Genomic DNA, 71,403 nt, shown 5'->3' with positions numbered 1-71,403 from the left:
TATGAACTGTAGCCCGCCAGGCTCCTCTGTCCTTGGGATTCTCCAGGCAAGAATGCTGAAGTGGGAAGCCATTTCCTTCTTCAGGGGATCTTCCTGTCAACTACCAGGGTCATTTTAAGTCATTTGCAAACATTTAGAAAACTACTTTATCTTTTTGTGTGTATGTGTAGTATGAACAAGAAAATGGTGACTACATCCAAAGACCCATCTCCTAAGTTTTTTTTTTTTTGGCTGCTCTGTCTTCATTGCTGTTTGTGGGCTTTCTCTACTTGTGGCGAACGGAGGCTACTGTCTAGTTGTGATGCTCAGGCATCTCATTGCAGTGGCAGAGCGCAATTTCCAGGCATGTAGGCTTCAATAGTTGTGGCGTATGGACTTAGTTGCTCTGGGGCATGTGGAGTCTTCCTGGACCAGGGGTTGAACCAGTGTCACCTGCATTTGTGGGCAGATTCTTAAACAGAGAATTTAAGAGAAGAAGAACTTAAACAAAGAACCTAAACATTTCTTCTTAAACAAAGAATTTAAGAGAAGAAGAACTTCTCTGGACCACCAGAGAAGTCCCCACCTCCTAACTTTTGAGCTTTATAATCTCCTTTGAAGCTGAATAGCACTGAGCCAACTTTAAAGCATAGGAAGCCTGAGCCTGTGAAAGACCCCAGGACAGGATGCTCTCAGCAGAGTCCTTGTGTGATCTGCTTAGGGTTGCCAGCCAGGTTCCCTTCCTTAGAAAACCCCTCTGGTACCAACTGATGGCATCGCTAGGAAACATTCCTAGTCAGGGAATAACAGAAAAGTTCCATGGAGAAGCCCAAGTCACCTGATTCACGTCCCAGCAGAACTCTAGTCTACACCGTTCTGAAAACATGAGTCTGAAGTTAGAAAAAAATAGTCGAAGCCATTTTCTGACTGTACCTAAATAATCCCTTGTAGATGACCTGCCCTGCTACCAGAGCCCTCCTGGATGGCCCACCTTAGTCCTTACTGCTACAGTTTCATCCCTTCCTGCCTAATCCGTTCTCAGCCCACAAAGACAAAGCGAGGCTCCCTTCTGAATGACACCCATTCACATCCCCAGCACTGTGATTAGACCCCCCTTGGGCGGCCTTCTTTAGTTAAATGATCCTCATTCATTGAACTTTTCCTCCTCAGACCCATATTGCTGCCCTTATATCAATTTCCTGGCTCTTTTTTGGTGTCTAGGTGAAGAATGTGAAAAATGCTTCCCCTCAGCTAAGGTCTTAGAACATCTCTCTGTTTTAATTTCACCCTGGGAAGTCAGGCATACGCCAGACCCTCTTTTCTGAAGAAAAGGAACCATCACCTGGTTCATTTTTTTAATTTGGCTTCACCACACTTAATTCATGATACCTTCTAAGACTCAGAAGAAGCTCTGTTGTTGCTGTTAAGCATGTATTGAAGTTACATTAGGATAATGTATTCAGTTCTAGAAACCCCAGGTAAAGAGAGTGCTAACGATTATCCTTATTATTCCTATTTTTAAGACATTGGCACTCCGAAACTGTCACAATAAAGGGGGGGACTAAGCTACTTTCTGTTCCTAATTAATGTATTAAATACTGTCTTTCCCCATCTCCGTCTCTCTCCTCCACTTCCAAGACACATGTATGGGTGTCGAGTTCTCTTCGATTAATTCATGGCATTTGGAGGCATCATTGTTCTCTCTCTTCCACATATAATCTACTGTAATCACCTTGGAAAATGAAAGCCGTTTTCCTGAAGCCAGGGAGGAGGCAGATACTCATCTGCATCCCACATTTCAAGCCCTAAATTACTCTCTGGTTCCCCAGAGGTCAAGCTAGAGAGGTGGTTGTCACTGCCGCTGTTTCCTGCCTGCTCCCTCCACATGCACGCTGGTGGCTGCCCCGGCAAAGAAAGGCGTTTGGTCTTAGCTTTCTCTCCAGACCTGGGATTGATGAAAACATCCGTGGCTTAGCCATCGTCCGACAAATTAAAGTCAACAACACCAATACTGAATGTGCAATATCACTGAGATGGACTGCAGTACGGCAAAAGGACCAAAATCTGGTACAGGGGCAAAAACAGTTGAAGGTCTGGGCTGTTTTGTCTGGAGAAGAGAACATTTGGGTCTGCATGAAAACTGCCTTCACGTGCCTGGGGGCTGTCATGTGGAAGAAGGATTAGTCTCAGGCCGCCGGGTCTTCAGGGAAAGGATAAGAAAGCCGTGAGTGGAAACAGAGAGAAAAAAGATTGCAGCACAACATAGCACAGACTTTCCTAAGTGGATGGAAAACGCACTTGTTGCTTGCACTTGCTGGATTCCTACTATGTGTCAGGCATCCCGCTGGTCACTGGGCATATCATTTCCCTTCATCCTCATGAGAACTCCTCGAGGTAAATGTGATGATGCCCATCTCTGAGCTCCAGAAGCTGAAGCTCACAGGGTTATGGGATCCTTCGCCCAGGAAGGAGGAAAGTCAAGAGGTGAATTCATACCTACCTGACTCCAAAGCTCTGTGCGAGAGGAGGGGCTTCAGCAGGTCACGTGGCCCCGCCTTGAAAGGTACACAAGAAATTGGGGGTGATGCTGCAACAGGGGTGAGTGTGAAAATCCATCTCTTTGAGCGACACTTTCTGTCCTGAACCTACCACTCAGATGCCATCAAGAGCAAATCAAGAAAGACAGGGTATGGAGCTTCTGTGTGTGTGTGTACTGAAATCATAATGGTAGTAACTATGTCTGAGGTGTCTGTGTGTCTGCGCTGAACAGAGCGGTAAACATTTAACGACATTGTTCCCATTTCTCAATCCTCACACAATTCTGCCACATGGTTCAAATAAATACACTTGCTTCAAAGAGGCCAAGTGACTTGGCAAAACCACACACAACTCAGCACTGGCAGAGAGCTCCAAATCCACCAGAATTCTGAGAAATGGCCTGCATCTCTGAGCAGAAGTGAATATTTATACCAGGGGGAAGTAGAATAGTGTTCTAAGTAAGTGGTTAGACTCCTGAGCAAGACCTATGTTCTGACCACTCCCTGCTGTGTGACCTTTGAGAAGTTGGTTGACCCCTCTGTGCTTCAGCTTCCTCATTCGTGAGATGGAGGTTGTAAGGATGAACTGAGTTAAGGCATTTAAATCCCTGACTGATTTTGGAATGATGGCAAGGGCTATACAAGTGTTGGTGATTATAATTCATTTTTATCTGGTTGGGATTACAGTGCTCAGAAATAACAATGGAGAGTGTGATAAGAGGGGTCCCCTGATTCCTCAGTTTGTTCACTAAGGCTGACCATCATTTGTTCCATCTCTGCTGGAGATGGAACCAGAAGACTGCTCTGCACCTAGAGAAGGGGGAGCTTCCCTCAGCACCCGGGTGCCCCACAAACTTTCCTCTGCTGGAACTTCTCAGAGTGTAACTGCTGGTCCAACACATATGTTTTCATAAGCAGCTGGCAGTGCCTACCCACTCACTGAAGCATAGAGGCAACCTGGGCTTTCTCTGCAGAAGGGCCCCTTCTAGGTATGAAAGCAGGCAAAGCTTCACCTCCTTGGTGCCAAGCAGGAGGGGCAGATCAGCTGCCCAGTTTAGCATAGAAATTGTCCCAGCAGAAAGAGTATGATAAGTTTAAAAAAGATGATGTCATTCACTAAAAATACTGAGTAAGCACTGACCATCTGTCGGTTTTTGCTCCATCCTAAGTATTCTTCACGCTTGAGTGGGTCAAAGGGCAAGATTCAGGAAGAAATTTCGAGCATAGGATCAGATTGGCAGGGTTGGAAAAAGAAAGAAAGTAGAAAGTGTTAGTCTCTCAGTCGTGTCTGATTCCTTGTGACCCCATGAACTGTAGCCCGCTAGGCTTCTCTGTTCATGGGATTCTCCAGGCAAGAATAGTGGAGTGGGTAGCCATTCCATTCTCCGCGGGATCTTCCTGACCCAGGGATCGAACACAGGTCTCCTACACTGCAGGCAGATTCGTTATCATCTGAGCCACCAAGGCAGGTTGGAAGGAAGGAGCAGATGCTAATGGAGCCCCTCTCTGTGCTGGACAGTCAGCACAGTATCATCCTTTGCAGTCACGTCAGGATGGAGATAAGGACCAATCAGATCAGACCACCTGGGTCCCACTTTCTACATCACACAGACCCTTAATGGGGGGACCAGAGCTTGCATCTGGATCTGTTCAGTTTCCAGTCCCACCTTCATCTCATGCACTTCACTGCATGCACGCAAACATCTCCTTTTTAATAAGGCCTGTTTGGGGCTTCCTTGGGGCTTCAGGCAGTAAAGAATCTGCCTGCAATGGGGGAGACCCGGGTTCGATCCCTGGGTTGGGAAGATTCCCTGGAGAAGGGAATGGCAACCCACTCCAGTATTCTTGCCTGGAGAATCCCAAGGACAGAGGAGTCTGGCAGGCTACAGTCCTTGGAGTTGCAAAGAGTTGGGCATGACTGAGCAACTAACACTTTCACTTTGCTTGGGGAACCACCAAAGGTGGTTTGGGGCCCATGCTCAGCTTCCAGTGACATAAACTCCTGTGTGCTCTTTCACAGGTGCTGCTGTGGATACGGGGGTGGGTGTGCCAGGGTCAGTGCTCTCACAGAACCGGCTGACATCAGGAGAGCGCTGAGGCCCACTAGGATCACAGGCTTGCAGAGACGAAGGGTGGAAAATCCCACCTCCGCTCTGCCTCCCAAGTCCTGGGGGCTCCAGCTGACTCTCTCAGGAGCAGGCAGCCACTTCAGCTAGGTCCACAGTCACAAACAGCTGTGCTGAGGAAAGGCAATCCCCATCCTGGGGAAAATAAAGCAAGGCCTATACTGTAATCCACCGCTCGGCAGAAACCAATCAGTCCTCCTCATTAGCGAGCAAAGAAATGCCTCTCAGGGCTCCTTTCCCTCCTCACAAACAAAATAAAACAAATCCTTCCTATGGATTTCATTTGCCATTTAATACAACCTAATGATTTCCAATTGAAACCATATTTGTATTTGTATTGACTTATTAATAACACATCCATTTTCCACGCAATAAAGCCCGAACATGAACTGATGACTTTGACTGAAATGCATTAGGTAGCATTAAAGATTAAATAAACACGGTTTCTATGAATAATGTTTAACGTCTTCTATTTGCCAGTCTATTGAAAATGGATCTCTGGGTATTTCAAGTTGGGGTTCCAAGGAGTGCATTTTGAACACATTATGAGTAATGAGGACACATTAAGAATGGCTTCCAGGCGATCGCTAGAGCTTGTTACAATCCAGCGTATCCTGGTTGTTGGCATAAACCATCCCGTTGTTGACGGCAAAAGTAAAGCACCATGCAGACCAAACCGAAACGTGTGTCAAAGTCCAGAAAGCAACTTAGAAACAGCTTAAAAGAAAACTGAGGAAACCCTTCTTTTTTCCTTCCTCTGGGCACACTGATCATATTCATTCATTTTTTAAAAATATTTATTTGTTTACATGTCTGTGCCAGGTCTTAATTGTGGCATGTGGGATCTTTGCCTGATCAGGGATCAAACCCAGGTCCCCTGCATTGAGAGCACAGAGTCTTAGCCACTGGACCACCAGAGGAGTCGCATATTTGTACATTTTAATTGTCATTATATGTTGCACTGAGTCCTACACTGAAGCTCAGACTTGAGCTCCCTGCTGACTCTGCCACTGGGGGTGGGGGGGACCTTGGTTGGAGCTGGCCCTGGCCACTGCTCTCTGGGTCCCAAGTCTCCACCTAGAAGAGGACATAGTGGAGTCAGATGACCTGAGAGTCCCAAACATTCTGGCCTTTCCTTGACTTAGTGATTCTACTGTGTATGAGAGTTCTCTTTGAATTGGTGTCCCCAGGTTCCAGAGCAGGATCTGACACCAAGATCTGCAGAAGGGAAGGCCAGACTTAGAGAAACTTGGGCCAAGTTTGCTAAGTCACTTCAGTCGTGTCCGACTCTGTGCGACCCCATAGACGGCAGCCCACCAGCCTCCGCCATCCCTGGGATTCTCCAGGCAAGAATACTGGAGTGGGTTGACGTTTCCTTCTCCAGTGCATGAAAGGGAAAAGTGAAAGTGAAGTCGCTCAGTTGTCCGACTCTTAGCGACCCCATGGACTGTAGCCTACCAGGCTCCTCCGTCCATGGGATTTTCCAGGCAAGAGTACTGGAGTGGGGTGCCATTGCCTTCTCCGTGGGCCAAGTTTAGGAGTCAGATTTTTGACCTGCCTTCAATAGGTCAGTATTAATAATAAAGAGAATACTAGAATTACAACTTTGTTGTTGTTCAGTTGCTCAGTCGTGTCTGACTCTTTGCCACCCCATGGACTGCAGCACACCAGACTTCCCTGTCCTTCACCATCTCCCAAAGCTTGCTCAAACACATGTCCTTTGAGTCAGTGATGCCATCCAATCATCTTGTCCTTTGTCATCCTCTTCTCCTCCTGCCTTCAATCTTTCCCACCACCAAGGTTTTTTCTATTAAGTCAGTTCTTCGCATCAGGTGGCCAAAAGATTGGAGCCTCAACTTCAGCATCAGTCCTTTCAATGAATATTCAGGACTGATTTCCTTTAGGATGGACTGCTGGGATCTCCTTGCAGTCCAAGGGACTCTCAAGACTCTTCGCCAACACCAGAGTTCAAAAGCATCACTTCCTTGGCGCTCAGTCTTCTTTATACACCAACTCTCACATCCATACATGACTACTGGAAAAACCATAGCTTTGATTATACAGACCTTTGTTGGCAATGTAATGTCTGTTTTTTAATATGTTCTTAAAGATTCCCTGGTGGCTCAGATGGTGAAGAGTGTTCCTGCACTGTGGGAGATGTGGATTCTCTCCCTTGGTCAGGAAAATCTTCTGGAGAAGGAAATGGCAACCCATACCAGTATTCTTGGCTAGAAAACCCCATGGATGGAGGAGCTTGGCAGGCTACAGTCCATGGGGTTGCAAAGAGTCAGACATGACTGAATGACTTCACTTCCACTTTTTTTCACTTTCTAGGTTTGTCATAGCTTTTCTTGCAATGATAGCTACAACTAGTTATCTAATAATGTAACTACCACTTTGTATATTATATATAGTTATATAGCACCTACTGTGGACAGGCAGGCAACCAGGTAGTTTACAGACATGACCTCTGACTGTCTCAGCAATCTCCCAGAGAAGTTACCACCATGGCATACACTGGATGATTTTCTTCATTTGTGGTAACTGACACTATCCCCAAGATTATTATTAGGTGGTACAATATTTTCATGTAACTTTCTATTTCTGAGCCCTGGTGGCTCAGGTAAAGCATCCACCTTCAATGCGGGAGATCTGGGTTCAACCCCTGGGTCAGGAAGATCTTCTGGAGAAGGGAATGGCAACACACTCCAATATTCTTGCCTGGGAAATCTCATGGACAGAGGAGCCTGGTGGACCACAGTCCATGGGGTTGCAAAGAGTCGGACACGACAGAGCAACTAATACTTTGACACTATGGAGCTATTAGACAGGATGAGTTTATACCCATTTCACAGATGTGAAAGTGAGGCCCCGATCAACAAAATGACAGATGGGTTTTCGCCCAGTCTCTTCTTGTCTTTTCCTTTTCTGGATTTCTTTCTTTCTCTTCCTTCCTTGCCCTGGTTCCCTCCTATGGTTTCCCAGCCATCCTCTTCATTCCACCCTCAATCTCTTTAAGGTTTTTTTACTTCATTCCTCTTGCTTCTGTGACAGTGAGAAGGAGTCTTCAGAAGCTAGTATTTACAAGAGATCTTTTGGCCAAAGTTTTCAAAATAAGCCAACTGGCTAAGGTTGAAGTCTTTTGTCTTCAAATCTTAGCATGGTGGATCTGGAAAGAACTTCAGCCTCGAGCCAGCCTACCTCCTTAATTTTAGAGATGGGAAAACTGAGGCTTAGGGAGAAATGATTCTCCTCGGACCTCTCTGCCAGTGTCCTCATTCCACATGGTCAGCTTTTTCACGTAAGCAAGGTCGATACATCTCCTGTTCCCACCAGTTCCGCTGGCTTCTGTCCTTCTTCCAACCTGGACCACGGGGCAGACAGGGTTGGTTCCGCCTCCCACAGCACGTCCCCTGTAATGCAGAACCAGCTGTCACAGGGCAGGGGCGGCGCCTTCCCAGACAAACAATTGGCAGATTGTTGGTTACAGTTGTACTCGGACAGCTGTATTAGTGTCCCTCACGCCATATGGCTGGGGAAGCGAGCGGCTCTGAGCCCGACCCGGGAGAGTCTGCGCTTCACCTGTTTGCTGCATCTCAGGACCGGCTCTGTCCTCACCCAGGCAGCAGCTGGAATCCCCCTAGAGACACCTCTTATAAACCATCCTCACTTAATGTTTTCAAATTGCCCAGGCTTAGCCTCTAAAAATACTATATTACTCACTTTACTCATCTCCCTGCCAAGTAAAGTGAAGTCGCTCAGTCGTGACCGACTCTTTGCGACCCCATGGACTGTAGCCTATCAGGCTTCTCCATCCATGGGATTTTCCAGGCAAGAGTACTGGAGTGGGTTGCCATTTCCTTCTCCAGGGGATCTTCCCGACCCAGGGATAGAACCCTGGTCTCCTGCATTGCAGGCAGATGCTTTTACCCTCTGAGCCACCAGGGAAGCCTGCCAAGTAAAGGACCCCGTTAAATTTGGGCACAACCATTAACCCTGGAACTGCGCCTTAAAAACCAGCAGAGTAATGGAGTGTTCTGCTGCCCAGGTGTTTATTGAAATTTGTAAGGAATTCCAGAGGACACTTGCGTGTGGGCAGGTCTGTGGACAATATAGTGATCTGGAAGGCTCAGAGACCCTTTCAGGTTTCCTATGAGGTGAAAATTTGTCATAATGATCCTAAGATATTGGCCTTTTTTTTTTTTACCATTCTTAAGTAAACTGTGGTTTTTCTAACAAGTGGAAAGCATGTCTTAATAAAGGTCCATGTCAGTTTCTAATGTATTCATGAATTATAATTAAGATGACTGTATACATAAAAAAAATAAAATAAAACCATCTTTACTCTAATTATTCTAGGCGCTGCTAAGTGGTCCTGCACAGGGATGGGGGCCTCACAGCTGTAGTCAAAGTGATTACCTACATTTTAAGTAGAAAAAAAGCTGAGACTCGGATTGAACTGCTTAGGATCGCATAGTGGGTGAGTGTCAGGGCTGAGATGCAAACACAGATCAGGCTAATTCCACAGCTGAGGTTGAGCCTGTGTCTCTTTCTCCAGGTGTCTGGGGACTCCAGGTCTTAGCTTCATTCCAAATCACTCTTGGTCCTGCTAACCCACGCTGAACTCTTTCTCCACTGCACACAGGACAGAGGCTAAAAGAGAATAAGTGAGACACCCTCACACACCACCCTCCAAGTGCTTGTGTAGTGTTAGTCACTCAGTCATATCTGACTCTATGGACTGTAGCCAGGCTCCTCTGTCCATGGGATTCTCCAGGTAAGAATACCGGGGTGGGTTGCCATGCCCTACTCCAGGGGATATTCCCAACCCAGGGATCAAACCCAGATCTTCCACATTGCAGGCAGATTCTTAACCATCTGAGTCACCAGGGAAGCCCTAATAAAAATAATAACCTTTGACTACATGTCCCATGAATACCATGGGTCAGATGCTATTCTGTCTTACATATGCTTTTATTCTAATTTCCACCACAGTCTTATTAGGTTTAGTCAGATCTGACTCTTTGCAACCCCATGGACTATATAGCCTGTCAGGTTCCTCTGTCCATGGAATTCCCCTGGCAAGAATACTGGAGTGGGTAGCCATTTCTTTCTCCCGGAGATCTTCTCAGCCTAGGGACTGAACCTGGGTATAACAACCTTGGGGCTTTATCACTGCGATCTTCATTTTATAAATGAAGAAACTAAAGCAAAGAAATGTTGGTAAGTGGTCCATGGTCACATAGCTTTTAAGTAAAAAAGCCGGCATTCAAAACTCTGGTCATAGGAATCCCCTGGCGGTCCAGTGGTTAGGACTCTGAGTTCACAATGCCAAGGATCGGGATTCAATCTTTGGTTGGGAACTAAGATCCTACATACCTCATGATGTGGCCAAAAGTTTAAAAAATAAATAAATAAATAAAAACTATGGTCATTTCCTTCCCACCAGAAAACAAGGAGAAAGATAACATGTACATAAGCCATGTGAACACCTGGCAGGTGGAGTGAGGTGAGCAAAGGCATAGCCAAACATGGCATCTGAGTCCAGAAAAGCGACAAGACCCAGAGCCGGGGCTCCCCGAGGGTGGGAGGTGCAGAGAGCATCAAGACCACTGTGACAGCCGTGGGGGTGGGCAAGGGGCCTAGAACATTTGTTTCACACCAGTGTGCCAGGCCAGTACTTGCTGGTTTGCACACATTATATAATTTCATCCTTTTCAGCATCCCCCCATGGAAGACGTTCCTTCTTCATTTCTCAGATGACAGATAGAGCATTACAGAAGTCAAGTAACTCACCCAGATTGCCCAGAGCCAAACCATGGGGCCCTTCTGACATCTCCTTTTGTCTCCCAAGATGTTGTGTGATAAGAAAAAAATCAGTCCCTTGGACCGAAGGTCCTTGAGATCATGCCCTTCATCCTAAGTGGCTTTGACTGCTCCTCAGGTATCGCTCAGGCCTGGGCACACAGGAGGCCCTGGCACAGGGCATTGACTTGGTGTGAATTTCATCACAGCCTCATCCTTTGGTCTACAAAGCCCTCAGAGCATCTGTTTATCATGTGGAAACTGAGAGGACAAGCTTAGCTGGTCCTCTCCCACCAGCATTCGTAGGGGGACAACAGGGCTCTATCTATAAGTCACAAGCCTGGTGTCAAAGGCAAGATAGCAGGTCCAGAGCTGGGAGTTCGAACCCACGAGTTCCGGCCCTCACTCTGCACACACAGCCGGGGACCTTGGAGAAGTTGTTTCACCTCTCTTTCTCTCAGGTTTTCCATCTGGAAATTGGGTTTAAATATATATATATATATATATATATATATATATATATATATATATATATTTAGAGGCAATTCCCTGGCAGTCCAATGGTTAGGACTCGCCACATGCTTTGATTCCTGGTCAGGGAATTAAGATCCTATAAACCATGTGGCCTGGGCTTTCCTGGTAGCTCAGTGGCAAAGAACTCACCTGCCAATACAGGAGATCCAGGTTCAATCCCTGGGTCAGGAAGATCCCCTGGAGAAGGGAATGGCTACCCTCTCCAGTATTCTTGCCAGAAAAATCCCATGGACAGAGGAGCCTGGTGGCCTGGCGTGCTCCAGTCCGTGGGGTCGCAAGGAGTCAGACACAATTTAGCGATTGTATAACAACAAAAAAAACCGTGTGGTGAGGCCAAAAGTAAATACATAAATAAAGTAAAATAATATTTTTTATTATTATACTTTTATTTTTATACCTTTATTATACTTTTATAATATATATTTATATTATACTTTTATTTTATATTATTATACTTTTATTATAGAAAAATAAATACTACTTTTAAGAAAAGATGTGAGGAAAACTACAAAATGACATCTGTCTGTTGATAGGGGCTAACGTGACAAAACGCCTGGTCCTAAGAAGAGATGCCTAGGAACAGTGGGAGGTCATAGGGAGCCACAAAGCCTACAGAAGAACAGTCACTCTCCAGTTTGCCCAGGCACATGCTGAAACCAAAGCAAACCTGCAGCTCAAAGCATAAAGAAAGGGACATTTGCTTCCCATCCGCTTTCCTTCACACAGCCATTCCCATCCTCCTGGCCTGCACCAGACCCCTCCCACTTAGGATCTCCCCACCCTGTCCTTCTGACCTATTCTATTGTGTCCCCAGAAAAATGGTCTGCCTCATCCCAAAGCGGTGACACCCCAGCCCTGGGTCCTCTTTTCACACGGAACTTGTACTCTAAGCCTCCTCTCTGAAGAGAGAAGCTGGGCCTTTGTCCTCTGTGGAAGATGCCAGGCACCGTCCACTATGTGCCTTGTTCAGCAGAGGCGAGACAGTGCCACACATGAGTTGTCAGTGCCCTGAATCCAGCCCCAGCCTCTGGCTCTCCCCACTCCTGTCTGAGCCTTTGTTTCCTCATTTATGAATCACAGCTTGGATGATTTCTAAGTCTCTTTCCAGTTCACAAACTCTTGTTGCTACTAGCATGAAGTTCAGAGAACCTGCTGGAATTGGTTGTTAATGTAAGAGGCTTTGGAGAATGTGGCTCAACCGGTATCTTGGGCAGGTTCAGACCCTCCCAAGGCTCTGGAAAAAAAAAGAAAAGTCCTTGGTGAACTTTCCTCGAAGAATTCTTACCCAAGGCTTCCTGGGCACAAGAAGAATCAAGCCCACAGAGCTCTCCCTACTAAACCCACAGCTACTCAACTAAACATGGTTCTTTATAATTTCAAGCATATACCTGATTAAAAGGGAAGAAAATGATTCTTTTATATAAACTTTTTTTTTAGTTTAAAAAAAGTTCTATTTTCTTACTTTTGTGTTTCAAGAAAAAAATCTTTGCAAGGCACAAGAAAGATTTTTTTGTTACTCAAAAGATTTTACTTCAAGGTTAGCTAAACAGCATTTTCCCATAAATAAGCATGAACGCTGAATCTCCTGGGCTGATTCCTTTCAGTTTATACACTCACTACAATGACACCCAATTCTACACAGGATGCCACCTCTCTTTGAATGATAACAGCTAAAATATATAATATCAATGCTTTAAAACACACAGAGAATTGGGTAAGCTTAGCCCTGCACTATTACAGTATTTTGAAATGGTTTCCAACATTTCTTGATTTCACACATCTTTGTCTAAATTATAGGTTACTGTCAAGCTGTATTATTCTGTTGATCATTTTGGTTTGTATATCAGAGTGCAAATTATTTGTTTTAATTTAATCTTCTTTTCTATTGAAAACGTTCCAGTTATGGCTCTAGCATTTCAGTCACAATAGGGATGAATTATGAATTCCAAAACAGTCTAACACTTTTGCATACAGAAGGACTCAGAGAGGAGCTAGACCTACGCAGAAGAGGAAACTGAGGCTCAGAGAGGTAAACGGTTTGTCTGAGGTCACCAGCCAAATGGTGACAAAAGTTGACTAGAAAATACTGATATCCTATCTTCCATGGCAATGCTATTTCTTCTACAGAAGTGTTCTCAAATTTTTAATTAAAAAATACCAAATGCCCTATGAGTCTTCTCTCATGAGGCCATTTGTCCAGTCCTTATAAAGCCTTTCTTCCTTAAGTGGATATTTGGAGCCTTTTTCAAATTACCTTTGCAACCCTCTCCAGTATTCTTGCCTGGAGAATTCCATGAACTGAGGAGCCTGGCTGGCCACAGTGCATGGGGTCTTCAAAGAGTCAGACATGACTGAGTGACTAACACTGTTCTGTTCTCAAACCTTGAGAATTGTGTTTCATTGAAGTCATCAGTGTCAAAAGCCAAAGAGTCCCCACTCTGGTCCTTGGTTTACCCAATCATGGGGTCAGAAACAGTCCTCACTACTTGAAAGGGAACAAAATTCCCAGTCTTTCAGTCAGGGACATATGGTATACCACATATTTCAACTTGTAAGTTTCCTTCATCACCATTAGCCAAGTTGGTCAGTACTTCTAGAAAGAAATTGAAAAGATTCAGTTTAGTTGTCACTTCTTATAAGACACCCTCCCAGACTACCTCTCCTCCCCCTACCCTGGTAAAGCACCTCCCCCTGTATGAACACAACCACTGCCATGATGCCCTTTTGTCAAAGACATGTCAAGGGGAGCAAGGTGGAAAAGAGGGCTTTGGAAATAGTGATATAAAGGTGCAAAGATACTATATGGAGTTCTGTTTGACTGAAGCACAGACTGTGTCCAGGCATGGGGAGGTGGGAGTCAGGAGAAGCAGGTAGGAAAGGAGACAGATTATGAAAAGCTTTGCAAACCATGTCAAGTTTGGATGGTATCCCAGGAGCAATGGGAAGTGATTGAAGAATTTTAAGTAACAAGGGATACAAGCAGAACTAGGTCTTTTAAATTTTATTTAGCATTTTTTAACTTGCTAAAGTAATGTGTGTGTGTGTGTGTGCGTGTGTGTGTGTGTGTGTGTGAGTGCTATAACAAGTGAAATAGTAGGAAAATAAATTAGTAGTAAGAGAAAGCCTATCTTTTGCCTCCAACCTCCCCATTCCTCCCCCAACCTCAGATAACTGTTATTAACAACCTATTATATATCCCTTCATGCTTCTTTTTTTAACTCAACATTTATAACATATACACACATACATGGGAGTTGGCTGACTTTTTCAGTTGAAAAGCAGCCTAGTTTACCTAACTAGTTTATCAATGGCATTCTATGACAATGCACATAGATCTAAATCTCAAGCAGTCTCTCGCTCTTTCTATTTCTTTGGACATAAATGCACCTACATATGTAATTGCACATAAGTGTGTGTCAGAGCAAACCCTCTGGGTTGTTATTATTTTTAATATATTCTTTCTTTTTTAAGAATTTACATTTTAGAATCTTTCCTTCTGTCAATTACATAAGAAATAAACTAGAGGCAGGCAAAAATGGAGACTTGGAGACAGGAGGCTGCTATTGGGTTCCGGGAAAAAGATGGGAAGTCCTGACTCTGAAAATGTTTGTGGGGTTGAGGCACCAACAGTACTTCATTGGGTTCTCCAGTGGCAGACTGACTCTGGGCATCCTGGTTTAGAAGAGACACTCACTGATCTTGTAAGATTGGATGACTCAGAAAATAAAACTGAGTTTTTCAGTGGAAGAGAGCTGGGTTCTGACCTATGACTGGGCTTCCTGGGAGAGTCACTTAAACTATCTGAGCCTCATTTTCCTTTCTACAAAACTGGGATGAGAATTCTATAGTGGTTCAGTGGTTAAGTCTCTGCACTTCCAATGCAGGGGACAAACGTTCGATCCCTGGCTAGGGAACTAAGATACTGCAGTCATGCAGCATGGCCAAAACCAGGGTGACCATTTCTACACCTTAGGATCTGTGTGAGGATTAATGAAAGGGCATGTGTAGAAGACACTGAATCCCAGGCCTACTGTGCAGTAGACAGTGAGCAAATGGTGAAGCAATACAGAGGGCAGGGGGCAGAACTTGGTCAGGAAACAGGCTCAAATGGACACAAAGAAGTCTTGGACCAGGCTGGGCCCTCACGGCCTATATCCTGATTCCTAGTACCTGCGCTGGGAGAGGTCTGTCATAGATGCTTATGGAGTGAATAGGGGACCAGAAGTGAGTTGACTCGTGACTTGGATTTGCATTTACCAGGCATTCCTAAGGAAATAATGGTGAGAGACCCCGCAGTGTGGCCAAGTCACAGAGTGGAGACATGTGTAGTCAGAGGGTATGGGCTCTCAGGAGAGCACACACAGACATAGCTCTCCCCCAGGTCGGGGTCAGGCTGGAGGAGCCCGGGGTGTGGTGGGGAGGTGAGACAGCTGAAGGTCAGAGCCTTCTGGACCTTGGTTCTGATGCTTCAGACTCTGCTTTTGGTAACTTGTCAATCAGCCATCTCATGCTGTGCTGGATGCCGAGAGGAAGATCAGAGAAAGATCCTTCCCTCCCCAAACGGCATGCACTCTCACACATACACACTCACACATACACACACACTCACACACTCATGGCACACACACATTCATACATACACACTCACACACACATATACACACTCATGGCACACACACTTTCATATATGCACACTCACACACACATATACACACTCATGGCACACACACTGTCATATATGCACACTCACACACACATATACACACTCATGGCACACACACATATACACACTCATGGCACACACACATTCATACATACACACACATACACACTCATGGCACACACATTCATATATACACACACACACATGCACACACACATTCATATATACACACTCACACACACACATATACACACACACATATACACACTCACGGCACACACTCTCACAAACACATACACACACGCACTTGTGGTACACACACACGCACTCATACATATACACACTTGTGGCACACACACACATTCACACAGACACACACACTCAGGGCACACACTCTCACAAACACATACACACACTCACACATACACACACACTCTCACACTCATAAACACACACTCATGGCACACACTCACACATGCTCACACACTCACTCACACACACTCGCAGCATACACACAGTCACACACTCACAGCACACAAAGCCTAGGCTCCTCTAGGGAAGCAGAGAGAGGGCAACAGGGAGACAGAGAGACAAGAGAAGGTAACGGGACGGAGAGTGAGGAAAGTGGTAGAGGGAAGAAGAGAAGGAAAGGCCCACAGCTTCAGGGAACTCCAGCCAAGGCCAAGGCCAGTCTTAGTGAAAGTTGCTCAGTCATGTCCGACACTTTGAGACCCCATGGACAGGAGTCCATGGAATTCTTCAGGCCAGAGAGTAGCCATCCCTCCTCCAGGGGATCTTCCCAACCCAGGGATGAAACCCAGGTCTTCTGCACTGCAGATGGATTCTTTACCAACTGAGCCAACAGGGAAGCCCAAGGCCAGTCTTGAGAAGGGTCAGATAGAAGAGCATGGTGCCAGGGCACTGCCTGGTGGTAGGACATCCTTGTACCCCTACCCAGGATTTGCTTTGTGATTTCAACAAGTCTTTCCACCACCCCTACCTCCCACCCTCGCCCTCATTTTCTCCATCTGGACATTGGGACCACTGGACTGGACATCTCCGAGGTCACTTTCAGTTCTTGATGTCCTTGACTGCTTTGGTCGTTAATGGCTCCATGAGTGAAGGCAGTAACAAGACTTCTAAAAGCAGAGCAGTCTTGGGAAAGGGAAGCCTTCTGTGAAACTTGTGGGGAGAAGGGGACACCACAGCCAGGAATGGTCAGGAGTTTCTGGGAAGGCACTGTAGGCTGGGTAAGAGACTTCAGAGAGGGCCTTGCTAGGGCCTCTCTGAGTGCCTGCGGCTCTGCCATGGGGCTGGGAGCCCTCGCCTGGGCGCTGACAGGCCAGGGCAGCAGCGGGCCAGGGAGAGTTTTCCTGTGGCTGCAGACAGCCTGGCTCCAGGCCCACCTCCCGGTGCCCTCTGCCTGACATCTTCTGGGCAGAGCCGCGGAGCCCAGGGAGCCGTGTGGATGGTGTTAGTAAACACGCTTTCTTGCGCCCAGCCTGGCAGGGCCTGTGGGCAGCGGGAGGGCGAAGAGCTGGCAGCTCCCACGGCTGGGCAGGCGGACGGGCGGACAGACAGGCGGGCGGGCCGCCCCGCTCAGCCAAGCCAAGGCCCAGAATGGAGCAGCTGCTCCCGTCGCCATGGAGACAGAGACCGAACAATGAGCAGACAGAGATGCAGCATGGCCGCCTTGCACGGGGGCCCCACGCTCCCACCCGGCCTTTACACACACATGCACACACACGCACCCGGGCGCACACGCTCACACACGCGGCCTAGGCCTCCCTGCTGGAGAAGAGGCAGAAAGTGAGGACGGGGAAGGAGGAAAGGAGAGGAGTGATAGCAAAGGAGGGACAGAGTGAGGCGGGCAGGCAGGCGGGGAGGATCACAGCTCAGGGCTGCAAAGTTGAGCGGGAGTCTCACCCTTTGACTCCAGCTAAAGACACATTTTACAAAACAAGCCAGTTTTTCAGAGGGTCATGTGGTGTTGCCCTGGATTCTCATGTAACAGAAGTAAAGGGGTTTCTAATTAGCCCAAAGCATCTGGAACCAAAGCACCTTAGAGACAGGTCGCAGAGAGCCCGATGCAGCTGTAAGTCTCAGGAAATTAGAAGAATGCTTTCTTCAATGGACCTGAATCCCATGTAATTTCTCCTTGGAATAATGTGAAGCGGAAGCCGAAAGGTTTGGCCACAAAAGGGGAAAGGGGAACCTGAAAAAGTCCCGGTTTAGGCCCTCAGGAAGGCAGAGAGAAACTGTGTCCAGAGACTCGGGGAGACACGGAAGGATGTGGGGAGCTGGGTAGGCTCTGGCTGTGGCACTCACAAGGTGTCCCTGGGTACCTCCTTTGTGCATATGGACCAAGAGGAGTGAACCCTTCAACCCCAGCCTTCCAAGAGCTCCTAGGACCCCAGGGGAAGATGGTAGAGTCCACCACAAGTCACCTCCATCTTTTGCACCGAGGGCTCACTTCCCTGTGTACAGACCCTCCCTACCCACCAACTCGCCAGCAGGTCCTCCTTCAACCCCTATCCTGTTTCTACAATGAAAACCCAGCCCTGGGAGCCTCTGAGCCTTGCTGGACCACTGTCCAAGGACTGAGAATTCCATCAAGTAGGAAGAACCACGTCGCTTGAGTTCTGGTGGTTTTGCCTGATTCCAAGCAGATGGGGACCTGTTAGATCCTTAGTGACAAAAACAGGACCACTTGCTAGTTGGTATGATCAAGGGTAAGAGCTGAAAAGGACACTTTAGAGAGGATGGTGCCCCTCACCACACTCAAGTCAGAAAGAACACACTTTAAGGATCACAGCGAGTGAAGGCTAGAGCTAGAAGGGGAAACATCACATGGGACATGCCAGCTGTGCCAGCCGTGCTCGGAGATCAGCAAGGGAGAGGGAGGGGCACAGAAGAAAGAGGATGAGGCTGTGACCTCTTCTCTGGGGACAGAGTTTAGAAAGCGACATGGATTGAGGAGACAAGAGAACTAGAACACCTTGGAAAGGGGGAAGGGAGCTTGGAAAGAAAAGGCAAGCCTGGGTGCCTCCCTGTCGTAAATCTCATCCATGGAGTCAGGTTCTATCAGGTTCCGGTAACAGCCTGAAAGCCCAGCTGAGAAATCCTGAAGGACTCACCCTTGGCTTCTGGCATCGAAAACTACAGGCACCACCGGAGGAAAACACAGCCAACAGTAGGAGGGAATGAGCACTAGGACCAAGCCAGACCCTCCCTGCTCCCCACTGCCCCCTCCCCTTGCAGGAAGGTTCTGGGAGCTCTAGGAAGCCATCTGCGCTGGCTCAGAAGTGGCGGAGGGGGAATTAAAACCACGAAAGGAAGGATCAGAGAGAGACGCTCTCCCCCTCAAGAGCCACTTTAATAGATGAAAAAAGCCAGGCGATTTTTAATCATCACAAATTGTTTGAGCCTCTGATTCCATCCTCTGAAACCCAGGCAGCCTCCTCTGGTTGCTCCATGATGCTCCTGGGTCAATGGTGGTCTCAGCTCTCCCACCAGCTGGGAGCCCACCTACAATCTCCCTCCCCACTTCCTGGGACCCTCCGCAGGTCCTCTGGGACTGACCCAAGGAGGCCAGGCAAGCCAACAACCCCCCACCCTTCCCCACCCTACTTATCTAAGGAGATCTGACAAGACTCGGCCCTCAGGGGTATGGCCGCTGGCAAAACATATGGTGCATCGTAAATAGGACTTCCTTTTAGGAAATGAGCCGCTGTAATTAAATCCTCATTCATTTTTTGTAACATACACACAGAGACAAATAGATCTTTATCCTTTGTAGGCGCAGAAGAGAAATGGCTTGTGGGGAACAGAGATTCTCTGGTGTCAACTCTTATATAAATGGTTTCCTAGAACCAGGTGAAGGGAGAACGTGGAATTCTGAAACCCAGCCGCTGGTCCGAGAAGGGTAGCGGCTCCCTTTTCTGCCTGGGGAGCATTTGGGAATGGAAGTAGGTATTTGCCTAGAATTTGAACAGAGGAAGTGCTCCCTCTTCGCATCCTGCAGTGGCACAGCCGAGTCTACTGGGGAACAAAGGTTAAATTAGATTTATTTCAATTGGGTTTAAAATTTGATTCTGCTCCACCCAAATGAACACCGGCTGTGAGCTGTACCCTGGGAGATGCCCCACAGAGAGATACAGAGAAGAAAAACCATGGGGCTCAGGTCCACCAGGAGAGGCTAGTCGGTGACGGCAGTGGTTTGTTCGGAGGAGTCTGGGATTTCTCTCCCAGAAACTGGAGTGAGAGCTCTTCTCAGGGACAAGGACGGGGTGGAGGCAGGAAATGAGGCAGCGTGCTGAGATCTGTTCACTCTTAGAGTCACAGGACTCATGGGGCAAAAGGCTGAAGGGAAAAAAAAAAGAAGAAACCGGACATCCCTCCTGTCTTTTGGAACCAACAAGACACAATATTGGGTTTCCTCGGCAAAGAAATTTGCTCTCATGAAATCATCCAACATCTGTAGTCCTGCACACATTAAGGCTAAAAAAGTAAACAAACCCAAACCTGAACTGAAGTGTTTCTCAAGCTAAACAGAGGGTGAAAGGCAGGAGCTGGGTGGTGCAGGATTCCCAGGGGTCAGCCTCGAGTCATTTGCAAACCCTCAAAATTGCAAATACCCTGGGGCCCTTCACTGTAGTGACAGCTTTGAAATTGGTGCAAAACCACAAAGCTTCTTTGAGATGCAAATATGGTGCAGTGGGCTGGGCTCTGCACAGCTCTGTTCGTTATCTCTACTCCAGTCCATGCCTGGCTTTCTATGGGGCTCCTGGCTGGTTGATCCCAAGGAACCTAAATCCCAAATACCAAGACATGCTACAAGGTAGAAAGGGCCAAGGGCCATTTGAAATAACACACTAAGTGCCAGAGAAAAGCATCTTTAAGTCCCAGGAAGAGGAAGGGCTCCAGATTCCTGGCCTGCCTGGTCAGAATCCTGACTCCAGAGCTAATTGCTGTGTGACTTTTAGCCCAGTACCTCACCTCTCTGTGCTCCGATTCCCTCTCTGTAAAATAGAGCAATATTCCTTCCTACGGTTATGGTAACAGTCCTTAAACCAGGAAAACAAAACACCTGAGATAGTGTAGGATATGTAGCAAGTACCTTAAGTGTTATTATTATTGAATGAATGGTTTAGGTAAATAAATAGGGACTCTCGGGTAGGGTTATGAAAAAGAAAGTTCACTTTTCACTTTTTCACTGAGGTAGGGTGATAAGGAAATCATTTTAGATGAAGAAAGTTCTGTTAATTCTTGGCAGCAGGGCAGATTTCAAAAGTAAACACTAGTGTTCCTTGTAGTCTTTGTTGTTCAAAGCTGAAATGGACCATCTCGTGAAGGTGCATCCGTGTTTCGAATGACAGGGGCACCACAGAAGGATGTCTTGCACACTGGCAGTTGTTCTAGATGACCTTTGAGGTCCCTTCTAGTCCTGAAATTCTGCAACGCTTCTTCAGTCACACGCACAGGTGAGTCTTCTCCTAGTGTTCCCTGAGCCATGAAGGGAGAAGCGAGAGTTCAGTGACCGAGATGCTCCTTGACATGTCCTGCCAGAGGTCCTCCTGGGCTTCCTGCCTCCTCCCAGGATAACACTGTGTGTCACTCGGAAGTTCTGGACCTTGTGATGTGGCCTTGCTCTTAATAAGGAAGGACTCAGCAGTAGTTAGGAAGATTTTGTTTCTCTTTCAACATCATTTATTCGTGCACTGGCATCTTGCCCCCAACCATATACAGCTGCTCACTGGCTGAGCCCCAAATGAATCCCATTCCCATCCTCCCTGATCTCCGTCACCTCCATGAGCTGCTCCATGGTTTGCAAAGGGCCATTAAGTAGGTGATTCCCATCTGACTTAGAGCAGGTATCAGGGGACTCACTTTACAAAAGAGGAAACTAAAGCACAGACAGAGGTAAAGCGCCTTGGCCACACGTGTGCAGCCAATATCCAGGCAAGAATACTGGAGTGGGTTTCCATGCCCTCCTCCGGGGGATCTTCCCAACCCAGGGATCGAACCCACATCTCCCTCATTGTAGGCGGATTCTTTACCAGCTGTGCCACCAGGGAAGCCCCAGTGTACAGTAGAGCCAGGATTTAACACTCTTCTCCCTGTACTCCACCCATCCAGCACCCTCTCCCACTCCCTGCTCCCCATGCTCTCGGTTCACCTCCAATCCCAGCCTTCTTATCACTGCTGTTCCCTTTGGCCAAGCATCTCAGTTGCAAAGTGTCTACCGCCAGACAATCCTTCATCTCTAGGACCAGTTCCATGTCCAAGAAACTAGTCTACAAACTGAACACTTCCTTTAGGAGCACTTTTTCACACTTTCCACCGCTTTTTTCCCTATTTTACTTTGAACTGAATGACAGTTTTCACATGGATAATTACACTTTGCATTCGCTTAGCACTTTCAGCTTCTCACAGCACTTTCCCATCTATTATCTTGTTTTCTCCTAATAAACCCATGAGACTGACAATTTTCTCCCTGTTCACAAATGCAGAAAAGGGGGGCACAGAGAAATGAGTGCCTGCTTCCCGGGTCACCCAGGGAGTGGATGGTGGTGTGAGGACAGAACCTAGTAGATTTCCAGCTCTACACTTTTTTCACTCAACCTCACTACATTCCTCTCTTACCACAAATTGTGTTTTTCTTAAATGTGTATCATGAATCACTTTAAAGATGGAGAAGCTTCAGAAATGTCAAAATAGGGACTTCACATCCCAACACAAGGGGTGCAGTTTTGATCCCCGGTCAGGGAGCTAAGATCTCACGTGCTTTGTGGATAAAAAAACCAAAGCATAAAACAGAAGCAACTGTAGCAAATTCAATAAAGACATTAAAAATGATCCACATTAAAAAAAAAAAAATCTTTTAAAAAATGTCAAATTAACCAATTGTTGCAGGAGGAGAAATTGTGACTGAGGGTCACAAGTGGACATTCAGTTTCATTACTTACTCCATGTGTGACCTCGGGCAAATCCTTTCTCACCAAACCTCATTTCCTTCACTACAAAATGATGGGACTGGGACTTCCCTGGTGGTCCAGTGGTTAAGAATCCACCTGCCAATGCAGGGTACATGGGTTTGATCCCTAGTCTGGGAAGATTCCACATGCCATGGGGCAATCAACCCGGTGCATGACAAATACGGAGCTTGCGTTCTAGAGCCTGTGCTGTGGAACAAGAGATGCCACCACGATGAGAATAGCCCCCTGTGAAACTAGAGAAAGCCCTTGCACAGCAACAAAGACCCAGAGCAACCAAAAATAAATAAATGTAATTTTTTTTAAAAAAATGATAGGTCTGGACCACACCCTCTGGAGGCCCCTTCCTGCTTCCAGAGTCTATATGCTTCAATTCAGAACTGACTAGTAGAAAATGAACAATTTTCCTTGACTCTACACCTGGGAGACACACAAGAAGGTACAGAGGCAAAGAAAGAGTACTTGGAGGAAACGAGAGTCTTTCCCTAATCTTCTGGTTTTCGATGAAACGGTCTCAACTGGAATGCCAGGTAAATGATTAAAACGTGAGTGGGCATTGTTCTGGCTTTTTTCATGATCCAGTCATTTAATCCCAACACCACTGTGTGAAACGTATTCCTGTTTGCTTGGGGGAGGCCCAAAGGTTTTTAATTCTTCAGTGGGAAACAAAGGCTCTCATTCACTAAACAGTAACTCAAGAGGGTCGTTTCTGTTCTTTCCAGTCAAAAAATGTTGTCTGGCCACGAGATCTCATCATCGAACTCAAGAGGCAAAAGAAAGCTCTTTTTACACTGGGTCCCTTTCATATGTGGTTAAAATCCGTGTTTGCATTTTTCCCTGTATGAATAAGGTCTCAGGTTTATTTTATAGAGAAATACATCAAGCCAGAGGTTTTAATGACAAGATAATGAGCAGAGGACGACTCTATTTGCTGCAAAAGGATTTGTGTTACAGAAAACAAAGTGACTTTGCCATTTGTTTTTGGAAGAAAGACTGGGCAGCTCCCTTCAATGGCTAGCTGAGAAGTGATTTCACACATCCACTGGACAAATTTCTATTTCATTTGCAAAAGTTCCCAGAGAACACTCCCTTCCTCCCCAGAGGAGCACCCAGAAGACATCTAATTTATGGCCCAAGAGTTGCAATACAAATTTATTCATGGAAGACAAATATGTCATTTTCTAATGGCTCCTGAAATACACACGATAGAATTACATTCCCAGCGAGGACCATAACACAGAAGGCCGTCTGTCTTCCTGTCTCATCCATCCTTTCAGACACCTATTTGGTTAGGGCTGATTAGTTTGCAAAGCACCGAGGGGGGCCGTGGAGGGTAGGGTGGCATCAATACACCCAGATCCTTGAGCTTTCTACCAAAACTTCAACCCTGTCCTTCACTGGCTTGCAATTTTGTCAAGAAATCAACTAACTATGTATTTGCCTGAAATACAATGAAGAATTTGACAAGACCTCGAAAGAGGTCAAGACAAATAATGACAAGAATTCCAAGGAGGGAGTAATCACAGCTGAATGGAACTTCAAGGAATGTTCTTTAAAAATTAAATAAGTGGGCCTAGAAGGATCAGAAGTGATCGAGTCCACAGAATCTTCTCTACATTACAGTACGGCTCTGAACAGTACAGTAGTCACAAGGCATGTGTGGCTGTTGAGTATTTGAAATGTAGCTAGTGTGACAGGAACTGCATTTTATCTTAATTTTTTTTTAATTTAAAAAATACCTCATACGTTTTTATTGCGGCAAAATACAGATAACATAAAATTAAGCACTTTCACCTTTTTGAAGATCCAACTCAGTGGCATTAAGTCTATTCACATCGTTGTACATCCATCCCCACCATCCGTTTCCAGAAATTTTCCATCATCTCCAAATGAAACTTGGTACCTGTGAAACAGTAACTCTTCATTCTCCCTCGCCCGTCCCCATCCAGCCCCCTGAGAACCTCTATCCTACTTTCTGTCTCTGTAAGAATTACCTAGTGCTCTGTGACAACCTAGAGGGGTAGGCTAGGGTGGGAGATGGGATGGAGATTCAAGAGGAAGAGGACATGGGTATACCTCTGGCTGATTCATGATGACGTATGACAGAAACCTACACAACATTGTAAAGCGATCATCCTCCAATTAAAAATAAGTAATTTTTTAAAAAAAGAATTGCCTATTCTAAGTACCTCCGATAAATGAAATCAGACAGTGTTTGTCCTTTTTTGTTTGTCTTCTTTCACTCAGCATGTTTTCAAGGTTCATCCATGCTGTAACCTGTGTCAGAATCTCTTTCCCTTTTAAGGTTGAATAATTGATATAAAACACAGTTTGTTTAGTCATTCACCTGTTGATACTTCATGTAACGAGCGATTTGTTTTTTTAATTTTTATTTATTTATTTATTTTTGGTTGTGCTGGGTCTTCATTGTTTCATTCAGGCTTTCTCTAGTTGCAATGAGCAACTTCATTGCAGTTGCATTCATTGCAGCAACTACTCTTTGTTGCAGTGCTCAGGCTTCTCACTGCAGTGACTTCTCTAGATGTGGATCACAGACTTTAGTAGTTGTGACATGTGAGCTCAGTTGTTGCAGCTCCCAGGCTCTAGAGTATGGGCTCAGTAGTTGTTGTGCATGAGTTTAGTTCCTCAGCATGTGGAGTCTTCCCAGATCAGGAATCAAACATGTGTCTCCTGCACTGGCTGGCAGATTCTTTATCATTAGACCACCAGGGAAGCCCCTTTGCTTTGCTTTGCTTAGTCGCTCAGTTGTGTCAACTCTTTGTGACCCCATGGACTGTAGCTTGCCAGGCTCCTCCGTCCATGGGGATTCTCTAGGCAAGAATACTAGTGTGGGTAACCTATCCCATCTCCAGGAGATCTTCCCAAGCCAGGAATTGAACCAAGGTCTCCTGCATTACAGGCGGATTCTTTACCAACTGAGCTACCAGGGAAGTCCCCGAAACCAACTTAAATTGAGATAACCACCTGTGGCTGGCAGCTTCTATGTTGGACACAGCAGATCTGAAGGATTAGGGCAGGTCTGTGGGCATGGGTAAGAGGACATGTGAGTGAGATGGTGTGTGAGTGCACACGTGTCCTCGAACACACCAGGCTAAAGAAGCAGTATTGGAATGAAGAGTATTCAAAGGGAAAGGATCTCAGTGAGCACAGAGTTCTGAGAGGGGTGAAGATAAAATCTTTTGGAAAAAGAGCAAGGTGGGGCTTCCCTGGTGCTCCCAAGGCAGGGGGCTGGGGTTATGCTCCTGGTTGGGTAACTAGAGCCCACTTGCTACAACTAAGAGCTCATATGCCACAACAAAATATTCTGCATGCTGCAACTAAGGCCTGGTGCAGCCGAATAAATAAATATTAAGGAAAAGAAAGGAGGAAAGTGCTGCTGGCTGAAGCATATGGCAAAACAAGAAAGGAAAAAAAAAAAATAATGAGACTAGAAAGAGAGCCAGAGCATGAATGGTCTTGGATATCAGTCTAAAAATTTAGAATAATTTCACAATGAATCATTTTGATTTGTACAATTGCAATGTTACATCCATCTTCAAGGCTTTCCAATCATCCTTCTTACTATTATTTTATAAAGAATCAGCATCAAAAGCTGGACAAATACCCGAGGACTCCACTTGAGAAAAAAATGCTAGGTCTAAAAATTCTGGTCTAGAAAGCAGATAAATTAGAAATTGTTAAAGTTGTAGGGAAAAAGTCCTCACTTTACAAAAGGATTCCCTGGAGACTTTCTTTATAGAGTGTGCTCCCTTAAGGCACTAAAAATAAGATTTGAATTACAAAAAAATGCATTTACAAGTTTTCCAGGTTCATGTTGACAGCACCAAGCAAAGTCTCCCTTCAGAACCAATGCTCCTTGTAGGGCATAAAGCACAATATTAGGCCCGTTTTTCTCCAGGTTAGTGGAAATAGCAAGAAGTAATGGAAAAAAATTCAGGTCTTGAAGTCCATGATATCTTCCTCCAGGAAATGAACTTATCAAAAACATGTTTCCTTCATCTGTCCAACAGAGAAATTCACAGCAGTCTTGCAGGTCTCTAGGTGAATTACCTCACCCAACATCTAGAAAGTGGTAAGAATACCAAAAAGTGGGAGGCAGAGGAAGTGGGAGTCTTTGACATTACATTGTTTATAAAAGAACCAAATTCAGACCAACAAAGGCAAAAAGTCCAGATTCAGGAACATCTTATGGGGTGTGACTTAATGGTCGACAAGAGATAAGAGACCAGGATGAAAATCACATTACTTCACTGAATCTGCAAGGGAGTGACCATATCATCCATTTGTTTTCGAAGATGTGGAAACCAAGGCTCAGAGATAGAAAGTGACTCAGCAAATTTCTGGCAAACGGAGACTCAGTTCCCACCCCCAGGGTCTTCCCTGGACCACAGGGAGATGCAGAGGTTTCTCCTCTTTACCTCCACTGGGAACTGTCCTTGGTGTCTTTGCCTTAGCTGATCCTTTGAAGGCCAATTATGTTCAGTAAGAGCACCCCAAGGGTTCTTCCAGGAAACAACACCTACCCTTCACTCATGTTTCCAGGACGTCCCTGACTTGATGTTGGGAAAACAACGGAAGACCCCATCTGGACTATGATAGTGGAGGAGACACATTAGCTAAAACACAGCACATTCCTGAAATTAACCCATAAGAAGTATGGGGAAATACACAAATTAAAGAGTTCCCAAGAATAACAACATCCTACTAACACCACCAGTAGATCACAATTGTGTGTATGTGTGTTTGTATTTTATCAATGATAAAGCATTTTCATACTCGTTCTATGATGTGTTCCATAAAATGCGTTGATATCCATGGGACTTCTAATATTCCTTTTTTTATACCTCAGCCCCAAATTAGTTCCATTTCTCATCATCCTCTGCCTTCGTATAACCTGCAGTTCCCATGCAAACTGAGTTGCTCAGTATTGATATCTCGGTTTGTTCTTTTCTTGCTTTCTGGAATGTCTTCCTTCAGTATTGTTTTTCCCTGAGTATCTCCTTCTTATCTGTCAGATAAGTGTTGCTTCCTCCCGGTCCAGACGCCCAGCTTTTCAGAGTAAGGATTCCACTGGACTCATGTCTGCTTCCCCATGCCTGGTGTAGGGACAAGCCCCCCACAGGATTGTGGGTGCTGGGGAGTGTTAGTGTTAGTGTTAGTTAGTGTCTTTGCAACCCTGTAGACTGTAGCCTGCTAGGATCTTCTGTCCATGGAATTCTCCAGGCAAGAATACTGGAGTGGGTAGCTGTTCCCTTCTCCAGGGGATCTTCCCAACCCAGGGATTGAACCCAGGTCTCCCACATTGCAGGCGGATTCTTTGCTATCTGAGCCACCAGGGAAGAGTGAGATCCATAGAGGCCTGATCATCCATCAGCTCAGCCTCAGAGAGTGCATTCAGCAAGATTTGGATTAAGACCTGTAGATCTGCCTCCCATTCCAAGGCAACAGCCAAGTGGCTTCTGCCCAGAGACAGAGGATTGCTGTTTGGAAGACGGGTCCAGTTTTTTTCTGCAGCTGGAGGGCTCTGGACAGGGAATCCTGCCTCCTTCTTGACCCTGCCAGGCCCTGAGCCCTCCCACAGCCCCCTCTGCCGCGGGGCCCCCAGCACACAGGGTCGTGTTTCCTCTCCTCTCTCCTCAGCCTAGGAACAGCCTTAAAGGAATCTGGAAGCTCCTAAGTGACCGTGTCTTTCCTGCTGTATCAGTTTCTAATTGTGCAGGGAAAGGTCACGAAGGAAGTCTGGAGTACGCTTTCATCCCGGGCTTGAGTTTTATTTCGTTTCCTTCCTCATTCCTCCTAGCTCTTCCAGTCCTCTGTCATAAAGTTGCAGGGCTGTTTGAATTATTTCTAATCTCATTTTAAGGTGAAGTGAAAGAAAGCCTAAGAAAGACTCAGCGGAGACAATGGGAGAAAATGGAAGGAACTAGCAAGGGGAAAGGGAAAGGGAAAGTGTGTATTTATTTCTTTAGCTGAGTCAGGTCTTCAGGGCGGCACTCAGGATCCTCGCTGGGGTCCGTGGGCTGTTTGTGACGTGCGGGCTCCAGAGCACATGGGCTCAGGAGTTGTGGGATCTTAGTTCCCTGACCAGAGATCGAACTCGAGTCCCTTGCATTCGAAGGCAGATTCTTAACCACTGGACCGCCAGGGAAAGTCCCAAGGGGAAGCATTCCAAGGTTAGTGAGTGAGAACAGAAAGACAACCTTCTGTCCTCTTCTTTGTCCGGCAAAGTGGAACAGCAAGAGTGGGAAAGAGTCGCTGATTGTCCCTCAAACAGAAGTGGATTTTCTGTAAAATTAATGAAACCAAAGCTTCAGGACCCTCGATTCACAGACTGCTTCCAGAGCCTTTGCAATAGCCTCACCTGGTTTTATAAAACTTGCAAGAGGAAGTTCTTTTGCAGTGAATGATTTAGAATCCTGCCCTTCTCCCTACAGCTTGCGCTTGCTTACCTTTGATTCTGATGACAGTGCAGTGGTCACAGGCATTTTTACAATCCAGCTCAGGGGAAATTGATATGAAATACTGACCACAAACATAGCCTAAAACTTAACCCCACACCATCACACCAGGGTGTTGATGAGAAACTTGTTCATGAAACTTGTCAGTTCAAAGAATATCTAAGATTTGTTCTTGCACAGGATTGCCTTGAGATCTCACAGGTCATCTACGAAAGATATTTGATGGAAGTCTTTTCAAAACTGACAACTCTCAAACGGATACTTTCCTAAAGTACAAATAATTTTTTTTTAATGACTAGCCATGCTATGCTAGAGAAAAGACTGGATTATCTTTTCATTCTCTCTGTAGAGAATGCTGCTACAAAATTGTTTTCAGATGAAGAGACAGCCAAAAAAATGTAGGAAACAGTATTCCAGAGGTAAGCATAGAATGAGCACCTCTTCCTTCCAGGTTCTGGATCAGGTGCTGAAAATTCAGAAAGGAATAAAATATGGCCCTACCCTGGGGAGCACACATTCTAGCCAGGCAAACATTCGGATGAGAAGGTCAGTAGCTCTAGCACCATGAGATGATGACTTTGGAATCCAGATCGCCTGCCTCTAGAACCAAGACCACGCAGTGTTCATGATGAAAGACTCAACAGAGGGCAACCTAAGTTATCTGCTAGCTTCCTACTGAGTCAGAGAAGAGTGGTTATGGGCCCATCACCAGACTCGCCACTATTGGATTTTCAAAGTTCTTCGTGACATTAGGGACTTAAAAAAAAAAAGAACACACATTTAATGGGACTTCCTAGGTGCCAAAAATCACCCCCAAGAAATCTGTGTGTATTAACTAATGTAATCTTCATAATAATCCTAGAGGTAGGTGGTATTAGTTCCCCTTATAGATGGAGAAAAAGAAACATGGAGAAGTTAAGGAACTTGGCTGTGATCAAAGAGCCAGAGAGAGGCAGAGTGGGCCCCATCCAGGCTGAAATCTGAGCCTCTGATTCACCCAGGCTACCTGCCGGCTCCAATCTAGGGAAGCCTAGCTGGACTGTCTCCATCCCAACCAGAATTCATCAAGGTCAGCCGAAGCTGGGCACCCAGATTATGTGAAAGGCGGGTGCGGGGTGGGGGCTGATTCCTTGAGGAAATTTCAGCAGCACAGGTGAAAGATCCCCAGGTGTGGAGGTGGAAGCTTCCCTGCGAATCTGGGCTGAAAGTCACATGACCTACCTCGACTTCCTCACTGGAAAATGGGAACAAAGTCATCCTGCCAGCCAGGAAGTGCCTGGGTGAGAATCCATGCTGCCCCATCTTTGAAAGGTCTTTGCAAAGGTGGGGAAAGCAGAAGAGAAATAGAGGTGGGGGGCGGGGAGAAGATGCAAAATTTTAGCCAAGAGACACTCCCAGGGGTATTTGATGGCTGCCTCAATTAAACACATTTTGGGGTAAAATGGTTTGTGTTTTCGATTTTGCAGTGACGGATCTGCAGTCTCATTGAACAACTCCTGCAGTAGACCAAGCCAAGCCCATCATCACCTGGTCCCTTTGTGGGAAGACGCCAAAGATGAGCCGGTCAAGAGTGCCAGCCGTGGATTGTTCTGGTCCCAGGCCTTGGGCAGCCCTTGTGCTCCGCCCTGACCCCAGGGACTCCATTCCCACCAGCCCTCCAAGTCCACACTCTATTTCCAGGTATAGGTACCACTCAGTTTCACACAGCATGAGTCATGATCCAGAGCTCCCAAAAAAGAATCAAAAGGATTCACGAAAACAGTTAAAAACATCACATCCAGCTCCCGGAGTGTTGGTTTTTCTTTCTCACCTGGGGATCCAGGGACAGAGGGACAAGGAAAGCATCACACAGGTGCCTACTGACCGTTCTTCCTGGGGTCCGGGCTGGAGGGCAGGCGGTTGGGGCAGTTGGAAAAGAAAGGAGATGTTAGAGAAAGATGCTCCCTGACCCACATCAGCTGTTAGAAACCTCCCTCGCCCCCAGGACTTCTGAGGTTTTCCTGAGTCTGTTGGCAGATTTGATCTCACATAGTATTCTTGGAATCTGAAAAACGCATCTTTCCCATTCTTGTCCCTCCTGAGTCACCGGCTCTCCTCGGCAGGATGTCACTCCCTTCAGAAAGGCTCCTCTCCCTTGTCACCAGGTGGGATGGTGGACACCTTTATGAAATCTCTTGATCCCTTGTCACCTTGTTTTCAATCCATTCCTGGGATTGCTCAAACGGTATTTTTTTTTTTAATTGAAGTAAAGTTGCTGTACAATATTATACAAGTTACAGGTGTACAGTGAAGTAATTCACATTTTCAAAGGTTATAATCCATTTATGCTTATTATAAAATATTGGCTCTATTCCTGGTGCTGTGTAATATATCCTTACAGCTTATTTTATACAGAATACTTTGTACCTCTTAATCCCCTACACCTATATTGCTTCTCCTGCCCCACTGGTAACCAGTAGTTTGTTCTAGACATCTGTGAGTCTGCTTCTTCTTTGTTATATTCACTAGTGTTTTACATTTTTTAGATTCCACATATAAGTGATATGACACAGTAATTGTCTTTCTCTGCCTGACTTACTTCACATATCATAATGCCCTCCAAGTCCATTTATTTGCTGCAAATGGCAAAATTTCGCTCTCTTTTATAGTTGAGTAGTATTCCATCTATATATATACCAAATCTTCTTTATCCATTCATCTGTTGATGGAAAGTTTGCTCCCATGCCTTGGCTGTTATAAATAATGCAGATGAACACCGAGTGCATGGGTTTTTTCAAATTAGTGCTTTGGGGTTTTTTGGATGTATACACAGGAGTGGAATTGCTGGGCCATAAGGTAGTTTCATTTTTAGTTTTTTAAGAAAACTGCATGCTATTTTCCACAGTGGCTGCACAGTTTATGTCCCCACCGGCTGGTCTCATACTGTATGATAGCAGCTTTTCCTCCCTTGTCTCTTACAAGAGGGTCTAAGTTTCCTAAGTTTCTTACAGGAGGCTGTAAGTTTCCTGAGGGCAAAGACTGTCTTGTGCATCCCTATGGCCCCCAAGCAGGCACACGGCCTAGCACAGAGCAGATGGTAAATAGAAGCTGACTGACCTGAGCCCGCCTGCTATGGGGTTGATGTGTGCCCCCCCCTCCCAGGAGGCATGTTGAACCCTTAAGCCCCAGAACCTCAGAATGTGACCTTATTTGGAAATAGGATTATTGTAGAGGTGATTAGTTAAGATGAGGCCACACCAAAGTAGACGGATTCCCTAATCCGATATGACTGGTGTCCTTATAAGGGGAAGGAAAATTGGCCACAGACACGGAGGGGAGATGGCCATGCAGAGACGCGGAGATTCAGAGAGAAGGCCAAGTAAAGATGCCTACAGGCAGGGAATGCAGAGGACTGCCAGCCATCAGCAGAGGTGGGAGTGAGGCCTGGACAGTCCCGCCCAGAGGACACGACAGAGCAAGGCTGCGCCGACACCTTGACTTCAGACGTCTGGTCTCCAGAGTGTGAGAAAGAAGTTTCTGTTGCTTTCAGCCACCCAGCCTCTGGCACTTTGTTGTGGCAGGCCTTGGAAACGGTTACTCTCCCCTCCACCCACCTCCTCTCCAAACCCCTGTTCTTCCCCTGAAGCACAGCGTGGTCTCTGAAAGACTTCACTTCCTAACCCTTGTCTGCTCCTTGGGGACTATTTCTCAGTCCTTCCTGTTCCCTAATCTGGGCTGAGAAAAAAGCAAAGGAGGTTGGTACCCATCGAGCACTGTTTCATACAAATGCTGGTTTGGTTTTTAACGTACTGCCTTCCAAATGGCCTTGAGGATGCTATCAGAAATCTCACAAGAAGTTTTTTCCAAAGACCTAAGAATCTGCCTGCCAATGCGGGAGACATAAGTTCGATCCCTGGGTCCGGAAGATCCTCTGGTTGAGGGCATGGCAACCCACTCCAGTATTCTTGCCTGGGAAATCCCATGGACAGAGGAGCCTGAGGGGCTACAGACCATGGGGCCACAAAGAGTGAGACACAACTGAGTGACTAAACAACAACAAGAGAAGTGTTTGGTGTCCAGCAGCAGGAGCCAGTGCGTGTGTCCGAGCAGCAGAACCCGGGGGCCAGGTCCTCCCTCTTCACCTCCCAGGAGCATTTCCCAGTCTCCCAGGGCACATTGGCGCCAGGGAGCCAGAGCCCCCAGTGCTGAGATGACAGGAAGCCGGGTGGCAGAATCTGTCCTCCACCCCACAAAAGACAGGAAATCCAGAGCTGAAGGTTGAAAATCTGACCTCAGCTCACCCCTGCATTGTGTCGGCCCGGAATGAAAGAAAGGGCTGCACAAAGGCCTCTAAAGAAAGTGATTAGAGCCAGGCCCCCATGGCGAGGCAGAGAGAGACACCGGCCCAGCCCCACCGCCCTAGCTTACAGGCCGGGTGGATTGGCCCACAGGTCCCAGGACGAGGACAGGCTCCAAGTCCCTGCGAAGGGGTACCCCCAAGACTCCCCCAGACAGTGAATGCCTGGGGCTGCTTCTAACCAACCAGACTCCTGAAGCACAAAGGCCAGTGTTTAAAAAAAGTGTTAGTGTATGCTCAATTGTGTCCAATTCTTTGCAACCCCATGGACTATAGCCCACTAGGCTCCTCTGTCCGTTGGGATTTCCCAGGCAAGAATACTGGAGTGGGTAGCCATTCCCTTCTCCAGGGGACCTTCCCAACCCAGGGATCGAACCCAGGTCTGCCACATTGCAGGTGGCTTTTTTACCGTCTGAGCCACCAGGGAAGCCTCAAACCCCAGCGGAACAGGACCCGGGACCGCCAGAGGGGCTGGAAACCTGCATCCTCCCCCAAGCTGTGCTAGCACTTTTCCTGGGCTTGACCTCAGTTTCTCTACCTGTCATGTCAAATTGGAATCACCTCCACCCAGCTCAGAGGTGATTAGGCAAATCAAGTGAGCTGTATTTAGTTGCTCAGTCATGTCCAACTCTTTGCAAACCCATGGGCTATAGCCCGCCAGACTCCTTTGTCCATGAGGATTCTCCAGGCAAGAATACTGAAGTGGGTGATCATGCCCTCCTCCAGGGGATCGTCCCAAGTCAGAGATCAAACCCAGGGTTCCTGCATTGCAGGAGGAATCTTTACCATCAGAGCCATGAACAGGCTTCCCTGGAATGGTAGCCTATCCTTTCTCCAGGGGATCTTCCCAACTCAGGAATCGAATTGAACCGGGGTCTGCTGCATTGCAGGCAGATTCTTTACCATCTGAGCTGAGCTATTGGGTAACAATAACCTCTTCCATTCCTGTGATGCTTTGCATCACCCTGAGGTCCTTTATTTCATTTAATCCTCCTTGCAATCTGTAAGGTTAGAATGATCGCTGCCCGTTACAGACGAGGTCATAACTCCTGAGAGCTCAAATGACCCCCAGCTCAGAGGAGAGGAAGAATAGGCTGAAAGCATCCTCCACGTGTGCACACACACACACACACACACACACGTGCCCCAGAGGCTCCAAGGTTGGTGTCAAGATGGAAAGCAGACCTGGGCCAGCAGAAGACTGGGCGGGTGAGGGGTGGCAGGGGAGTAGATCCTTCAGGACTGGCCATGTCTGCTCAGGGTTTTCCTGGAGTCTCTTACCTAAATGGACTAGGTTTTTTTTTTAATGATAAAATCATTCTTCACCATCATTAAATATTTATAATGGGCCTTTTCACTGTATTAACTCATTTAGTGAAGGTGAAAGTTGTTCAGTTTTTTGACTTTTTGCGACCCCATGGATTGTAACCCACCAGGTTCCTCTGTCTATGGAATTCTCCAGGCAAGAATACTGGAGTGGGTAGCCATTCCTTTCTCCAGGGCCCCTTCCCAACCCAGGGATCAAACCCCAGTCTCTTGCATTGCAGGCGGCTTTTTTACCATCTGAGTCACCAGGGAAGCCTCAAACTCCAGCGAAACAGGACTCAGTGAGAGTCAGAGGGGCTGGAAAACTGCATCCTCTCCCCACCTCTGCCAACACCTTTCCTGGGATTGACCTCAGTTTCTCCACCTGTCATATGGGAATCGCCTCCAACCAGCTCAGAGGTGATTAGATTCCTCTGTCTGTGAAATTCTCCAGGCAAGAATACTGGAGTGGGTAGCCTTGCCTTCTCCAGGCCATCTTCCTGACCCAGGGATCGAACCCGGGTCTCTTGAATCTCCTCTACTGCACCACTGTGCCACCTGGGAAGTCCCATATTAACTCATTTACTCCTCACAAGAAAACCAAAGTGCTAGATACTGTTTTTATTTTTATTTTCCCAGCATGGAAACTGAGGCTTGCAGAGATGAATAACAGGCTCAGCGTTAAAAAGGAATCCGGAAAACACACCCAGGTGTTCTCACCCAAGAACCTATGCTCTCAATCCGAGACATTAAACTGGCACTTAAGTGGAGGATGGGGTCCGAGTCACATCTTCTCATTATAGCTGTAAAGGCTGTTGCACCCAGAGCCACACAGCAGAGGGAACCTGGGCAAAACTTGGAAAGAACAATGATTCATTTCTGTCCCGCAAATAACAGTCACTACTACATGTTTCCTGAGTTCCAGAAGTTCACAGTCCGTTGGGGAGGAGACGGTATGAACAGAATGACAAAGCTGTGTGACAGAAGGCATTCTTTGATGGGGGCCTGAGTGATCACAGTGCCAGGAGAAGGGCAGGCTGCCTGAAGGAGTTGCAAGGGGCAGAACATCGAGGAAACTTGTGAGCCAAGCATCCAGGCGAGCTGATGACAGGCAAGGGGGCTGATGGAGGTGGAGAAGGGCCTCCACAGAGAGGCCCTGGCACCTCCCTGGAGCTCCCAGCCATGGATGAGATGACCAGCCTTGCAGTGGAAAGTAAAAGTGAAAAAGTCACTCAATTGTGTCTGACTCTTTGTGATCCCATGGGCTATACAGTCCATGGAATTCTCCAGGCCAGAATACTGGAGTGGATAGCCTTTCCCTTCTCCAGGAAATCTTCCCAGCCCAGGGATCAAACCTAGGTCTCCCGCATTGCAGGCAGATTCTTTACCAATTGAGCCTCAGTGGAAGCATGAGCTGTCTATGGGCTCCGTGTGAGAGATCAGACAGCTGGATTAAAGGTTCCTATGTACTTGGCCTGAGCCCCCTCCACCTGGTGCCCCCTTCAGATCCAGGCACTTAGCCCTACCCTAGTCACACTCCTCCTCACAGGGCCCAAGGGGACATGCCCAGGAGATGCAGGAAGAAGCTGGTGATGCGAGGTAAAAAGGGCAAGCTAAGATAGGGCCCCCATTTGTGCTCTTGGTCAAGCCTGACAAATGCCTCCCTTTCCTGGATGGTACTGCAACACATTTGAGCAGACAGGAGAAAGCAATTTGTTTTCCCAAGGATATGGCCCAGGTCTCTATCAGTTTCTCCTTTTATGTCTGCTAACATTTGCCTTATATATTGAGGTGCTCCTACATTGGGCGCATATATTTTTTATAAGTATTTTATCTTTTTGAATTGATCCCTTGATCATTATGTACTGTCTTTCTTTGTCTCTTGTAACAGCCTTTATTTTAAAATCTGTTTTGTCTGATATGAGTTTTGCTATCCTAGTTTTTATTTCTTATTTGGCTTAGCTTCAGTGAAAGTGCAATGAAAGTGCCCAGTGCTGAATACTGGACCGTCAGGGAATTCCCCTACTCCAGCTTTCTTTTGATCTCCACTTGCATGGAATATCTTTTTCGATCTCCTCACTTTCAGTCTGTGTGTGCCTCTGGATCTGAAATGGAAAGAGAGGGCTGCTACACTCTGCCCTCAGCAGTCCCCAGAGCCACTGGGAGATACTGCACAATCCCTGGAGCCTCTAATGGTTCATGCTTGAGACTCTGGGCTGCTCTGTCTGTGCCCCCTTGTTCACGGCCCCAGCTCTGCTCTAGTGATCAGGGCCGTGCTTCCTGCCATGAAGCCTAGGCTCTATCATCTTACCGTGGTTCTCATTCCTTGCTGGACGTTAGAAATACCTGGGAAGCCTTTGAAAATCTTCAGCATCAGGAATTCCCTGGCAATCCAGTGGTTAGGACTCCACACTATCACTGCAAATGGTGCATGCTTGATCCTTGGTCGGGGAACTAACATCACACAAGCCAAGTGGCGAGACTAAAATATATATAGATATATAAAATATATATATAATATATAATCTTCAGTATCATGTGGATTTAGTGAATCCAGAGATCAAAAAAGACTGTGACTCTTCTCTAGGAGTTGCACAGATAGCAAAAGATACATATTTTCATTGGGGTATTCATAGTACTTATTGAGGAACTTGGAAGATGTAGTCTATTATCTCTATTTTAATGATGATGAACTTGAGGCCCAGCAGGGTGCCTGGCCACTATGTAAACAAATCACCAAACACCCAACGTGAAACATGAGATGCACACAGCAGAAGAGGGTAGAGTGGTTGTAAGGGAGCACAGAAGAGGTTTCAATGAATTCCAACAACATGGGTCACAGAGGGCTTTGTGGAAGAGACAGCCTATGAGCTGAGCCTTGAAGAATGGTGGTGTTGAGAAAGGGGGGACAGAGTAGCCTCCAGATAGAGGGATCACGAGGAGGAGACGCACAGAGTGTCTGTACCCTGTGATAAACTTTATTGCTATGTGAGCCCACAAATGCTATGGTTTCTGTCATTTGCAGCTTATGTTTCTTTGTTTAAAGAAAAATCCTGAACAGAAATGGAAAACATTTAACTGGCGTTTTCAGTTCTTTGAGGTACTCTGCACCAGGGCTACTGGTACAATTGTTCACGTTGTGTCCTACCCAAGAGGTGCCCTCCTAGGGCCAAGGGTGGGACTAAGGTGGGGAGTTGATATCCAGCTGCATTCTGTTCAGCAAGCCGTGCATCCAATGTGGTCGGCAACTGCCTAGAGAGGAGAGGAAAGTGAAAGTGCTGGTCACTCAGTTGTATCCAACTCTTTGAGACCCCATGGAAGTATAGCCCTCCAGGCTCCCCTGTCCGTGGAATTCACCAGACAAGAATACCGAAGTGGATTGTCACTCCCTTCTCCAGGGGTTTTTCCTGACACAGGGATCGAAACTGAGTCTCCTGCACTGCACGCAGTTTCTTTCTGTCTGAGCCACCAGGGGAGAGGAGAAGAAGCCTTTCTCTAATTCATGCAAAGGCGCCATGTAGGCTATTGTTAGGTAGTGCTGCAGATCAGAAGAAATAAGAAATCCATAGCATTCAAAGCAATTTGTTTTTGGACTTCCTTGGCAGTGTAGTGGATAGGAATCTGCCTGCCAAAGCAGGAGACACGGTCCAATCCCTGGTCCAGGAAGATCCTACATGTTTCAGAGTAACTAAGCCCGTGCGCTACAACTACTGAGCCAGTGCTCTAGAACCTGAGAACTGCAACGAGAGAAACCATTGCAATGAGAAGTCCATATACTGCAACGAAAGTAGCCCCTGCTGACTGGACCTAGAAAAAGCCCACGCACAGCAAAACACCCAGCACAACAACCTCCCCCACCCTCCGCCCCCTTCAAACTTTGTTCTTATCAGAGTCTAAGTATCTGCTGATATCCCAAAATCATTCATTTTGGGTAAGACAAAAAAAAAAAGAGAACTGTCCTCACCAATCCAGGTGGTTTTTAGATTTTGTATGGGCACAGTGTGAGTGCATGGAGTCATTGTTTGATCTCCTTTTAGTCTGGGGACATAACAATGTTAGTGCTAAAAAGAACATACCCAGCAACCAGATTTTAAGAAGATTCTTTCATCCACCACAGACACGTAAGGACCAGAAATCTACAGATTATGGGAACAAGAACGACTTCAAACATAACACAATCCAAAGCCTTCATTTTACAGAAAGATACAATATAGAGAGGGGTTTCCCAGGTGGCTCAGTGGTAAAAGAATCTGCCTGCCAGTGCAGGAGGTGCAGGAGACAGTGGTTCGATCCCTGGGTCAGGAAGATCCCCTGAAGGAGGAAATGGCAACCCACTCCAGTATTCTTGCCTGGGGAATCCCATGGACAGAGGATCTGGTGGGCTTCAGTCCATGGGGCCACAAAGAATCGGACACAACCAAGTGACTGAGTATGCGTGCACGCACAGTATAGAGAGACATGTTCAATCATTCATTCATCACTTGCTGCTTGCCTACTATGTGCAAAATTCATTCTAAAAAATACAGAACAAAGGCCAGAGAGCCCCTTACCCCTAGTAAGAGAGATAAGACCCAAATACATAATAAAAAAATAATTCATAACCTAATAAAGATACAAAACAAACAGAAATATTCATATGTATTTATGTGTTTATGGAAAAATCTAGAAAGGTGTACATCAGCATTTTAATAGTTGTTCTCTCTGAAGGGTGGGTTACTAGTGATATTTTTGTTTCTCTTTTATACTTCATTGGCTAATTTTTTTCATAGAGACCATAGTTGGGAGGAAGGGAGTTACCTTCATTTCCCAAACCCAAAATGATACGGGAAAAGCACCGGGTGGGGTTAGAGGCTGGGAAGACAAGTCTGCAGTGTGAAGTTTGTGAAGGAGAGATCTTAAAGCTGGTTCCTGGAAGATGTGTGGGCTTTGGATGTGGGAAGATGAGCTGAGGGAAGAGAGAAAACACCAGATCAACAAGGCTTAAGGTAGCAGAAACTGTGAGCACTGGCCTCGCTGAGCCAATTCTGAGGCTCTCAAAGTTCTGGGCTCCCCCCACCAAGTTCAGGAGTGCTGGGGAGCCCCCCAAGAGAAGCAAGCACGATGATTGCTAGTTATTGAAGCTGACAAGCACCATCCAGGGTAATTTTGTATGGCTTAAATATATGCCGACAAAGGTCTGTCTAGTCAAAGCTATGGTTTTTTCAGTAGTCATGTATGGATGGGAGCGTTGGACCATAAAGAAGGCTGAGCACTGAAGAACTGATGCTTTTGAACTGTGGTGTTGGCGAAGACTCTTGAGAGTCCCTTGGACAGCAAGGAGATCCAACCAGTCCATCCTAAAGGAAATCAGTTCTGAATGTTCATTGGAAGGACTGATGCTCAAGTTGAAGCTCCAATACTTTGGCCACCTGATGCAAAGAACTGACTCTTTAGAAAAGACCCTGATGCTGGGAAAGATTGAAGGCGGGAGGAGAAGAGGATGACAGAGGATGAGATGATTGGATGGCATCACCGACTTGATGGACATGAGTTTGAGCAAGCTCCGGGAGTTGGTGATGGACAGGGAAACCTGGCACGGTGTAGTCCATGGGGTCACAAAGAGTCAGACACAACTGAGTGACTGAAATGAACTGAACTAAATATGCTCATATGTTCTTCCAGAGTCAGGTGAGACCCAGTTGAGTCCTTCTCAGACCCCATGGCAGGTTCCCCATTGCATGGAGGTGGTCCTTAGACTCCACCCATCCGTCTCACCTGCTGCCCCAGGGTGCACTTTTACCCTAAACACTTCATTCATACTTCTATGCAGCTCCACTCAGGCTGCCCCTCAACCCAGAATGGTCTTCTTGCCTTTTCCCTTCAGGCCAATCACTCATCTTTAAGGCTACCTTGCATACCATCTCCTTTATGGGAAGGCTCTCTTGTGCATCCTGCAGCCTCAAGTCTCTGAAAATTATCTGCATTCACATCTCACCTTCCTTCTCAGGTGATGGTCAGAATCCTCTGCAGCTGTGACTCTTCTCCCCACCAGCCCTTCGTCTCCTTCACCTGCCCACAGGTCCCATCCCTGAAAGGGTTGAACAGAATGGCATTGAATGCTTTACATGTTGCTGTGGAGCTCTAGTACAGGAAGGGCAAATGTTACAAGGCTTAGGAGACTTGGGGAGCCTGGCATTGTGTAATCCCCTAACTCCAAGAAATCAAAGCAACATTGTATTTAGACTTCAGATCAGGCATCGCAGTAGCATTTTACAGAGGAGGTAGGGATGTGGAGAGGGAACCCCCACACTGCAGCCATTCTGCACTTAAGGGCTGCCTCTCCCAGGGCCCTCCAGCATCGGATTTATAATAAGGGTACCATCTGCATATTGAAGAGTCCCCAGATCAACTCTCATTCCCAAGCTCCAGGCCCTTTGTCCCTTCTCTTAATAATATGCACATGTCATTAACATGACAGACCCTTTCCCCTTCAGGGGGCCTGGGAAGGGAGGATCTTCAGCTGGGCACTTGTGCCCCTTGAATAAGGATTTTCAAAATGTGGAAACTATTGATCCCTGGGAGTTAACTGAGGGTGACTCCCCACAGCTAAATATATGTAAACATCTCTTTTAAAGGTGCCTAAAGTCTTCCCTGGTGGCTCAGACAGTAAAGAATCTGTCTGCAATGGGGATACCTGAGTTCAATCCCTGAGTCGGGAAGATCCCCTGGAGGAGAGCATGACAACCCACTCCAGTATTCCTCCCAGGAGCATCCCAGGGACAGAGGCGCCTGGGGGCTACAGTCCATGCAGTCGCAAAGAGTCGACACGACTTAGGAACTAACGCTTTTCACTTTCAAAAGGTCTATTTGACTTGCCCTCTCATTCATTCTGTGAAAGAAAGTGAAAGTGAAGTCGCTCAGTCATGTCCGACTCTTTGTGACCCCATGGACTGTAGTCTACCAGGCTCCTCCATCCATGGGATTTTCCAGGCAAGAGTACTGGAGTGGGTTGCCATTTCCTTCTCCAGGGGATCTTCCCGATCCAGGGATCGAACCCGGGTCTCCCGCATTGTAGGCAGACGCTTTTACCGTCTGAGCTTCCAGGACCCACCTTCAAGTCCTCAGGGATGCCATCCTCCCTCCATCCACTCCCCCCCCCAACAGACTTCTCCAAAATGGTTTCACAGCCTCCAATAAAAAGGAAACTCCAGCCCTGGAGTCATGAATCTCACAGATGACGTTAACAGCAATTTCATTACAGGGCCTTCAACCCAGGGAACAAAGCCCCAAGCCCTGTCTAGGTGCCTGAACTGCAGCTTCTCTGATGAAACAGAGTGCACCTCCCCATAGGGTCTTGGGGAGGATTTTACGCCATGTGTCCCAGGCTGTCTCTGGGACCATTCCACCCACACGTGGCTTCAGGAAAGCCATCCCCTCACAGCTTGGGATTATTTGGTGACTTAAAAATTGCTCCTTTGGCTCCTTGCAAAGACCTGAGGAATAAAGGGGATGCAAGAAGGGCCAGACAAGAAGACGGAAGCCAGCATCATGGTCAGGCCTCCATAGCACTTTTATTATCATCACTATTATTAGTGTTATCGTTATCATTATCTTGAAGGAGACCCAGAGGCTGAGAGAAGTAGAGGGGACTGGCAAGCTAGATGTGGCTCCCCGGCCTTTGTTACCCTCCCATCTTCCCATTCCTGGTTGACAGCATCTCCAAAGGAAAAGAGATATTTCTCTTCCTTCCACAACCTCAGGATGACATTCCAGGTCACCTAGCAGAGGTTCCAGAGCTCAAATCCCAGTACTTGGACAACAGAGCAATATTCTTTCTAGCCCATCTTTGCTTGCCAAGCCCTTGAACTCTGCAGGGCTGGTTGAGCCCTCAGGGTGTGTGCGGTGGGGGTCCCAACTTCAGTCTCCAGGCCTACCCAGATAGCCTGGCCGAGCTGGTCCCACCCTGCAGTGAGAGCACAGCAAGCACTGAGGGCGTGTTTGTTAGGGTTAGCAATGGGAACTCTCTACTCCGATGTGTCCAGAGACTGAGTGTTTACAGGGACACAGGACTTTCAGCTTTAAAACTGGGACAGTCATGGGCCGACTGGGACCAGTCAATCACGCTAGGTAAAGGCGGGGGATAAGGGAAGATACCACATCCCTGCAAAAGGGCTCAGTTCAGTTCAGTTCAGTCGCTCAGTGTGTCAGACTCTTTGCGACCCCCTGGCCTCCAGCACACCAGGCTTCCCTGTCCATCACCAACTCCCAGAGTTTACTCAAACTCATGTCCATTGAGTTGGTGATGCCATCCAAACATCTCATCCTCTGTTGTCCCCTTCTCCTCCCGCCTTCAATCTTTCCCAGCACCAGGGTCTTCTCAAATGAGTCAAATCTTCGCATCAGGTGGCCAAAGTATTGGAGTTTCAGCTTCAGCATCAGTCCTTCCAATGAATATTCAGGACTGATTTCCTTTAGGATGGACTGGTTGGATCTCCTTGCAGTCCAGGGGACTCTCAAGAGTCTACTCCAATACCACAGTTCAAAAGCATTAATTCTTCAGCACTCAGCTTTCTTTATAGGCCAACTCTCAAAAAAAGAGCTTCTCCTTCTTAAATGGAAGCACTGTGAAGAGAGCATGTGGATGGCAGTGAGCACCACAGTAAGCCTTGCACGGTGGGTTCTCCTCCAATTACCCAGCCCTCAGCATCCACGCCTTCAATGAAGTGGGGGCTTAATTTGCGCTCGAGCTAAATGCTGCTTCTTTGCTCCAACATGTTCACTTTGTGGTTCATCACAGTGGACAAGAAAACAGTCCTCCTGGGGTTGCCCAACCAGCGGAACCCACAGCCACATACAACACAGCAGCCTCCACACACATGCAGCCAGAGGTAAAGGAGGCTCAGACCTCAGTGACTAAATGACATGCGCACTTATATTACCCAGAGGAATTTCCAAACAGGAGAAGGGATCTCCTAGAACTGTCAAATGAAATGCCTTCACAGCCATCCTGGAAGTTTACAAGACAACAAACTGAAAGACACAGAGAAAACCTCCAACTTTGTTATTTTAATTATTTTAATGAAATGTTTGGGGAACAGGGTTTCTAGTAGAAAGATGTTTTTCCCTCAAGAGAGACTATAACATATTAGTTCAGGGAATTCAGAAGAAGGACCAATTTAGGATTAGAAAGATCTACTTTCATATCCAAATGCAAACAAACCATTTACAATAGTAAACTCTGCTCTCGACCCTGCCCTCCTTGTCAACAAAGATGCCTCCTAACTATAGTTTGAGCATCTTCAAATCTCTAGTATCTGTATAAATTCCCTGTTCTTCTCGGCTTTATGCCAAAGAAAAGTGGCTACAGCAACCCAAGCAAATACTCAAGGTATTAGCTGTCTGTTATCATATTCTGCTTTCATTTGAGCAACCCAATTAAGAATTGGATTTATCATCGTTTTCTCTGTTCCAGGTGAGACAAGCCTGTGTATCCAGTTGCACAAATTGAGAATCTCTAGCTGGCTGTGGACAATGAGTCAAGTCTTTTCGCTGGTAATAATTGTTGAATATTATGGGACAGTTACTTGTTAAAGATACCATGGAGCAGAGTAATCAGAGATGTACCTATTGCCTTTAAAGGTATATCCTAGCTGGGGGAAACCTACTTAGATATGAATCCAGAAAGCAAACAATGAAGTAGGAGGCACATGCTGAAGAAGAGCTGACTGTGGCAATAGGAACTCATAGAAGACTCCCCAGCTTCCACAGTGCTGTCCCGTTCTTCACATACTATATGGTATTCCCTATTAGAACCTTGGGGGTGATGATTGCTATTGTTGTTTGAGAGTTACAGAAAGTGAGAGGCAGAGGAAGGTGACTTACCCTCAGCCACAGACTGAGTAAATGGTAGAACCTAGTCCTGCTTCTCACCCAGAGCTTCCTGGAGACTGGAGAAGGTTCCCAAGCACTGCAGATATTTGTAGCAATTCAAGGCTTCAGGCACTCCCAAGATTCAATGACTCTCCTTAGAATTGAAAGAAGGACTTCCCTGGCAGTCTAGAGGTTAAGATCCCTCTTTCCCAAAGCAAGGGTCCCAGGTTTGATTCCTGGTGGGGGAAGATCTTGGTGCATGGTGCTGTTAAAAAGAAAAGAAAAAAAAGCAAAATGCAAAATTATCAAAAGATTTTAAAAAAAGAAGAAGAACTGAAATGGAGCCTTGGAAATCACCAACTCCAACCCCTTTCTCTTCCAGACAAGACAATAGAGAACCAATCGCTTACCTCCTGTGCCAAGACTGCAAATAGCGAATAACTGAGCTAAGATCCAAACCCAAAACAAGTATTTTTATTTCCCATAGCTGCCTCCCAGTCCACAGGTAACATCATTCTGTAGGGTGAAAGGACTGCTTTCATGGTCCCCTTCAGGAAAATAGTGGAGGGTACCATAAGATCCAAAATTCAATGGTAGCAAGCTATGGATTTGTGAAAAAATAGACTTATCTCTTGCACACCACCTCCCCAAAGTCTGCTGAGATTCCTGGGGCTGCTGAAAGGCAGAAGAAAGTTGATTTCACCTTGCTTCTTTAGGCTGCATCTCACAGCACCCCACTGTGTTTGACACAGGGGTATGAGCTGTGTGTGTTCTCCGGATAGGCATTGTACCGTAGGTTTGTCTGCTTCAGCCATAAAAAGGCTCTGTTACTTCTCCTGGTCAAAGGTTGCAGGATGAATGTCTTGTAGCAGGATATGCCAATATCAAAAGAGATCAGGTAACTCTGGTCAGTGGCCTATGAAGAGATTTCCTTTACAAGTAAGGAAAACTAATAAACCATTGTAGAAGGCGTCGATGTTCTGCCACACTCAAATTCCTAGGCTTCGTCTTAAAATAGGCTTCAAAGCTCACATTCATTTGTTTCCAAGGTACCCGTTTTCAGGTTTTGTAAGGCCTCTATTGAGGAACAAAAGTCTGCAAAGTTCTTGTTAAGTGCAGGCTTGTGAATTTGTTCTACCAGCAAAGGTTTGTTTTATTATTTTTTTTAAATAGATTCTTTGCCCTAGTAACATACTAGGGAAATGGAGAAAGGAAGGTTTCTGTTAACAAGAAATCAGATTATTGAATAGATGTACATCATTCCCAGCATGCACTAGGCACTATTCCACGTGCCATGTGTTAGCTAATTTCTGAAATCCCCCAGAAGCCCAGGCGAAGTACATGGTGCCTTCAACCCTAAAGTGCCTGTGGGGAAGCTACACAGCCCAGAGCTTTTCTGTGAGAGTCAGATTCAAACCGGACGCTTTAACTCTAGAGCACATTCAACCACGGCTTTCTCTTGCTTCCCTTTGGGGGAGGAAAGAAGACGTTATTGGGGCAACTTTGCAGACATCCAGAGGAAGATGCAGAAGGAAGAGCCTTGAACTGGGAAGACTGAGGCCACAACTGTGACCCAGGGTGCTCTCCACCGGCCCTGCCCCTCAGCTCCAGGGAAACTTCCAAATCATTCTACTCTAAACTTCAACTCTCTTCTTTCCTGCTGTGGCACCTTAGAATTCCTCCATCCTGTTCTACTTTCACAGCATTCACCACCTTATTCAATGTTATTTAATTTAGTTGATTATTTTCTTTCTTTTTTACTGTTGTCACTCTCTCTGAGAATATAAGCTCCCTAAATCATGGATTTGGGGGAGTTATGTCTCTTATTCACTGATGTCTCCCAAGCTCCTGAATCTGTGCTTGGTGGGTGTGAAGTAAATGTTTGCTATGAAAGAGAGAAGGAACAAAAGGAAGGGAGGAGGATGGGAGGGAGAGAAAGGAAGAAAGGAAAAAGAAAAGTGAGCAGACCATCTACTACTTTCTTATCCAGTGTTCCACCTCTGAAATGGGACACCGAGCTTAATGGCTTCTAGTGTTAGTCACTCAGTCGTCTCTGACTTTGTGACCCCATGGACCGTAGCCCACCAGGCTCCTCTGTCCATGGAATTCTCCAGGCAAGGATCCTGGAGTGGGATGCCATTTCCTTCTCCAGGGGATCTTCCTGACCCAGGGATTGAACCTGGTTCTCCTGCACTGCAGGCAGCTTCTTTACCATCTGAGCCATCAGGTAAACCATTTTCAAATATAATAACCTCTGATTCTAAAGACAATTCAAACCCAACCCAAATCAGGATTTTCAAAAGACAGCCATCATGGGGATGAAAAAGTCAAACCCAAAAGACCCAGTTCCCAACACAGGTATAGAATGAACCAGCCAGCACTCCTGGAGAATTGTGAGACTCAGTTATAAAAATTTGGGTGATCTCTCTGATGCTACACAGAGGTGAGAGGATCGGAACCACTGTCACTACAGCACAGGGGACCTGTGGCCTCAGACAAGTGTAAAGACTTCTTAGGCCCACGGTAGACCAGCAAACCAGCTCCCTCCAATAGCAAGCTCCATACTGGGAGCCTGGAGGAACCGGATTCAGCCACGGGACCCCTCACAGACTTTGGATCAACCATATACACTTCCCACCAAGGACTTGATTCCAGACTGTGGGCTCCCTGAAGACAGGCCTCCGTGTGTGTTTTATTTTCACTTCCAGTAGTCAGTTTCCAGTGTTCAGTGATGCCCAGTGGATGTGCTTCCCTGACAGGAGTTAGCCCAAGAGCTTGGGAACCCCGTTGGCAGGAGGCATTCCATGATGGTTCTCACTGCGTTCCTTCCTCTGCTGCCTACTCAGCCATCAGCTCTTCTACCAGCTTCTGCCAAGGCCCTGTCACCTGTCAGCCATCTGGCCAGGGCTGAAGAATCAGAGGTAGACAGAATGCTGTACTTGCTATAAGGGAGGTAGCTCAGCTGGTAAAGAATCTGCCTGCAATGTAAGAGACCCTGGTTCGATCCCTGGGTTGGGAAGATCCCCTGGAGAAGGGATCGGCTACCCACTCCAATATTCTGGCCTGGAGAATTCCATGGACTGTATAGACCATGGGGTCACAAAGAGTCAGACACGACTGAGCAACTTTCACTTAATGGTCAAGGATGTCCAGGAGGGTGATGAGGACAGCTGTTCTCTCTTCAGAGGTAATGAGGGGTTAGGAGCTGAACACCCACCCCCCACCTTCCACCTCAGATATGAGAAATGCTCCTTGAGGGAGGTGACGTTGCATTTGCCATTCAAGGTTGAAAAATATTTCAATAAACGGAAACTGGGTAACCCAAGAGTAAGGAATATAGTGGGACAGTCAGAGGTGAGAGACCATGAGTGTGTGGTTGGAAGGAGGGGTGTCTGTGGAGGGAGAGGGATGATGGAGCTGGTGTCCAGGGTGGAAGCAGCCTCATGAGCTGGGCTGAAGATTTGGACTTAATCAGTCAGAGATCCCCAACCTCCAGGCCTTGGACTGGTACCTCCTGCCAGATCAGGAGCAGCATTAAATTAGAAATAAAATGCACAATAAATGTAATGCACTTGAATCATCCTGAAACCATCCCTCCCAATCTCAATCAGTGGAAAAATTGTCTTCCATGAAATCCATCCCTAGTGCCAAAAAAGTCTGGGGACCACTTCTGCAAGTGGTGGGGAAGTGCTGGAAGTTTTTGTGCAGGGTGAGCTAGCTAGGACTAATATGGAAACACTCTGTAGATGGATCAGTGAGCCAGGAGGTAAGGAAGCCACCATGTGAGTGTGGGGAAAGCCAATAGCATGGGAAGAACATGGGGCTGATTATCAGCAAATTCCAGTCCCAGGTTATGCCACTAATTTGATGTGGGGTCCCGTGACCCCATTCCATAAAATGAAGTAATGCAACGAGATGACCTCCTCAATCCCTCCAAGTCCTATGATTTATTGATCTAACCAGTACAGAGTGGTTTCTCAAACAGTCTCAAAACTGCTCTTGGAATGCAAAGAGGGTCTCTCATGTTATTGAAAGGAGTGGTTCAATTCTTCTGTGACTACAGCAATTACTTTTTAGATAATTGCAGAGCTAAATTGGGTGGCACTTTCCCAATGGCAAATAAGAGGTGTTTTATTTTAGTTTTAATATTTTAATACATATTTTTGATCCACCTAAAGCAAAGTTCTCTTTAAGGTAGCATAAAGAACATTATTAAAAAGGTCATTAAACTAACAATGAAAAACAGATCATAAACATTTAGAAGAGAGAATGGGCACTAGGTATGTCAAGTTTGGCCCTGAACAGAACGGAATTTGGCTCTGAGATTCCCAGCAGTCAGAGCAAAAATGAAGCCTGGTAGGAATGCCAGTCTAGGGCCTCATTCATCTCAATGGTTTAACCTCCTCCAGGGCTGGAGTTCCAGCTCATCTGAAACACTTCCGTATGCACCTTATGGTATCGCAACAAACAGAAATTGGGATGACTGAGTTGAGTTTCAAAAATCTGAGGTCTCTTGGCTCATGGGTACAGACAAAATACAGAGACTGCAGGGAGATTTGGAGCCAGTAAAATGCAAATAGATGTGAAGTCTTTTTGAATGACAATTCAAAAAGGGCTCTCAAAGGGTGTTACTTTCTAGTGTGGGGATGGGGGCAAGGAGGGAGATTAAGGAGTAAAAAGATTTCAACATGGTCTGACCATTGGCAATACCACCAACCTCTTAGGAAATGTGGCTGAAAGCCGGCAGGGGTGGGGGAGGACCTCAAATTCTAAACTGCACTGGACTTTGTAAAATGGCCAAAGCAGCTGGAGACCCACATGTCCTAGGCAAGCAAAGCCCTTTCTCATTCCTAGACTTGTTTTCTTCTGAGCAGGTCTTTTTAGTACAAAGCTCCTATCTGAGATGAATGAAACCTTAGAGAAATAGCCTTGAATAGCACCCTCACCTAAGAGATGTATTTGTAGGCTTTGTTCTGAGAAGCTGAATGCCTCCTCAACAAGGACATCACCTCCCACGAGGAAAACTGTGAAATTGCCTCCTAGCTTCATTGCCATCCCCGTTCCCCAGACTCCAGAACCTGCAAAGGTTAATGCTGCTTCCACAGGGTAGTCCAAACTAACAGGAGTGTCAAGTGGACAGAGCTACACTCATACCCCAGTGCCTCTCCTGAAGGGATGGGGCACTTGATTGGGGCCACACAGCTATCATACCACACATCAGTTAGCTTTTTGAGGGGAAGGACCAATTCCACCCTTATTCAGCTATAATGCCTTAGCTTAGTAAATTCTGACCAGAGCTTTCTTCTTGGAGGCCAACTACATATACTCTATGCCAAAATATAAAGCCATCAGCTAACAGGACAAAGGTTACTAACACCAAACACAACCAATTCACAGAACTTGGGGCCTTAATTTTACTTCTCATTCTAAAGAATCTGATGTCCCAGCTGTTTAGTTAAAAGGACCCTGATGCTGGGAAAGATTGAAGCCAAAAGGAGAAGAGGGTGGCAAAGGATGAGATGGTTAGATAGCATCACTGACTCAAGGGACATGAATTTGAGCAAACTCCAGGAGACAGTGAAGGAGAGGGAAGCCTGGCGCGCTGTAGTCCATGGGGTCGCAGAGTCAGATACGACCTAGTGACAACATAGGAAAGTGTTTTGTAAACTATGCGATGCTATTGCTAGCACATATAATCACTAATAACGTATTGATATTGTGTAATTTGGGAGAAAGCTCATAACCTTCCTAAGCTCAGTATCCTCCCCACCAATGGGGGACAATGGCCCCTCCCTAGCCAGGACTGTACAGGTATAAAATGACTTATCTGTGGAAACCAACTTCCCTCTCTAGATTATGTGCTCTTTACAATCGTTGCTTACAAGGTAAGAGTTTAACCATTGCTATTAAGGAAAAAAAATATTGCATCATTTAATTGCTATTTATTTTCATAAACATGAGGTATTTCAAAGTGCTATAAGATGCAGCACTAAATATATACATTTTGAAGAAATTAAACACAGAACTTTGCATTTACCCAGTTCTATGCACCAAACATGAACAAATACATTAACAGGAAGAAACAGGCTAGGAAAAAGGCATATATATATAGTAAATTTCTTTACAAAAGTTTCTTAGTTCAAAAAGTGATAAAGTAATATCTACTCAAAACTTTCACAACTCATTTTCATACGAAAATATAAGTATCAAATTTAGTTATGTATCAGCATCATACTAAAGTATACAGGCAGTGTAAGAATTAGTACAGTACATAACAGAGATTAACAATATATTTGTATACAAAACATGCTCCTCAAACATTGAGGTATTACAGTACTTAGGTGTGAACTTCCAGTCTAATACTGGCCGCAAAAGCCACCTCTCATTACCCAGGACGTATACAAAAAGGCAGGTGTGTCCATGGTATTTACAGAAATGTTCCCCAGGGGTATCAGTGGCAAACCCCCACGTGGCATCGGCTAGAACTTAAGCACCATTTTAAAAAGAAGGAATGACTTTCTGTCTGGAAACTTGGAACAAACAAGGTGACTTCAACAGCCCCAGAAGGCTCCCAACGGTCACAGGCTTCAACCGCTGTCTCAGAAGTGACGCACAGGAAAGCCGCCAGGGTCACCAGCATCCCATCAATGCAGGTCCTGGTAGGACCCTTCGTCTCCTGCTCCCCACCCCAGATCGGAACTCGATGGGGGACCGATTTGAAAGTAAACCAACATTCTTAATGTCAACATAAGGTTTGTTTAAAAAAAAAAAAAAAATCAAAATGTGCAAAGTGGCAGTGACTGTCCAGTTCTGAGATGAGTTCAGCAAGTCCGAGCGTGTTCAATTTTCTTTAGCAACTGCTGCTGTCTGGCCTGCAGCTTCTCCTTCTCCAGCAGAAGCTGGTGCTCCTCGGCCTGGAGGGAGTGGACGTACTCGGTGGCCTTTTTCAAGATGACCACCTTGGCGGCCTTCTCGTTCTTCACCAGCTCTGGCACGTGGTCCCTGAGCGTGAGAAAGCTGGACCGCAGGTCGTTGCGGCGCTGGCGTTCCAGGATGTTGTGGTTCCGACGGCGCTCGCTGTCCTCCGAGTCAGAGTTGCGGGGGCTCAAGCTCTTAGCCTTGGGTGGGGGGACGCTTTTGAGGGGCCGTGGGGAGGCTTCGCTCTTGATCTTCTTCTGGGGGGGCGCCTCCTCGCTCTCCATGTAGGGCGACGGGGCGGCGTAGTTGTGCTGCTGGTGGATGGGGACGCAGCGTTTGAGGATCAGCTCCCCTGACGCAGCCCTCCCAGGGCCCAGGGCTGCGCTCTTGGGACGCACGGTGATGGTGAAGGTGGTGACAGCCTTGCTGCTGGAGGACGACCGCCGTTTCTCCACGGTCACCACGTCGATCTCCTCCTCTTCATCTTCCTCCTCCTCGTCTTCATCATCTTTGAGAACAAGACGAGAGTTATTCTCACGGTGAGGCACATAGGAATGAAATATACAGTCTCACAATGTAGGCCCCAGCACATGGTCTGCTATTACTGATCCATCAGCATCAGTCTCTGAACAGAGATGTATATACGTTTTCCCTCCCCATCCTCATCCTCCATTCAAGCTTGAGTGGGTGGCAGAAACAGAAAGAACCTTGGCTTTGGAGTCAAGACAGAATCCTGGCTTCATCACAGTTTCCCCGTCAATGAAATGGGGAATGACACCATAGGTTGAGTTGAACGGATAACATACAGACAGAAGCTCAATAAACAGTAAGCTTTCATCATCGTCGCTAGTCTGCCCCGTAGACTTATTTATATTTCCATCTCCATACTAAACTGACACTTCTCATTTTAGGAGCCTCAGCTAGCCACTACTTACACATGACAGAGTTTGATTTTTAAGTCAAATAAACTTAAGAACAATTTAATTAACTAAGGAAGAAAAATATCTTGTCTTCCATGAACATGAGTTCTATATAGTAAGCAGTTTTTCAACTAACAAAGATTAAACCTTAATTGCAAAGTTGTAATCCATCAGACCTCTAAACCCAAATAGCGGGGCACCTCTTCTCATAGTCACCACCAACAGCCACAAGAACGTGTAGCATCATGTGTCCATTTCCCAGCCCCCCCCCCCTTCATTTACTACCAGGCTCGGATAGAAAATTATTGTTTAAAATGCAAGCATGAAAATCAAAACACACCTTCGGTTTGATCTGAAGGGGACCGGAAAGCTGAACAATTGTGGGATTTGCTCTAAAGCCGAAATGTGAGGCTGTTCCAGTCTGTGGGTCCCTTTAAGCCAATGTTTTGGTTTTCTGCCAAGAAGACAGCTGTTGGAAGGAAGTGCTTCCTCACCGAAAGCTGTCAAGGCACAGACATTAAAGGGACAGACCCGTTCAAACTGGAGGCTTATCACCAAGTTTCCTTCCAGGAGCCTGGGACCAACCTGTCCTCAGCCCCAAAGGAAATTTAGGCTTTTTATGCATCTGTATTCTGAAAACACTGGATTTCAAGGTCCAAGGCTCCCAGCTCCAGGGACAAAAGCTATTCCAGTATTTGGGTAGAGTGCTTCACTTCCAGGCAAAATCTTGGTTTTAACCCTACCCATCAGTTTCAGCAGCAGGCACACAATAGAACTAATCAATGAGTGCTCCAGGGTGTGTGCATTCCTAGACTGCCGGCTAAGCGCCGGCCCTCACCTCTGAAGGGCACTGGGTTACAGAAAACCACTCGGATCTGAAATTAGTCCTAGGATTCTGGCTAGAAGACAAAACTCGGCCGGTTTTCACTGCACACTGTAAGGAGGCCGCCCCTTGAGAACGCACACAACCGCTGTGGTACTTGCCGCCAGCTGCTCAATGAAGAGAGGGGGGGTGGCCCCACCACCCCGAGCCTTTCCGATCCTCGCCCGCCCGCCGGCCAGCATATCGCCGCCTGCTGGCGACCGACCAGGAGCAAATAGCCCACCACCCAGGGAGAGGGAAGGTGGGGAAGAGTACGGAGGTTTGAAAAAATAAAAAATAAAATCGGTACTCGCGATTTGTGCAATGCCCCTTAACTTCCTGCACCCTTAATAGGATTTTGCACAGGCTTGCCCTTTATAGGGCGTCTCTCCACCCCTGACCTGTCTCAGTCCTTTTTCACCCCTTGGACTAACAGGTTTCTGTCCAAGCAGTGCAGCCTGCGGCCCCCTGAACTGCAACTCGGCTTTAACCACTCAACTTTTCCTAATTTCCCCCCCTCGGAGGGCACGCTGCCGAGAGAGATGCGGGACCGGGTAGGGGCTAGTGATGGAGTCAGGCTCCCGGAGGGAGCTGAAGGAACTTCAGTTAAGATGAGGCTGGAGAACACAGCTTTCACTCACCCTCTCCTTCAAACCCTGGGGATCGGCTTGGGAAAAAACCTAACCTCTCAGCCATCAGCACTGTATCTAAAACACTCTCTCCCAAAGCCAGAACTCTTGAACCACAAACCGTGGGTGGGTGGGGGCACCCCAGCCCCAGCGCCCCAAGGAGGCAGCCGGACCCTGGCTCCCGCTTTACCTGAGTCGCTCAGGGTGTCCTCTCCGGAGGTGCTGAGGGCCTTGTGGTCACTGGCGCTGGCCAGGCGGCCGCCGGTGCGCGGAAGGGCGACTACCGGGGCGGCCGCCGGGGCTGCAGCGCCCGCCCCCGAAGCGACGGCGGCGCCTGCCGCTGGGGCACCGGCCGGGGAGGCGGGCACGGGCGCGGGCTCGCGCTTATTCACCGGGAACGGGAAGACCACGGCGGGATCCACGCACTCGGCGGCCGGGTGGGCGAGCTCGGCGGGCAGGGAGGCCCCGGGGCGGCCCGGCCCCGCAGCCGCGGCGCCGTGCCCGCGGCCCGGGGGGCTGGGGGCGCCCGGGGCCGGAGCTGCGGGCCCCGCGGCGGGCGGCCGGCCGTGCTGCAGCTTCTCACTCACGGCGCGCTCCAGCTTCTCGCGGGCCGAGAAGCCGCTCCACATGCAGTCCTGGAGGATGACCGGGTTGGGAGTGAGACCGCCCAGACCCCCCAGGCCGAACGCGTCCTCCTCGGCCGGGTTGCCCCACAGGTCGGCCTCGGGCAGCAGCATCTCGGTGGCCCAGTTCGGGGGCTCGGGGCTGTGCTCCGGGAAGGCACGGCTGGGCGACAGCGGGGGCGTGGGCAACAGCTCAAACTTCTTCCAGATGTCCTCCCCCGGGGGGGTCGAGTCGGGGCCGCCGAAGTAGAAGTCATCTTCGTCCGGGTAGAAGCAGGGCTGCAGCGAGTCAAACTCGAGGTCTGGGTTCTTGCAGATCATGCCCGGCATGGTGGACGCGGTGCAGCTCGGCATCGGCTCGCCTTCTGGCCCCCGAATGAGGGCTTCTTTCCGCTCCGCTCTTTTTAGTTCGGGGGATGCTTCCTTCCCGTGGGGGGCGTGGAGGGCGGGGGCCCGCGCCAACCTCCAACACTGCAACCGACAGACACACCAGGAGAGGGTTGGCAAGCGGAGCCGGATGCGGGGTGGGGGGTGGGGTGGCGGGGGGCGACAGGCAGCGGTCACCCCCTCTTCCTCGGTTCCTCAATCTCCTCTCCAAGCCCCCCACTCAGCCCAGCGCTCCCGAAGGTGGAGGAAGTTGTGTCTCTCGCTCTCTCCCTCCCTCCTTTTGTGTACAAGCTGTCTACGACAGGGGTGGGAGGGGGCATGCAGATACGGGGGGTGGTGGCCTGGCTCTGCAACTTTGGAAACTGCCATTTCATTCACACCAGGCACTGCCTGGGGGAAGGGGCTGTTCAAGGCTGCAGAATTCTAGCTCCCACCAGCTCGCAGGCAGCCCCGGTGGCACCTAAGTAGGGCCAGCTGCTCAGAGGAAGCCCAGGCCTCCAACCCAGCAACTGGGTATAGGATTTAGAGTACCCTCAATTCCTCCTTTGTAAAATTGCCACCTCCAGACCGCAAGCAATAGGGGGTGGGGGCGGGGAGGGGGGTATTCAGGCAACTTTGCAAATGGAAAAATCCTTTCTCTAGACCGAGAGCAACAACAGGCACCCCAATCCCGAATCCCTCCCCCACCAAAAAAAAAAATTTGATGAGACGCCCCCAGCAGTCACTGGCTGCAGGCAGAGTACTGCCAATAGCTGATTCTGAACCTCTCTAACCCCACCCCCGCTGCTCCAAACCCCCAAGTACGCCCTCTTCCTGAGAGAGGCTGAACCCCAGTTCCTGGGAACGGTTCAGGGGCACCAGCGCGGGGAGGGTCTCGCAGAGAGCCGCTGTCTCCTCCGAGCTGGAGCAGCCGTGACCCAGATTACCACCGCGACGGCCTCGCCCTGCTGAACCCCCTTCGTCTTCCTCTGGGGGCACCCTTTGGAGACGAACCCAGTTTCGGGGTGGGGACGCACTGGCTCCCCGTCAGCTCAGATGCAGACAAACGTTCTAGAGAAGGGTGAATTTCCTTTCGATGAAGCCATTACACCCCCCTGGCAAGGGCAGTAGAGGGATTAGGGCGGGTCTCTCCAGTCCTGGAGCCTTCGGGACTGGAACTGGCTTTTCAGGGAAAACCCCGAGATGGTTTTGTTTCGGAAGCAGTCCCCCGGGCATATTCGGGCCCCCGGTGCGTCAGCCGTGATCCCCGTCCAGGGCTTGCCTTCCCGCCGCGCTCGCCGCTCCCGAGGCGCCGGTTCTTACCTCCCGCCGACTGCCGGGGATCCGGAGGCGATTCTGTACGGGGGTCCCCGGGTGGCCAGGGGCGGGGGGTGGTCCTCGGGTGGCTGCAGTCCGTGCGCGCTTGCGCCTGGCTAGCGCGAGCTCGGCTCCAACCCAGTTCCCAGGAGCCCCCCGCATCCACCCAACGCGTCCAGACAGATGACTGTCACTGGCTGCGCTTTGAAGCTCGGGGGATATTATTAACTGAAAAATCTGACACACCCGGGGGGCGGGGAGAGAAGGGGGCTGCGGCACAGACAAGGGGGAGGGAGAAAGGCAGAGGAGAGCGGCTTTACCCCGCCCTCTTGATTTCCATAAAAATCAGGGGAGGCGCCAAGGCTTTCGCGCCAAAAGCCACTTGCTTTTCTTCTTTGCAGAACGTAGGCTGCAAAGCTGGGAAGCCCGGAGCGTGCTCCTCCCGCCCTTTTAGACCCCCGGGCTTGTACCGGGTGCACTCTGCGGACCAGCTGCGAGTCGAGCTGTGCAATGCTGCGCCCAACCCGCGGGCCTGGCCATGGCTCGGCATTGAAAAAAAAAAAAAATTTCCGGAGGGCTCCGGGGGTGTTGGTTGAGGTTGCGGGGTTGGGGCGGGAGGTGGTGGGGGACAGTTCAGAGGCTCCTAACCCAGCCCCCGCTTCGACGGCGCGTGTGTGCAGCTGAGCGCGAGGCCAACGTCCAGCTGGGCAGTGAGGCGGGGTGGGGGGGAGGGCGGGGAAGTGGGTGGTTGCTCGTGGGTGATCTCGGAAGGGAGGCGGGAGCCAGGGTGCAAAGTGGGAGGGAAAGGACGCGCCCATTTAGGAACGAGACCGCCGGAGGTTTTTCTAGTTTTAAATTGAAAGGAGAGGGGCGCCCCCTTGTTTGAAAATAAATAAATAAATAACTGCGGGCGACGAGGGTGGCGCAGCGGTGGTTTCTTCGGCCGAAGGCGACACCTCGCGGAGACCGCGCAGAAAGCGGAGCTGCTGGGCCTGGTCTCCGGGGGTCGGAACGGGGCCACGGGCGCCCTCCCGCCGCCCTGTCAACCTTTCCCCACCACCGAGAGAGAGGAGAGGGTTGCGGCTCGGCCCCGCTTCCGCAGGGAATGGGCGGGAGGGCCCCCAAAACGTCCCCACGGGCTCCTCAGTTAGCCTTTCAAAAACCAGGGATTTCCCGAATTCTGGGGAGGCGGATGAGGTTCACATAGGAGTTGTGGTCCGCAACTTCGGCAGCCCAAACCCTGGCTGGGAAGTCTTGGCTCCCGGTTGTTGGAGGCAAAAGGTAAGAGGCTGCTGTCACTATTCAAGGCTCTTTATGCCTTGGTTTCTTCAATTGCCAAATGGAGTTAGTAATGGTGCTTACCTCATAGGGCTGTTATTGAGAAATAATTTTGAAAGACCTGAGAACGGTGCCCAGCAGCGCGGGGTGAGTGTTGAGTGTCAGCTATTGTTAATTATCAGACCCTGATAGATTCCTGCCTGGAAATGAACACCCTCACCTCTGCTCTCCTAACCCACCACCACTATGAGATCTTCAGTTCACTCTGATCAAACTTTCCTGCAGATGTGTTGGCAGGCAGGGTCGACAGGGTTAAAGATTCTAGCACCCACACTCCCCAGAACAACCCGTCTCCCAGGCAGCCCCCTTAATAACCAAATACACAACGAAGAGGTATTTCCCCTGGAAGAATTCCTCTACGATGATTTGGGGCAGGGAAACCTGCCTTCCTCCACCCCCCGCCCTGCCCCCCCCCCCGTTGGGGATGGGGGTGGGAAAGCTTCTCCACCTTTTTCCCGAACTGGAAATGCCAATCATCCTCTCCATTCATCTCCACATTCAAACTATTTGCGGGTGAGGATGTGGAGGGGCAGGGGGCAGCCTGTAAAATGCTCACCTATTAGCATTTGTGAAGACTCCCCAGTCCTTACCCTGGATACCTACATAATTCAAGGGGAGGGGGCAGGTTCCTCGAGTCCTAGGAGGTGACCCATGAATGAGGATGAGCTGCCCTTCCAAACACTTTCATTATTATTATTTCCTTCCCATATGTAAAGCTCTAAACCCTTGCAAAAGCCACTCATACCCCCTACTTATGCTTTTCCCTAACTCCCTAATCTAAACCAAGCCCTCCTGCTGTTTTCTCCCCAAGCATCCCAGATTTTCCTTCAGAACACTTACCTTCATTTGTAATGATATTTGCCTGGGAGAATTTAAGGCCAGCTTCCCCCGAGACAAGGAGAGGAAACTGGCTCTGTCTTCCTCACCCTACCTGTGTCCGTCTTGCTCCAGGGGGCATCCGCCTCGCAAAGCAGATACCTGTCCATACTCTACTACAGTAGAGTATCGTTCAAGGCAGAGGTCCCTGAATGAGTCCTTCTGAAGCAGCCAGCTTTTCGGAGAGAGTTTCTGTTTGTCAGCAACAGAGGGAAAGAAGAGTGATGACCGCACCATCAAGGCAGCAGCCCCAGGAAGGGACCTCAGAATTGCCTGCCCCACCTTTTTACTGACATGGCAGGGGAATTGTCAACAGATCAGGTTGGCCCCTGTCACTACAAAGTCCTACCTTGTCCTCTCTCACCTGACCTGTTCCCTTCACCATAGCGTTTGTCCTTTGTCGAGGGACAAAATGCGGCAGAAAATGAGAAGACAAGGGACCCGGTTACTCTGTGCCTCCAGGCAAATTGTATATTCTTCCTGGACCTCAATCTCTAATCTCATCCTTTTAATGCTAACCAGTAATTACTGACAAGTCTGAATTTGAAGTTTAACAGAGTGATAAAATTTTACAAGTATTTATTGGTACTTTCATTTGCAAATGGAAAGATAAAAGACTTCGTCCATGGAGAAATCTTGCTACTGCTGGTTTTCCGTCTGCTTGTAGGCAGACCTTCAAATTCTTCTTTAAAAGGTTGAAATGCTCTCAGACTATATGGACACACACGAAATAAATCTTTAGAGGACTTGGAAGACAAGTTCAGCCAGCATCCACTCGGAACAGAGATGAGTGAAGGCACAGCCTCAATGAGCTCGTCACGGGCTGAGGGAGACACATCTAAAATGGACCAACAGACAGGATGAAGTTGTCCACAGGATTTGGTTTATAAATAAGGAGATTTTTGAGGGAGAACAATGTTTTCGTCTACAAATCCCTTCTTTACAAAACAGCTAAATCACGCTCACACATGCACATTCAGAGGAGTCCAACCCATGATTGGCTAGGCAATCAAAAACCTCTAGATGTTTTTCCCAGATTGTGAGTTAAAGATCTGGATCCAGCTTCAGGGACCTCAGTTTCTCCTAGGAAACTTAATGGGTCCTTTCCTGCCCACCTCACCCCTCCACCGCCAAAGTGTACATTTTTGCTGATTAAATGCTTTTAAAATTCCTGACTCTTCATTTAGAATAAAGCTAGCTGCCTGACTTGCCCAGTTACTAATGAATTAATTAAGCAACTTAATGAATGAATGAAACTTAAATTGAAGTTTTCAATTGGAAAAAGTAAGATAATAAAGGAAATGTAGAGTGGCATTCTAAGACAGATAGCCCAGAAACACAGACGGAAAATTGGAACATATTTGACAACAATGAAAATTTTCAGTTATACTGAAAACGCATCTGAAGTCAAAAGACAATGGTGTGATAGAAAAATACTTGCCCCATCTATAAGAGACAAAGAGCATATCCTATGTCTACAAAGAGCTCTTACACGTAAAATAGAAAAGCAACGCTATAGAAACTTGGGTCCAGGATAAGAGTAGATAATTTACTGAGTAGGAAATGCAAATTGTCCATAAACATATGAAAAGATGCTCAGCTTCACTAGTAGTCAAGGAAATGCAAATTAAATCTCAAGGAGATTAACATTTTTTGGTCTAGCAGATTGGCCCAAGTGTTGGCAAGGCTGGGGAGGGGGGTGGGGACCCTCCTTACACTGTTGGCATTCTAGCTCGAAGAATAAAGGCAATCCCAGTCTTCCAAATCCACGCTATTGTTACAAGAAATAATAAAATAAATAGGTCAAAATGCATAAACAAGAAGCTGTGTTACAGCCTTGTCCTCAGTAACAAAAATACTGCTAATAATCTAAATCCATTCCATAGGAACATGGTTGCATCTATTATAATACATGTAAGCAGTTGAATAATGTGCAGCCTCTGAAAATAATGTGTTAGATCTACAGGTACTGACTTGGAGGTATCCATGAGTATAAAGGGAAATAAACAAGGTCTTGGGCAGCACTCTGCCACTTTGGATATCTGTGCATTTAGACATATCTGTATAAACCCAGCAACAAATTAGGTGTAATATGCAACAACTGGTTAATAGTGGTTTACTTTGAGGAAAGGAATCAGATGGAGGGAGATTTCCTCTTCATGCAATATTTTTGAAGCAGTGGAATAATTTTTTATTTTGGTTATTTTTCAAAACAATGTTTTTATTACTTCCCAGGAAAGGTCGTCATTAAGCTGACCAGTTGGGGCAAGTAAGAGATCCTTTGGTGAAGCCTAATATGATCCCCAAAGTTCTCTTTTGTCTCCCAGGCTAGTTGACATTCTTTCAAACCAAACTAGTGCTGAACTGAGTCAGTTGAGAGTGGGTTCAAAGAAACAAAATGGCATTGGTTTGATTAAGATTAGAAGCAAGCCAAACAAAGCCATTTGAGTATATGATGTTGGATGTCCCCAAGACTAGACATTTACTTCTGAGGCTGCAGGAAAATTTAAGATACAACATTGAGAGAGTTTTGGGGTGGGAAGTTTATTGGTAATGGCACAATAATATATAAAACAAAAATTATCTTCATTGAATGCCGGTAATTTAATTACAGATTTAGCAAATCAGAAGTATCCAACAGGCTCTGTACTCCCATCAAGGACAGATTTCGTGTCCTTTGGGGCAGCTCAGAGATCCCCCTTCCACTAGGAAGCCTTCTTTCAGGCTTAGTATGTTACAGAGACCTAGGGAAATCATGAAGACAGGGTGAGTAAAACTGGCTTGCAAACTCCGAAAAGCTTCAGGGATGGTCGTTGCCATAGAGCTGGAATTCCTGTTTACCTGTTTTACTTAATGCTAAAAGGCGAGATCGGAGAAGGCAATGGCACCCCACTCCAGTACTCTTGGTTGGAAAATCCCATGGACGGAGGAGCCTGGTAGGCTACAGTCCATGGGGTCGCTAAGAGTCGGACAGGGCTGAGCGACTTCACTTTCACTTTTCCCTTTCATGCACTGGAGAAGGAAATGGCAACCCACTCCAGTATTCTTGCCTGGAGAATCCCAGGGACGGCGGAGCCTGGTGGGCTGCCGTCTATGGGGTCGCACAGAGTCGGACACGACTGAAGCGACTGAGCAGAGCAAAAGGCGAGATGGGAAAACTGTCCAGGGAGACAGGCAAGTGGCTCAGGGCCAGGCTCGGAGGAGCGGGGGAGGCAAAGAAGCTTGCACTCTGTAGACTACAAACTTGATTTAATAGCATCAGAGCTTTTGCATGGAGGGGAACCCAGTCTCAGTGTGAACCCATAAGAACCACAAGGAATTCTGACTGCAGATCTGGTCTTCAAGTCCGTTTGGCACCACCCCTTAGAAACAATAGCCCTTACTAAGTCCCATCTTTTTTTCCTAGGACTACTTTTCAATCTCACTGATTTAGTTTGGTGGGGTGTGTCCAGATTTCCTCAGCTGAAGTTTTCACACCTCTTGCGGTGGTTACATAACTGATGGCTGATTTGCCCATTCATTGATTCTTGTTAAATCTCAGTTTCCTAGGATGCTGGAGAAATTCCCTATAGCCCATGCGTGCGTGAGTGCTAAGTTGCTTCACTCATGTCCAACTCTTTGTGACCCCATGGACTGTAGCCCACCAGGCTCCTCTGTCCATGGGATTCTCCAGGCAAGAATACTAAACTGGGTTGCTATGCCCTTCTCCAGGGGATCTTCCCGACCCAGGGATCGAACCCATATCTCAATGTCTCCTGCTTTGGCAGGCGGGTTCTTTACCATTAGCACCACCTGGGAAGCCCTATAGCCCTGATCCACTCTAATATCTGCCTGGGGGTAGGATGGGGTGAGGGGTTTCCTTGTATTTAAACAGTGGTGAGTGACAGGTCCCGTTGCTACTTCTGGCCTAGAAAGTCGTTCTCTTTTTTGCTTCAAATTCTCAAAAATCACCTGGAGACTCTCTAAGAAGGAATGCTGATCTTCTTAGCCCCAGCCCTACTCTTCCCTCCAAATCTCTGTTCATTGTTGATTTCCAGCTAGCATAATCCAGCTGTGTTCTTTATCAGGTTCTTGTGTAGGTGTGGCTCTTCTAACAAGGTTACAAGTTCCAGAGTAGAAGGAGCCTTCCCCACCACAGACAGGCCAACTGAGCTCTGCTGGATGAGCCAATCCAGACAGCCACTCCTAGACTTAATTTCAAGTCTTTAAATTAAATTAGCATTCCATAAGGATTAAGTTACTTTGCCATTACTTTGCCAACAGTCTAGTCCAAGGCTATGGTTTTTCCAGTAGTCACATATGGATGTGAGAGTTGGACTGTAAAGAAAGCTGAGTGCTGAAGAATTGGTGCTTTTGAACTGTGGTGTTGGAGAATACTCTTGAGAGTCCCTTGGCCTGCAAAGAGATCCAACCAGTTCATCCTAAAGGAGATCAGTCCTTAATAATCATTGGAAGGACTGATGTTGAAGCTGAAACTCCAATACTTTGGCCACCTCATGCAAAGAGCTGACTTAGGGCCACGTGTGGCTCAGTCGTGTCTGACTCTTTGTGACTCCATGGACTGTAGCCCACCAGGCTCCTCTGTCCATGGAATTTTCCAGGCAAGAATACAGAGTGGGTTGCCATTTCCTTCTCCAGGGGATCTTCCTGACTCAGGGATTGAACCCAGGTCTCCTGCACTGTAGACAGATTCTTTACCAACTGAGCTACGATTTTCTGGGTGGGTCTAGTTAATAATCTTGTCTCTTTCTCCTCTAATAATCCCTTTCCCTTGTTAGGGAAGGGAGTTCCCCTCCCTCTTAGCTTGTCCATAACCCAAGTAACTTTGGCCTTGGAAGAAGGTCATGCAAACTCAAGGCAGTGTAAGATAGTACGAGTGAAAGCACAAGACCATGGGGAGAGGATTGGTGACCTTCAGGATCGGAGGTGGTGATTTAGTCCCTAATTTATGTCCGACTCTCTGTGGTCCCATGGACTGTAGCCTGCCAGGCTTCTCTGTCCATGGGATTCTTCACGCAAGAATACTGGAGTGGGCTTTCATTTCCTTTTCCAGGGGATCTTCCCAATCTGGGGATCAACCATCATCTCCTACATTATAGGCAGTCTCCTGCATTATAAGCAGATTCTTTACCAAATGTGCCATCAGGGAAGCCCAAAGTCGTGAATTAATTGTTGAAGCATATAACACTGGTCATTTAACTTCCTTTGGCCTCAGTTTCTTTGGTTCACTAAAGGAATAATGAACTCTACTCCTGCTTCTATTCCACAAAATGGAAATGATATCCATAGGGCAGTGGGTTTAGATTCAGAAATTAAGTTTAATGTCCTCATACTATGTTGTTTCATATCTGAGACAAATTTACTTCCAGAGCATCAGTATTCTCATCTGCAAATAGGAATAATAATATCCTTTTTACTGCAAGGGAACAGATATGAGATTTGGAATCGAAATAAGTCCATGTACCTTACATTATATGATGAACTCCTAGAAAATGTGAAGGTGAAATTATGCCAGAAAAATGGTAAAACTCTTCACAGGAATAGTAGAGATTCTCTGTGAAGTTATTAAAACAGGGCTGTTTGGGATGGGCACTTTAGAATAATCTTACAATGATGGTCAGATTTCCTGGTAAGTGGTACCCAATCCAAAAACCTGTCAAAGGGACAGATGGCATTCTTAGCACAAAAGAGGAAACCAATTAGAAGTTAAAATACAAAAAATGGGAACTTGTAAATGCTAACAAATTGTTTCAGCGTGGAAGACTGCTCTATATTCCCTGACACTTGCTGCAGAGGGTTTCCGTCTGGCTCATCAGTGCTCACAGGACATTGGCTGTTAGAGTCTAAAGAAACCTACCAACCCCTTTTTTCTAACCTCCTTGATTTCAAACCTAACCCGAACTGTCAGGCAGATGCTGACAATTGCACTTTGTCACTTACACAGTAACAGATTGTTTCTTTGCAGCTCGGAAATGAGCAATAAACACTAGGCTTTAAGAATCAATTTCCAAACACTATACTTGCATTCATTCAGTCTATCAGCAAATACATACATATAACTTCTGCTCTCAAGGTATATGCAAACCAGTGGGGATGGCAGACAAAGACCCAGAGAGTCCAGTTAAACTTACTTCATGTTATAATATATCGTACACACAGAAGAAAGACCCTTCACCTCCATCTGGGGAAGTGGGCCATGACTCCACAGACTGGGAGACATTTAAGCTACAGGATGAGATACTGGAGTTTGCCCACAATATTAGAGTAGATAAATTATATTAGGATGGATGAGGTTATGCTGTAGCAACAAACAAACCCTAAATTTCAGTGGCTTAATATAACGAAGGCTTCTGGGGTTTTGGTTTTCTGTCTTTACATAGCATCCCTATTAGAGAAGCAGACCCTCATGAAAAGAAAAAGAAGGCAAGAAACAGATGAGTGCAGCTGTTATACCCTTTGTTAAAACCTCTGATTGGATTAAGGTGACTCCCCAGTTGGACAAAATGGTTTGGGAAAAAGAAACTAAAACATGGCTGCCCCCCAAAGATGCTACATAGGTTGAAGATATTGAACTAAGTCTAGAAAGAGAGATGTCCTGAAGAGAACTGTGTCCTTGGCTACAGCTGTTAGGAGTCAGATCACACGAGGGTGAAAACCCAGGCCTGCCTCCCAGCCCATACTCTTTTTGATCCTCTGAACCATCTGCCATGGCCTGGAGCCTGTACCATTTAACACTACACAACCTCCTTAAGGGCTGGGGTGGAGGGTGGGTCACATTTATTAGACCTTTTTAATTTTTCATGAGGCATAGTTTTACCTGGCACAAAGGAAGTGCTCAATAAATGTTTGTGGAATGAGTGAATGGGTTTCTCTGTTCTAAAATGAGACTATGCTCTATATATGTGTAGAATGTCAGGACCAGCACCCCATAGAAAAGTGAGACTACAGACCTGTGGTTTTCAAATCTAGTTTTAGCATCAAAACTATTTAGTCAGTCAGTCAGTCAGTCAGTTAGTTAATTATGATTGTGCCTTGCAACATGCAGGATTTTAGTTCTCCAGCCAGGATCGAACCCCCACCCTCTGCAGTGGAAGCTCAGAGTCTTAACCAATGGACCCCCTTAGCCAATTTGGCTGTGGGTCAAAGTCCCATTTGGGTCTTCCTTGTTGTATGGCCTTTCTCTAGTTGCATCGAGCTGGGGCTACTCTGCGGTTGCTGTGCACGGGCTTCTCATTGTGATGGCTTCTCTTGTTGTAGAGCATGAGCTCCAGACTTGCAGGCTTCAGTAGTTGCGGCTCCCAGGCTCTAGAGCACAGTTTCAACAGCTGTGGCATATGGACTTGGGCTTAGTTCCTCTGTGGCTTGTGGGATCTTCTCAGATCAGGGAAGAACTTGTGATGAGTTCTTCTACATGAACTCGTGCTTCATGTATTGGCAGGTGGATTCTTTACCACTGAACCACCAGGGGAGTCCCCAAAACTATTTTAAAAAAATAATCAAAAAAAAACCAAATAACTTTTACACTAAGCCCAGATTTTTTGAAAAATGAGGCATAAATGGAATCGGTCTGATTGCTATGAAAATAGGGGACCCTGAACCCCACATTCTCATTTCTCTTGGCCCCCTCCAAAGAACCTCTGGGCATCTTTAAGATTTTCAAAGTCAGATTGAAAGTCAAGCATGTAGATAAATCAAAACTCACAAATAAGAAACCCTGGTACTCTCTCACCAAACCAGCAGAGGTTTCTGGCTTTCATCTCCTCCTGCTGTTGAAACCTGCAGTTATCTCCATTCTCCTGTCATGGGTTTGGAGGTATTGCATTTAGTTTTGTGAGGAAGGAATGAAATGTTCAGATATGAGTGTGAAGTGGGCAATTCTCACGAGCGGAGGGCTGAGAGGAGCCACTGGATCCAGGACCCTCACAAAGGCTCACCCTGCCGGTTCCAGGGCTGAGACTCCTGCAGAGGACAGATTAAGTTAAGCAAGGCTCCCAGTGCCTCCTGAAGATGGGAACCCAAGCATATGTCACCTTTTCTGCAGAGTCTGCTTAGGCTCCCAAGGAAGATGGTCTTTCTCTCTATCTGATGCTCATTTCTCACACTCCAAGGTTTTGGGATGGCTGGGGAGAAGGAAAAAAGGGCTTTGCCAGTTCGCTCCTCCTGTTTGGCTCACTGAAGACGCCCCTCCCCCCAACCATACTGCCAGACAAGAGCCATAATTCCCTCTGTGAGTGGCCCAGAGAAAACCTGAGTCTTCTAGTCTCATCGTTGCTAATTAGAGCCAAGGAGAGCCAGACCCTAGGACATGGATGCTGTCCTAGAGCAAAGTGTGCCTGTTTTCTACCCACAGCATCTCGCCTAACTTCCACTGAGAAGACAGGGCTACACAGCTTGGCAAACTTTCCAAGCATCATTATTGAGTGTCAGATGGGGTCTCTGGTTCTCTTTGTCCTCATTCTGCTCCATTAAAACCCAAAGTCAATCTTAGATAATTCCAGGCTCTTCATTCACCTTCGAAACCATGGGATGAATACAGGAGATTTTCACTGATTGAACCTGGGAGCGAATAAGTTCCCTTCTGCCTTCTCCATCCTCACAGAGGCCCCAAGGACCCCAATTCCAAGCCAATAAGAGCTCCTCTAGTCCAAGCCACTCCTCAGGCAGCTGAAGTGACAGCATCCTGAGAGGAGTGAACACACCTAAGTTGGGACTGAAGCCAGGATGCCAGCCCAGTGCAGGCTCCACTATCCTGCATTCGGTGATTTTCATCCCGGGGCAAGCACTTCAGAGGTGCTCACCAAACACTGTGAACCATTTACAACTATGTTTAGACAAAAAGGAACCCAGCCCTTAAGCCAGACATCCCAAAACAGCTTTCCACCGAAATTGAGGAAGTAGCCTCAGTTCTGCATGATCCATTAGGTCAGATACCAAGGGGTGCTCCTTTGTCGGTTCATCTGCTAGCTGAGGACTTTGATAAGTCAGCTCAGGGAGAAGTAGGTTTGTTAGGCAGTCCAACACAACCCCTTTCCTTGCTCCCAACTTCTGGTCTCCTAGCTGCATGGACACTTCTTTGAACATCAGTCTTCTCAGGCGTAAAAAGGGAGTAGTTAGTCCCTCCATCCTTGCAGGACTGCCATCATTACCAACTGTGACATAAATGACAAAGTGCCATGTAACTGTAGGGGTGATCAACAATATTACAAAAATAATCTCCACTCATTCAGAATTCCCTAATTATCTAGATTATCTCCCCACTTGCTGTCTGAATTTCTGCCATATTTTAGAGATGAAAGAGTCAGATATTAACCTGAGCTTTTTCTGCTTTCATCCAACTCTTTAGAATCATGGACTCAAAATGTCACATTTCACTGGCATTATTTCTGGTGAAACTCTTCTTTAAAAATCCATCAGAGTAGTATATGGCTAAGAATAATGTATAACTTCTTTTCAAACCCATCAGAATCATACATGGCTCTAGTGATAGATGAAAAAGGAAGTTGTAGAACAACATACACCATGACCTCATTTTTGAAGGAAAAACATCGTATGTTCTTATTTATGTGTATCTGAAAGGTTGTACATCAAACTGTTTAGTGGAATTGTTGGGAGTGGGATTTAAGGATTGAAGGGGTGGATGGTAAAGGAACTTTTATTTATTTTTCTATTGTTTGAATTTTTAAAAGAAGTTGTCCATATTTTATTTTATTTGTTTTTAATATTTATTTACATATTTATTTATTTATTTGGCTGCATCAGGTCTTAGTTGCAGCACATGGGACCTTTGGTGCAGCCTGTGGGCTTCTCTCTAGCACATTTGTTTATAAAGGTGCTTCTCTACAGGTTGGTTCTCTGATGCGATCTTCAAGATTGCATTAAAAGTCATGAAGGCAGTTTTAAATCTATAATCAATATACACTTATACATGCAATTTGATTTTCAGTTCAGTTCAGTCACTCAGTCGTGTCTAACTGTTTGCAACCCCATGGACTGCAGCACACCAGGCTTCCCTGTCCATCACCAACTCCCGGAGAGCTTGCTCAAACTCATGTTCATTGAGTCGGTGATGCCATCCAGCCATCTCATCCTCTGTCATCCCCTTCTCCTCCTGCCCTCAATCTTTCCCAGCATCAGGGTCTTTTCCAATGAGTCAGTTCTTCACATCAGGTGGCCAAAGTATTGGAGTTTCAGCTTCAGCATCAGTCCTTCCAATGAATATTCAGGACTGATTTCCTTTGGGATTGACTAGTTGGATCTCCTTGCTGTCCAAGAGACTCTCAACAGTCTTCTCCAACACCACAGTTCAAAAGCATCAATTCTTCAGCGCTCAGCTTTCTTTATACTCCAACTCTCACATCCATGCATGACCACCGGAAAAACTATAGCTTTGACTAGACGGACCTTTGTTTGGTCAATCTGATTTTAACATACTCAGTATAGCATGTTATCTCTCTTCTTCCAATTCTGACCCTCATCACCCCCAAATGATGATGGCCTAGGTAGATCTTAGGGTGCACTGTCCTTTATGTAAATGACGTCTGAATGAAACAGCAGCAACTTATGAATCTGTTCAGAACTCCTTTTCAAAGATTTCTCAAATCCTGTAATTCTGTAGACTTACACTACCACCATGGAAAATGAAGTCAGCTGATGTGGGTTCAATCCCTGGGTTGAGAAGATCCTCTGGAGGAGGGTATGGTAACACACTCCAGTATTCTTGCTTGGAGAATCTCATGGACAGAGGAGCCTGGTGGGCTATAGTCCATGGGGTCACAAAGAGTCAGATACACTGAAGTGACTTAGCATGCACAGACTCCCAAGAGCCTCACCCTGATATATCACTAGGGACCAAAGGATGGCGTCTAGTGAGTCTGTTTGTTTCCCCAGGACTAAGCTCTTAAAGGAATCTTCAGACTGGAAATGGAAGTTTTCTATGTTGCTCCAGAAAGTGAAATTTACAAATGACAAGAGGCAGTGTCTGGGAATGGAATTCCCAGTCTTAACAATAGGAGAAAGAATTTGGTAACTAAAACTAGAATTTGGTAACTAGAACTGACAATGGATGGAGCTGTCTTAGTAGTAAGTACTGAGATGACTGTCACAGCATTCAGGCAGAGGTGAGTGAAGCATCAGACTTGCTATAGAAGGAATTTTTGTATAAAAATAAATTTTGTGATTCTTAATTGTATACTTTGCATCTTTATTTATTATTGGTAAGATTAAGATGTGGCTTTAGAGGAAAACATCTTTCAAGTGATAAGCTCTGTGATCTAAATTCACTGTGTATTTATAGTGCTGGGTTCGGAAACTGGTTAGTTTCTGAAAGCCTGAATTTTAAAGACTATCAATCAATTGTTTGGTCCTAATTAATTTTCCTTGAGAATGTCTGACAATGTTAGCAGAAGCAGCAATTAAAACTGAATGGTGGTATAATCACCATCTCAAATATTTAAACAATGTGATTATATCATATCTATCAACACAGTGGAAAAAAATACTCTCAGGGAAATAGATGTGAACAGAAAAGAAGTATTGCTTCAGGGTTTACAAAATGTTATTTCTTCTCCTTATGCCTCCCAGATCTTCAAGGTACAAGACAACAAAACAAGCTCTTGCTGGCCCCTCATGCTGACTTCTGACAGCAGTAAGCCCCCACAGGCCCCACACCTTGGGTACTTGGAGCTAAAATATGCCCTCCAGTTTTCTGCTTCGATCATAATCAGACAAAAGATGTTCTGTGTTTCCCCTTCAAGTCATTCTGTGTGGGCTCATTCTAATCAGCCAATGAGCCTGGGGCAGAAGTGTTGGTGTGAGGGGTTCTTATTCAGCCCAGGACTGATTTATTGAGGTCCTACTATGTGCCAACTTAACCTTCCAGATTGCCATTTGCATCTTCACCTTATTTCCTAAAAAAACTATACCTATCTATTCAATGCTTGCAGACACCTCTTGCTAGAAATTCCAGAGATTCATCACATTTATGGTATCCCAAACTGAACTCAATGTCTTCCCTTCAAGCTACTCCTCCTGCCAAATTCTCTCTTCCAGTGATGTTCCTATCACCTGTTACCCAGATCAGAAACCTGGCATTCAGGCTTCATTTATTTGTTGTTGGCTGTACTGGGTCTTTGTTGCTGCACACGGGCTTTCTTTAGTCGCTGCAAGCGAGGGCTGCTCTTCATTGCAGTGCTCTGGTTTCTCATTGTGGCAGTTTCTGCTGCAGAGCACAGGCTCTAGGGTGAGGACTCAGTAGTTGTGGTGCATGGGCTTAGCTGCCCTGCCGCATGTGGGATCCCAGTTCCCAGACCAGGGATCAAACCTGTGTCCCCTGCATTGGCAGGCAAATTCTTAAGCACTGGACCATCAGGTGAGCCCTCACCTCCTCCTTTTGAGTCATCTGGCATCTTTACAGTGAGCTGATTTCGTTATTTGTACCTCTATCCAGGGCTTATAGAAGGCACCCATTTTTCAAAGATGGAAACCCTTCCATTCCAGGTGGTAAAGAGCCTCAGAGCCACACTCCCCAAGTGTCCCTCTCTCTGTCCACTATAGCAGCTCCTCCCTCCAGAGCCTGCAGTCCTTCCCATGATCCAGCCAACGAAGGGGTGAGGTCTGGCACAGCGGAAGGCTGGGGAGCCTTCAGGAACTTGCCCTGGTTTTGATTGGTTGGTGGCTGGGTGGGACTATTCAGTACTATTTGACCACCCTGTTCACAGTGCATGACTGTTTTATCAGTTACAGTACAGTAAATATCATGCCTGGGGCCCCCAAAAAGGCTTAAATTATTATTTTTTAATCAGAAAAAAAGAATGAATATAACAATGACTGTCTAATGATGAATCATGTGTGGATTTACACTGATAATCTCACAGCCACAAAGTTTAATTTTGCAGTATTTGTAATGGATGAACCCTACAAGCCAACCCAGAATGCAGTCCCATTCCCC

At 46.9% G+C, this 71,403-nt stretch overlaps 1 protein-coding gene and 2 long non-coding RNA genes across 3 annotated transcripts; 2 read left to right on the top strand and 1 right to left on the bottom strand.

The window, feature by feature from the left end:
- The first annotated feature begins 17,313 nt into the window (after positions 1 to 17,313).
- LOC145503614 (uncharacterized) lies at positions 17,314 to 30,898 on the top strand. Its single transcript, XR_014051594.1, has 4 exons — positions 17,314 to 17,831; positions 21,023 to 21,127; positions 22,957 to 23,169; positions 30,585 to 30,898. It is a non-coding gene; the product is annotated as an uncharacterized LOC145503614 (long non-coding RNA).
- A 19,632-nt stretch (positions 30,899 to 50,530) lies between these two features.
- MYCN (MYCN proto-oncogene, bHLH transcription factor) lies at positions 50,531 to 56,436 on the bottom strand. Its single transcript, XM_081483251.1, has 3 exons — positions 56,250 to 56,436; positions 54,128 to 55,031; positions 50,531 to 52,034 (listed from the first exon to the last, which is right to left on the bottom strand). Exons 1-3 carry the CDS (start codon positions 56,403 to 56,405, stop codon positions 51,430 to 51,432), a joined length of 1,665 nt encoding a protein of 554 aa, XP_081339377.1. The 5' UTR covers positions 56,406 to 56,436; the 3' UTR covers positions 50,531 to 51,429.
- A 777-nt stretch (positions 56,437 to 57,213) lies between these two features.
- Positions 57,214 to 59,627, top strand: LOC145544417 (uncharacterized). Its single transcript, XR_014081410.1, has 2 exons — positions 57,214 to 57,524; positions 58,393 to 59,627. It is a non-coding gene; the product is annotated as an uncharacterized LOC145544417 (long non-coding RNA).
- Positions 59,628 to 71,403: the final 11,776 nt, after the last annotated feature.

This window comes from Giraffa tippelskirchi, chromosome 4, assembly GCF_054371585.1.
Source record: "Giraffa tippelskirchi isolate mGirTip1 chromosome 4, T2T-mGirTip1v1.2.pri, whole genome shotgun sequence".
In the NCBI taxonomy this organism is placed as follows: Eukaryota; Metazoa; Chordata; class Mammalia; order Artiodactyla; family Giraffidae; genus Giraffa; species Giraffa tippelskirchi.
This window is presented reverse-complemented; position numbering and strand designations above follow the sequence as displayed.

Coding starts and splice junctions, on each gene's coding strand:
- MYCN (XM_081483251.1), bottom strand. CDS start 56,405: ATGCGGGGGGCTCCTGGGAACTGGGTTGGAGCCGAGCTCGCGCTAGCC. Junction 55,032..56,249: donor TCCCCGGCAGTCGGCGGGAG/GTAAGAACCGGC, acceptor TGTCGGTTGCAG/TGTTGGAGGTTGGCGCGGGC. Junction 52,035..54,127: donor GGACACCCTGAGCGACTCAG/GTAAAGCGGGAG, acceptor TTGTTCTCAAAG/ATGATGAAGACGAGGAGGAG.